The sequence below is a fragment of the Rhinopithecus roxellana genome, chromosome 4 (genome assembly GCF_007565055.1).
Source record: "Rhinopithecus roxellana isolate Shanxi Qingling chromosome 4, ASM756505v1, whole genome shotgun sequence".
Taxonomy (NCBI): Eukaryota; Metazoa; Chordata; class Mammalia; order Primates; family Cercopithecidae; genus Rhinopithecus; species Rhinopithecus roxellana.
In genome coordinates, this window is record NC_044552.1 from 36,029,251 (window position 1) to 36,098,647 (window position 69,397).

At 47.9% G+C, this 69,397-nt stretch overlaps 4 protein-coding genes across 7 annotated transcripts in view; 2 read left to right on the forward strand and 2 right to left on the reverse strand.

Moving 5' to 3' along the window:
• The first annotated feature begins 3,508 nt into the window (after positions 1-3,508).
• On the forward strand, positions 3,509-29,460 carry GUCA1A (guanylate cyclase activator 1A). Of its 3 annotated transcripts, none has more exons than XM_010369659.2 (6): positions 3,509-3,725; positions 11,199-11,744; positions 22,196-22,676; positions 27,700-27,849; positions 28,200-28,293; positions 28,628-29,460. In XM_010369659.2, exons 3-6 carry the CDS (start codon positions 22,476-22,478, stop codon positions 28,789-28,791), a joined length of 609 nt encoding a protein of 202 aa, XP_010367961.1. In that variant the 5' UTR covers positions 3,509-3,725; positions 11,199-11,744; positions 22,196-22,475; the 3' UTR covers positions 28,792-29,460. The 3 variants fall into 3 exon arrangements, with proteins under 3 accessions (XP_010367961.1, XP_010367960.1, XP_010367962.1); XM_010369658.2 differs by having other exon boundaries at positions 11,199-11,374; XM_010369660.2 differs by lacking the exon at positions 11,199-11,744.
• Positions 3,538-11,788, forward strand: LOC104667383 (uncharacterized protein 114841037). The gene is made up of 2 exons (XM_030929349.1): positions 3,538-3,725; positions 11,199-11,788. Exons 1-2 carry the CDS (start codon positions 3,672-3,674, stop codon positions 11,532-11,534), a joined length of 390 nt encoding a protein of 129 aa, XP_030785209.1. The 5' UTR covers positions 3,538-3,671; the 3' UTR covers positions 11,535-11,788.
• Positions 29,461-33,023: 3,563 nt separating the features above from the next.
• On the reverse strand, positions 33,024-45,524 carry GUCA1B (guanylate cyclase activator 1B). Its single transcript, XM_010369661.2, has 4 exons — positions 45,129-45,524; positions 38,706-38,855; positions 35,723-35,840; positions 33,024-34,359 (listed from the first exon to the last, which is right to left on the reverse strand). The coding sequence occupies exons 1-4, from the start codon at positions 45,333-45,335 to the stop codon at positions 34,232-34,234; spliced, it is 603 nt and encodes a 200-aa protein (XP_010367963.1). The 5' UTR covers positions 45,336-45,524; the 3' UTR covers positions 33,024-34,231.
• A 13,470-nt stretch (positions 45,525-58,994) lies between these two features.
• MRPS10 (mitochondrial ribosomal protein S10) overlaps positions 58,995-69,397 on the reverse strand; it is a 12,503-nt gene continuing 2,100 nt past the window's right edge. Inside the window, exons 2-7 of one of the 2 annotated variants that reach the window (XM_010369662.2) lie at positions 67,164-67,228; positions 67,004-67,076; positions 64,350-64,486; positions 62,794-62,902; positions 61,053-61,142; positions 58,995-60,571 (exon numbers count right to left, since the gene is read on the reverse strand). In XM_010369662.2, the coding sequence (XP_010367964.1) occupies positions 60,488-60,571; positions 61,053-61,142; positions 62,794-62,902; positions 64,350-64,486; positions 67,004-67,076; positions 67,164-67,228 (558 nt within the window). In that variant the 3' untranslated portion in view covers positions 58,995-60,487. The remainder of the gene's footprint in view (positions 60,572-61,052; positions 61,143-62,793; positions 62,903-64,349; positions 64,487-67,003; positions 67,077-67,163; positions 67,229-69,397) is intronic. The other variant, XM_010369663.2, reaches the window with a different exon arrangement.

The window sequence follows — 69,397 nt, forward strand, 5'->3', positions numbered from 1 at the left end:
GCCACTGCACTCCAGCCTGGGTGACAAAGCTAGACTCCATCTCAAAAAAAAAAAAGAGAGAGAGATGTGGGACGTCAGCTTGCCTGAGAAGCAGCTTGTCTCCCCCTCTCTCTGGTACCTGGAGGGACCAGCAGCTACACCTGTCATTGTGTCATTGGCTGGGCTTCTCTGTGTCAGTCACAGAACCCACTACAGCCATATCAGCCCTGCAAGGGAGAGGCCCATATGTTCATTTTATGGATGGATAAAGAAGACTTCAAATGATGCTTACTCAGACTCCATGACCAATCAACTCGCTCTTAGGAATGTGCCCCAAAGAATCTTTCACACAAGTCCGGAAGGGGACATGGATGTGACCTCATTGAAGTGTTGTTTGTGGGGATGGGGAGCTGGAGGCAGCTGGGGGTCCACCTCCAGGGAAGTAGAGAGGTAAAATGGGGTGGGTGCACTCCGTGCAGACGACGCAGCCGCTGGAAGTGAGGAAGGAGGTGCTTATGTGGCAACACGGAGGGTCTCACCAACAGCAGGGAGTCCCACAAGTAAACAACAGAATGAGACCCAAAACACACAATACCACTTATGCAAATGAAAACTACCTGCATATAAAACAACAATATATATTTTGCAATAACACATATGAACAAGAAGATACTCATTAAGCATATTCAGATGGTTGCCTTTGGCTTGGGTGGGTGGGAAGTGTGGTTGGAAAATGGAGATAAGGAGAAAAATTAACACAAGGAGAGAGGAGGACCAGTGATGATAATGCATCGCTAAGCAAGGAATATGAATAACTCAGCCCTGTGTACTTGAGGTCCAACAAAGGACAAACAAGTAAAGATCAGAGAGATTAAGTAATTTGTCCAAATTACACAGCAGGTAAGGAGGGGTGAAGAGAATGTCCAGATAACTAGGCCTATTTAGGGCAAGGCAATAGCAGGACGCTTAAAACCATTAACCTGCACCTTAAGAGCAGAGAAGGCAGGAGAGGAGGCTGTGTGTGAAAGGTGTGGGGGTGGTTAGAGAATCCTTCTGTGCTCCAAGTCAGCCCTGAGTCTCCATGACTCTCTTTCTTCCCAAACACCCACTGGGCACTATGGGGTTTGGGCCACAGCCCTTACTTTCCAGGGACTTTGATGATGCACAAAATGAGGTCATCCCTGGAGTTGGCAGGAAAGTCAGAGAAGGAGGTACTCCAGGAGGCAGGATTGAATCAGGAGTTATCAGGGTTTAGAAATTGTAACATAAATCACGGCCTCTACCAGGTAGTAGGCACTGCTCTAAGCTCACAAAGTCCTCATAAGCCTTCAGGGTAAATTCTATTATCATCTCCATTTTGCAGATTAGGAATTGAGGCACAGAGAGGTTAGGTAATTTGTGCAAGTCACACAGCCGAGAAATGGCAGAGCTGGGATTTGAAACCCAGGCAGAGTGGGTCTGGAGGTCATGATCTTAACCATTATGCAATTTACCAGTGAAATAAGGCAGATATGGCTCATCTGGCCAGGACTTCCTAAAGGCAATCTCCCCAGCCACTGCCTCCTCTTGAGCTCCCCACAGTGAGGGTGACATGGCCTGGGCTGGGTACATTGATGGCAGGGGCCTACCACCAAATGTCAATGCCTCCTGCCCCACAGAAGTTCTCCCCACCTTGGACATCAAGTATCCAAGGTGGAGGGACCCAATATCCTCATGATACACATAAGACACTGAGCCTGGAGAGGGGACAGGACTTGTCTGAGGTCACCCAGTTCTGCTTATCAGACCAGAACCTCACCCCATTTTGGCTGAAACAAAGTACAGTGTGTGCTAAGCTGTGGCTCCCCTTAACCCACACCCAGACCCCTGGGCTCCCTCCTGATAGCTCCTTCAGGCCATTTGCCCCCAGATGCAGAGATGCTGGCCACTCTGCCCAGAACACCATGTCCCCAGTCTTCCAAACAAGACTCCACCCACCCCAGAGCGCTTGGAGATTGCCAAGCGGTCAGAGGCTCTGGCAGGGGAAGCCCGATTAATACTGCGCTGCTCCTTCTCCTTCTCTCCTGGTCCCTCCCAGCCTCCTTAGAAATTAGGGGTCATTACCATCAGGGTGTGAGATCGAGGCACAGCACACAAGTCATCAACACCCCAATTTCCAGTCTACCTTCGGCCCCAAAGTCCATCTTGTCAGTGTTGACTCAGGGCCAGGAAAAAAACAAATAATTCTGGGCCCAGCCCAAGCCGGTGTGGCAGGAAGGCACCCAATAGCTCTATCTACCTCCCCTGGAACTCTCTCCTTCCCCTCAACCCAGGGGATTTCTGACACTACAAGCCCGTGTCACTCCTACATGTGGGATTTCTGACACTACTCCTGGAAGCTGCCTACCAAGTGTGGTACTGGGGAGACAGGACCCTAGGGAGGTAGGGAGGCTGATTTCTGAAGATGGGGACAAGACAGCCCATTCAGCTACCCACCCATCAATCCAATTACCCACCCACACATAATCATAGCTGATGTTTACTCAGTGCTTACTCTGTGCCAGGCACTGTCCTCAGTGCTTTGCCCAACTCTATTAGGTAGGGACTTTACCCATTTTACAGATGAGAAAACAGAAGCATAAAGATGTCGATTAATTTTCCCAAAGTTACACACTAGTAAAATAGTAGAGCCAGAATTCAAGCTCAGGCATTCTAACTCCTGGGCCTGCACTCCTCTATACCACAGCCATCACCATCTGTCCATTTACTGACCATCCATCCATCCATCCATCCATTCACATATGGTCACTCCTATTCAGCCATCTGTCTATCCACCTGTTCATCCATCCCTTTTTCTCCCAAGCCCCTGTTCAAAGCAGTCCATGAGAGGGAATGGCATATAGAAAGCCTCAGAGGGGAGAGAGTGGGGCATGTCTAAGAAACTAGCTACTGCATACAGAGTGAGGGAAAGACAGCAAGAGATGAGGCTAAGGAGATGAGCAGGGCTCAAATCACAAGGGTTGGCCCATCCACCATCTCTCCACCAACCCAGTCCATCTACCTGTCTATCCATCCTCCCACTCCTCTGTCCACCCATCCATTCATCCACTCATCTCTGTAATTTGCAAGGCAGGCAGATGATAGATAGATGATAAATAGATGATTGATAGATGATTGATAGATAGATGATTGATAGATAGATAGAACGATAGATAGATAGATAGATAGATAGATAGATAGATAGATAGATAGATAGACAGAACGAAGAGTTGCCAGGGTACATTTCCTTCCTGACAGTGATATTGGGACATGGGGGTATATTAGGACTTCTGGAGGCACCTGGATAATTAGGATGATCTCCCTTCACCTCCTGCCCACAGTTTTAGGGTTCTGTGCATTTGTGGGAAGAGAGAATAGCATAGTGGGCCAGTGTCAAGGCTGAAAGACCCTTCCAGGTCCTGAAATGTCAGTCCCCAGCCCTGGCCTCATGTCCCCTTGGGAAGACAGAAGGAATTGTGTTGTAAAGAGGTGTCACAATGCCCCCTGCCCCATACAAGTTCTCCCCACCTTGGCACTCTCAGTGTCCTGCCAAGAGTCCTCCCTGACCATCAGAAGTTCCATCTGACCATCAAGAAAGGCCCTGGTCCAGGATGTACAAGGTGGGATGAAGTCACAGGGCTGGAGAAGGTCAGCCCGGGGTCACAAGAAGCCTGATGGTCAGGAAAGAGCATGAAAGCCCCAGCCAGCCTCACCTGTGTGGCTGGGAGGTGGGTCCTCTTACAAAAGGCTTAGTTGGGTGCTGGTGCTGCTACCTGCCTTGTACTCCCCAGCTGTGGGACCTCTGTTATCTCCCTGGGGAGACGGAGAGAGGGAACAGGACACCCTCCATCTTGCTTCCTCTGCCCCTTCACTGCTGCAAAATGTGTCCTGGACTGTTTGGTTCGTGTTACCCCCATCTCCAAGGCAAACTTGAGATAAGTAATAATTGTAGCTAACCTTTGAGTGCTTAAGAGGTCTAGGCACTTTACATGGACTAGCTCATTAAGTCCTCGCATTAACTCTATGAGGTAGAGCTCTTGTTGTTCCCACATTATACCTGGGAAAATTGAGGTACAGAGATTATAATTTGCGTAAGGATCAGGCAGCTAGTGAGTGAGAGGGCTGGAGTTTTGTTTGTTTTTTTTTTTTTTTTGAGACTCACTTTGTTGCCCAGGCTGGAGTGCAGTGGCACAATCTCGGCTCAGTGCAACCTCCGCCTCCTGTGTTCAAATGATTCCCCCACCTCAGCCTCCCAGGTAGCTGGGATTACAGGTACGTGCCACCACGCCTGGCTAATTGTTTTATATATTTAGTAGAGATGGGGGTTTCACCATGTTGACCATGCTAGTCTCGAACTCCTGACCTCAAGTGATCCTCCTCCTCGGCCTCCCAAAGTGCTGGGATTACAGGCGTGAGCCACTGAGCTCAGCCTTTTTTTTTTTTTTTTTTTTTTTTAACTTTTTTATAAAATAGAGATGAGGTCTTTCCATGTTGCCCAGGCTGGTCTTGAACTTTTGAGCTCAAGCAATCTTCCCACCTCGACCTCCCACTGAGATCACAGGTGTGAGCCACCCGGCCCTGCAGGGAACTGGAATTTGAACTGAGGTAGCTGGCTCCAGGCCCCCATGCTACCCAGTCACAGGAGGAAGTTGAGGCCTACCCCCAGCCTCCCTAACCCTCCCTTCAAAGCCTCTGTGCTCCCCCAAAGGGAAACGTGCTCTCCTATAGGTTCAGCAGGTGTGCGTGAAACCACGGTGTAACTGGGCGAGAGGCTGATAGTCATGACTATTTGCACTGCACCTTTACGGTTCCCAACACTCATGGCACCCCACCACAAGCTGGTGAAGTAGCTAGCCTTATTATCCCCATTTTGCCCCACTAAAGCTCAAAGAGGCACAGCAACTTGCCCAAGGTCGCCTGACCTGTAAGGGCAGGGTCAGGCCCAGAGCTCAGACCTTCAAACATCAAAGCCAAGGCACATTCCACAGCACCAGATGCCCCTGTGGGCCTTCACCAGCCTTCACACCCAAGTGCTATTTGCATTTCAATAAGGCACAAGGCCTTCCCCCAGAGTGAGGAGGCTACAGGTGGAATTTCTCGCTGGGCAAGGTCATGTGCCTATGGCCCTGGAGGATTTGAGAGGACAGAGGCCTTCCTAGAAAACCTGTAGTAATATCACAGGTGAGATCTTCTTGCCCTACTCAGAAAGCCCCACTCTTGAGTCATGCACTTCCCCATTCTAAACCCCGGCATAAGGGACAAACACATATTAGTACATATGTACATATTAATACCTGTGTACCGTGCATCTAAAAGGCCTTTGTGAGATCTGCCTGCGGGGATGGGGGTCATGAAGGGGTATTTCTTTTTTCTGAGACAAGGTCTCACTCTGTCACCCAGGCTAGAGTGCAGTGGTGTGATCTCAGCTCCCTGTAACCTCCTCCTCCCTGGTTCAAGTGATTCTCCTTCCTCAGCCTCCCGGCGTCTCACCAGCCCCTCCCCTCCCTTGGGAATCCCATGATCCAGGAGGATCACTTGAGGTCAGGAGTTCGAGACCAGCCTGGTCAACATGGTGAAACCCCGTCTCTACTAAAAATACAAAAAAATTAGCCAGGCATGCTGGCACGTGCCTGTAATCCCAGCTACCTGGGAGGTTGAGGTGGGGGAATCATTTGAACACAGGAGGCGGAGGTTGCACTGAGCTGGGATTACAGGCATGCACCACCACATCCAGTTAATTTTTTGCATTTTTAGTAGAGACAGGGTTTTGCCATGTTGGTCAGGCTGGTCTCAAACTCCTGGGCTCACGTGATCTGCCCATCTCAGTCTCCCAATGTGCTGGGATTACAGGCGTGAGCCATGGCGCCAGCTCTTTTTTCTTTTCTTTTTTTTTTTCTTTTTTTTTGAAATAGAGATGGGTCTTACTATGTTGGCCAGGTTGGTCTTTAACTCTTGGCCTCAAGCAATCCTCCTGCCTTGGCGTCCCAAAGTGCTAGGATTACAGGCATGATCCACCACGCCGGCCCATGGAGGGATAATTCTATCTAGATTCCTTCTTTTGACTTTAGCTTAGAACCCATATGAAAATAGGATCATGGGATTCCCAAGGGAAGGGAGGGGTTGGTGAGACCTGTACTTGTCCTGTAACTTCATCACTCCCTGCGGAATGGAAATGAGGGAAGCAGGTAGGGGAGATGGGACTTCTTCTCCAAACCTCTAAACCGGAGTTTCTTAATCTTGGTGTTTTTGACATTGGGCGCTGATGATTCTTTGCTGCAGGGGCTATGCATTGTAGGATACGTAGCAGCATCCCTGGCTCCTACCCGCTGGAAGGCAGTAGCACCCACCCCACACTGTGTGACAACCCAAAATGTCTCCAAACATGCCAAATGTCCTCTGGAGGAAAAGTCACCCCTGGCTGAGAACCAGTGATCTAAGTCACATACGCAGTATGCACATACCCAGCACCCTTGACAAGGAACACGTGAGCAAAGAACAGCCAGTTAAAAGAAACCAGATGTTAACCCAGAAAGTATGCAGTCAGGCTCCACCCTCCACCAGAGCTGGCTGTGCTAGGCCCTGGGGGAGGTAATGGGGAGTCCTCAGCCCTCTGAGGTGAGTCACTTGGAGGCTGGCTTGGCCCCTAGAAAGGGCAGGGGAAGGCTAGTGCTGCCTGACTCCCTCTTCCTCCTCCTCCTCCTCTTCCACCACTTCCCCTGGACTGTCTCTGTCCCAGTTTTTGTGAGGGCTTCATCCCTGGATGTTCCGGGGACCCTGGCTGTCCCCTACCCCTGCTGCCACCAGAGTCCTGTATGTTGCAGCAGCAGCATCCTAAACACAGCTGAGGTGTGGACCCAGGGCAGGATGGGCCCAAGCCAGGGCCTGGGCTAGGGCAGAAAGGGAAGAGAGAGTTTGAATCCTGGTTCCCACACTAACCAGTTGTGGGACTTCGGAAAGGTACTCACATACTATCCTACAAACTGTGTCAACTCAGACAAATGCTTCGATGCCTTTGAGCCTTGGTTTCCGTATCTGAAAAATGGGGGCAACGTCTCAAATGGCTCTTCGGAGCTTTTGCCGAGGTGAGTGGCTAATGCCTGACATTTGGCAGATCCTCAATCCCGTGAGTAAAGAGTGCCACCCTTCCATCTGTGGGCTGCTCTTTTCAGTCCCCCAGCCATTCTGAAAGCGCCTGCCTCTGTCATCCCTGGCCCCAGCCCCATGAGCCCAAGATGCCCAAGAGGCTGATGCAGCCCTGGGGCTAAGGGTTAGTGGGGAGCAGGGACGGGGGTGGGGTCTCTGCAGCTCCTTCATCTTCATGGTCCTTCTGTGGTGTCAGGAGGACAAAACCCACATGCTCAGACTCACCCTTAACACGAAGAAACCTAAGCCACTTCTTGCAGCCCAGGAAAGGGAGCATTCTCTGGGCCAGGATGTCAGCCTCTACCAAGGATAAAGAGATTGCCATGGGTCCTATAGCACTGATTGTCACTGCCCTCACGGGACATCGGGCAATGACTGGAGACATTTTTGTTGTCACAACTGGGAGAGGGTGCTACTGGCATCTGGTGGGTAGAGGCCACTGCTGTAATCCTGCAAGACACAGGACAACCCCTCTAACAAAGATTGTCCAGCCCAAAGAGTCAGAGGTACCAAGGCTGAGCCACCATACTCTACAGGGACCCTCTTGTGTTCATGCGTGGTGTCTTTGTCACCTTCACACCAAGAGCCTGGCATCCAAGAGGTGCTCAGGAATGGTTGCGAATGAATGAATGGAGCAACTCATGTCCTATCCTCAGCTCTGCTAAGAGATGGTGATTCATGCTGTAGACCTCATACTTCCCAGTATGTTGTTCTGTCCATGCAGGGTCCAAAAACCCAGAACCCAAATCCAGCAGTCAAAACCCCACAGTGTTCTTGCCAGACTGGGAAATCTGGCTGCCCCGCCCTCCAGTGAGCTGGGAGCTGTGCAGGGCAACCTTGGCTAATCAGCTGCCACACAGCACGTCTGGCAGGAGCTCAGTAGGTTGATGGAATGAGGACAGAAAGAAATAAAAGATGCACAGGCCCCTGGCGGGCCCTGCTCCCATAGAGCAGTGGGCACAAGACACGTCATGGAGCACGGGGTGTGGAAAGACCTGGGTTCAAATCCCAGCCTTGCTCCTCACCAGTCACGTGACTCTGGACATGTGACTGGCCTCTTCAGTTTTTTCAGTTACAAGGGGGGCTAATAATAGTTAACACCTTCCTCAAAGGGTTGATGTGAGGATTGTAAGAGGTGATCCACTGACAGGGTTTGGTGTGGTGCTCACAAATTGAAGTGGAAAATAATCTTGGTTTTTTTGAGATGGGGTCACGCTCTGCCACCCAGGCTGAAGTGCAGTGGTGTGATCACAGCTCACTGCAGCCTCAACCTCCTGGGTTCAAACCATCCTCCTCCCTCAGCCTCCCGAGTGGCTAGGACCATAGGTGCATGCCACCATGCCTGGCTAATTTTTAACTTTTTTTAAACAGAGACAAGGTCTCCCTATGTTGCCCAGGCTGGTCTTGAACTCCGGGCCTCAAGTGATCCTCCCACTTCAGCCTCTCAAAGTGTTGGGATTACAGGTGTGATCCACCGCACCTGGCTAGAAAACAATCTTTGATGACCACTATCACAGTTCATTTCCAGTGCTTGCTCCTCTGCCTGTAAGCCCCTGTGCCCTGGGGCTGAGCCTGGAAGAGTCTGGGAAGGCTGTCGAACACTTGCTCATTTCTTGTGGCTGTGCACCAGCACTGGGGTAGGCTCTAGGGACAAAGAGATGCATAGGATGCAGTCCTGACTGCGGGAGACATTTACAGCCTGTTGGGACTTTAGCAAAGGACTATGTTGGGATTAAGATGAGACAAGACTGCAGAAAGTGGTCCCAGTGCACTCGTAGGACTCTAAATGACGACTTCTTCAGAATGTGTGCGCCTGACTCACCTTAGTCCCTCCAGTAAAGGAGCACATCCTGAGAGGGGTCCAGAAGGCATAGAAGAGGACAAGATGGGGCAGGGGCTGCAGGAGTCTTCAGGGGTTCCTGGAGAAGGTTTCAAGTCTGCCGCTGACCTTGGAAGAATAGGAAGAATTTTGAAAACTGCAAATTTGCAAAACTTAGGGCACATATATACCTGGGTAGGAACCAACAGGAACAAAGCCTGCTTTGGAGGAAAGCCCTGGACAAGTTTGGGCTGGGCAGATAGTTTGTAAATTAAACCCAGAGAAGACTGGGTGAGGTGGCTTATGCCTGTAATCCCAGCACTTTGGGAGGCTGAGGCGGGCGGATCACCCAAGGTCGGGAGTTCGAGACCAGCCTGACAAACATGGAGAAAACCCGGGCATGGTGGCACATACCTGTAATCCCAGCTACTCGGGAGGGTGAGGCAGGAGAATCACTTGAACCCAGGAGGTGGAGATTGCTGTGAGCTGAGATCGCACCCTTGCACTGGGCAACAAGAGTGAAACTCCATCTCAAAAAACAAAACAAAACACAGAGGAACTACATGATGATTTGAGAAAAGGAGACTCCTTTTGTAAGAGGGCAGGAGCTCAACTTCCACTAACCCTGTACCTAGCGGTTCTCTCACAGTGCCTGGAGGCTGGAGGGCTGTGAGGCTGGGGGAGGGGAAATGGGTTCCCCTGACAGCTGAAGCCTCGGGGACCAGAACAGATCCAGCCTGACACACATGCAGGGTGGATGGTTGCCTACAGATGCCTCATCCTTTGGTGGTACTGTCATGGTGAGGACAGTCCCTAGTAAAATGCACAGCTGGTACCAGAAACATGGTATGGGGATTTGAAGGTGAACAGGATAGCTTGGTCACAGGAAGGGTAGTGACAGAGGAATAAATAAATGTCAATGTGATGTGCTAAATGTGGCAATGGGGTCTCCTAGAGAGTGGGTAGACCCCAGTAAGTAATCAACCAAGAGTGGTGGTTAGGATGAAGTAGGTATGGGTGAGTAGGAGACATATTTGGTAACAATGAGATATGTTCTAAAATAGAATGGGCTGGCTGGTTGGAAAGTGAGCTGGTACCCCTTACTTGAATTCAGTTCAATTGATCCAACATTTATCAAGCTTTCTCTAAATGCATTCGTCTGGAGTAAAACAGTAAATAGGATTTTGGAGGCTGTTATGTCAAGGGTAAGAGTATGAGATAGTTGCCCTTAAGGAGCTGAAGCTCTAATGGGAAAGACAATTTCCCTAGTGCACAGGAGGGAGGGCTCAGGGGAACACCTGAGCCAAGGTACAGGCTCTGGAAGTACCGGATGTGAGCAGGGAACAAGAGGTAGACTGTGTGACTGAAATGCAGGGTGGGTGGAGGGTTGGAGGGACTGAAGAGTGGAAGACACGTTCTTTTTTTTTTTTTCTGGAGACAGAGTAGGCTGGACACAGTGGCTCACGTCTATTATCCCAACACTTTGGGAGGCTGAGGCGGGTGAATCACCTGAGGTCAGGAGTTTGAGACCAGCCTGGCCAACATGGTGAAACGTCGTCTGTACTAAAAATACAAAAATTAGCCAGGAGTGGTGCTGGGTGCCTGTAATCCCAGCTTACTCAGGAGGCTGAGTCAGAAGAATCTCTTGAACCCAGGAGACGGAGGTTGCAGTGAACTGAGATCATGCCATTGTACTCCAGCCTGGGTAACAAGAGCGAAACTCTATCTCTTTTTTTTTTTTTTTGACATGGAGTCTTGCTCTGTGAGTGTGAAGCACAGCGTGATCAAGCAGGAGGGTGGGAGACAGGAAGCCCTGGTGGAAGGCAAGCTGGCGGTGCCCCGCAGGAGAGAGAGTTCGAAGGCCTGTGGGAGCAGTGGCAGAAAAGAGGGAGGGGAGGGCCACACAGGAGCCATGCGAAGGACACGGACAGATGGATTGGATGTGGGGAAAGGGGGTGGGGAGGGACTGAAGATGATCCCCAGGTTCCTAGCCTCTGGGAGCTGGCTGTTGCCTCTGGTAAGTAGGCAGAGTTCTGCAGCAGCAGGGGCCAGGTCAGGGGACCCTGATGGCTCTCCCTTGCTCTGGAGGTCCCTGGCTCCATGGTCAACACAACAGTGCTCCAGAGTGGCTCTGGGGGCTTCTAAGCAGTGGCTCCTTCTCCTCCCTTCTGCCCCTGGCATAGCAGTTGAAATCCCAGTATCCAATGCCTCAGCTCTCGCCTTCTTTACCCCCTCCCAGGACTCACAGAAACCCTCTGGACCCAGTCATGGGCCAAAGACACCATCATGCAAGGGGGCGAAGGCTCCACACCCATCCGTGTCCCAGGCGTGGAAGCAGGACCGTGAGCAGTCTCTGGCAGCAGCCTATGTGCCGGTCGTGGTGGACTCTAAGGGGCAGAATCCAGACAAGCTCAGGTTCAATTTCTACACCTCCCAGTACTCCAACTCCCTGAACCCCTTCTACACCTTGCAGAAGCCTACCTGTGGCTACCTGTACCGTCGGGACACTGACCACACCCGCAAGCGCTTTGATGTGCCTCCTGCCAACTCGGTCTTGTGGCGCTCCCAGGCCTGAGCCAACCAGAAGCCCCTCACCCTTCACCCTCACCCCTGTGACCTCAGGTCCCCAAGGGGAAGGGCTGCTTACTGCAGGAGGAGTGACCTGTATCAGGCTGAGACAGCTGTGCCATGCCCACCTATCAACAATGATAAAAGGAGGTCTCTCTTCTCAGCAGCAGTTCAAGTTTGTCCTTCTTTTCCCTGGCATCTGAATGGTTGGCTGTGAGTGGGTAAACAGGCCATGGGGATGTTATACTGTAAGGTTATGTCCAGAGGTTCCTGAAGACTTGGAAGGACTTGATTCTCAGTTCCCTAACCCCAAAAGTAACCTCAACCCTTCTCCAGAGCCTGAGTCCCAAGCAAAGCCAATCCTGGCTCCAGCCTCCTGATGGTCCAGGCTTGGATCCCTCCAAAAATAAGGAAGAGAAGGTGGGCACGGTGGCTCACACCTGTAATCCCAGCACTTTGGGAGGCCAAGGTGGGTGGATCACCTGAGGTCAGGAGTTCAAGACCAGCCTGGCCAACATGGTGAAACCCCGTCTCTACAAAAATTAGCCAGGCATGATGGCAGGTGCCTATAATCCCAGCTACTCGGGAGGCTGAGGAATGAGAATCGCTTGAAGCCGGGAGGCAGAGGTTGCAGTGAGCCGAGATTGTGCCACTGCACTCCAGCCTGGGCAACAGAGGGAGACTCCGTCAAAAAAAAAAAAAAAAAAATTAATTAAAAAAAAAAAAGGAAGAGATCCATCAACTGGCCATGACTCCTGCTCTTTCACAAGGTCATCTTACCCTGGTTGGAGCAGCTGCTGCAGAATGAGGAAGAATGCGGAGAATGAACACAGTCTCTAGGGAGTCCCCTCCCAGACCCAGTTTTACATAAAGCTGCTACTTCTGACTTGTAGTTTGTTGGCGGGGGAGGATTTCCCATCCTTGCTGTCTCCTCTGGTCCAGAAGAACTGGCTCTGAGGCTAGTTGAGCTCATGGGTCATGGGGCATGGAAGAGGGGGATGGAGGCAGAGGGCACTGGATTCCCAGCAGTGGCCTGAGCGAGTCCCCAGTCACTGCCATTCAGAGGGACCCCAGCGGTGTGCTGGAGCCAGCTCGTACTGGCTTGTAAGAGCTGGTTGTGCCCATGTCTTCCCTACCCTGCAATCAGTGATTTCCTGTTGGCAGTTTGAAATCAGCTGTGGTGGGAGCATTTACACCACAGAAGCGAGCAAATTGCCTAAAAATTTGAGTTTCTTTTTTCCAGAGAGCTCATCATTAAACATTTACCAGCACACCACACGGTGAATTCAGCTGGTTTCATTCCTAGGACTCTCGTCCCCCTGTAGGTATGGTAGTGTATTTCGTGGGCATAATTCCTGTGCAGGAGAGGTTGGGGTTGGTGTGGGAAGGAGAGACAGGTGTCCGGAGACCCCGACAAGCAGTCCACAACACAGGCCAGGCTGTCCTGTCGGCCTTTCTTTGAGAAGATGGTAAGCAGCGTGGAGGGAAGCGGAGACCCCTCGAGGCGACCCTAACAGCACAGAATCCGCGCTTTTTTTTTTTTTTTTTTTTTTTTTTTTTTTTTTTTTTTTTTGAGACGGAGTCTCGCTCTGTCACCCAGGCTGGAGTGCGGTGGCGCCATCTCTACTCACTGCAAGCTCCGCCTCCCGGGTTCACGCCATTCTCCTGCCTCAGCCTCCCGTGTAGCTGGGACTACAGGCACCCGCCACCACGCCCGGCTAAGAATCCGCGTTTTCCTCTTGGCTTGCTGTAGGTTCTTTTTCGAGTTAGAGTTTTCCTCAAATGCCTGATGAGCCTTGGCTGGCCTCTGACCATCTGGCATCTGTACCAGGTCTCTCTTTCTGCTTGGTCATTAGTGTTCAAGGAGTCAGGCACGGGAGGCACGTGGTGGTTTTCTCACTCTCCGTATGTAGACTTTCTTTTAACGCTCCGTTTACAGAATGGCACATGTCTCTTCCTGAGGCTGTGCCTAGAGACTAGGGCCTCTCTGGCCAAATCTCCAGAAGAAACTTCAACCAGGGTCAGGAGGGGACTGATGCAGGGAGATGCCTGTTCTGCTGCCTCACGGAGGGCATCAGAGAAGCCAAGTGTTCATTATACAAACTTTGGCCCGTCCTATTTTCTGCTCCACATGTGCTGCATCCCAGCCTTCAGGGGCACCTGGTACGTCTGCCTCCCTATTCCTGTGGCAGGAATAGGTTTGTCCCGGGCTCCGCAGCCTCCTCCTCTTTGAAAGCATTTAGGTTTCGACTTTCTCCACTCTCATAAGAAAGACAGTTACCGCTTGTTCATCTGCCTTGTTTTCCAAAATTTTATTAGAACCCCCGTATCTGCTGTCTTTTTTCCTTTTTTTCCCTTTCCTTCCTTCCTTCCTTCTTTCCCTTTTCTTTTCTTCCTTTCTTTCCTTTCTTTCTTTTGAGATTCACTCTTATTGCCCAGGCTGGAGTGCAATGGTGCGATCTCAGCTCACCGCAACCTCCGCCTTCCAGGTTCAAGCAATTCTCCTGCCTCAGCCTCCCGAGTAGCTGGGATTACAGGCATGCACCACCATGCCCTGCTAATTTTGTAATTTTAGTAGGGACAGGGTTTCTCCATGTTGGTCAGGCTGGTCTCGAACTCCTGACCTCAGGTGATCCACCCGCCTTGGCCTCCCAAAGTGCTGGGATTACAGGCATGAGCCACTGCGCCTAGCCCCCTTTTCCTTTTTTGAGACGGAGTTTTGTTCTTGTTGCCCAGGCTGGAGTGCAATGAGGTGATCTTGGCTCACCGCAACCTCCTCCTCCCAGGTTCAAGCAATTCTCCTGCTTCAGCCTCCCAAGTAGCTGGGATTACAGGTATGCGCCACCACGCCCGGCTAATTTTTTTGTTTTGTTTTGTTTGAAACGGAGTCTAGCTCTGTCGCCCGGGCTGGAGTGCAGTGGCGCGATCTCCGCTCACTGCAAGCTCCGCCTCCCGGGTTTACGCCATTCTCCTGCCTCAGCCTCCCGAGTAGCTGGGACTACAGGCGCCCGCCATCTCGCCCGGCTAGTTTTTTGTATTTTTTAGTAGAGACGGGGTTTCACCGTGTAGACCAGGATGGTCTCGATCTCCTGACCTCGTGATCCTCCCGTCTCGGCCTCCCAAAGTGCTGGGGTTACAGGCTTGAGCCACCGCGCCCTGCCCAATTTTTGTATTTTTAATAGAGATGGGTTTCTCCATGTTGGTCAAGCTGGTCTCGAACTCCTGACCTCAGGTGCTCTGCCCGCCTCAGCCTCCCAAAGTGTTGGGATTACAGGCGTAAGCCACCGAGCCCGGCCTCCTTTTGTCTTTAAAACAGGCATTTATTCACATTTTAGTGGGATTTTGTAAAGAAGAGATAAGTGGAAGTTTTCGGTCTGTGTGTAACTTAGAAGTCTTGCTCATTCATTCAGTCAGTCACCGAACAGACCCTGTGGGCTGTAGGCTGGGTCCTTAAGATGCAAAGATATTAACAGGAACCGTCCCTTGCCTCCTAGATTCTACAGCCTTTGCAGGGTGAGGGGCAGGGTTCCCATGAGGAGTCTTCACTCTCCCAACAGACACCTCCTCCCCTGCCCTGGAGAATGGGCTCCCTCTTGAGGTTCATCTTGGTAATGCAGCCTCCATGGACGCCCTTAGAAACCCTTTACAGAAGCTGGCCAAGGTATCACCTTGATTTGAGTGAGATAGGCCCAGGAGGCAAGTGAACCTGTGCTCAGGATCCTTCTGTGTTTCTGTGGAGTGGAGGGGCAAGCAGGCAGCCTTGGAGGGGGATTAGTCTGGCCTGGGATCGCTGCCCCTCCTGTCTCTTCCTGGCTTGTCTTCCCACCTCTCTGCAGCTGCCCCATCTACTCCCTCCCCTCGGCCCCATTCCACCAGGTGGAGCCTCTTCCTTTGATCTGGCTTCTGTCCCAGGAGGGATTCGTGCAGACAGAGCAGCCGGGGAAGGCAGGAATCTCCCTCACTGTGTATGCTGTGTGACCTGTACCCTGGCCTTCCGTGCCCTCACGCATACCTTGTGCATACTGCTTCCTTGGGGCCTTGGTGTTGATCTCAGTCCTCCTTGCCTGGGCATGCCTGTCTGAGGGGATTCCATTCCCACCCTGGGCTGGAGACAAGGGGTGGGGACCCTCCTCCCGCAAAGGGAGCAAGCTCTCTGTCAATGGAATTGTTGGGCAGAGGGCCACAAGGGGGAGGGCTAAGGGAGAGGGCGCTGGAGTGAGAGGCTCGAGGGGCTCGTGGGGTGCCTCTGGCTCTATCCAGCCCTTCTGCAGAGGTGTGAAGGCTTAGGAGAAAAGCATGATGATGAGGTGGGAAAACTTTGGCACCACCACTAAAAGGCTCGTGAACCTGAGCAGGTGATTTAAAGTTTCTGCCCCAAGCCCCTTTTGTCTCACGTGCTAATAATAATACCCACCCCACAGGACTTGCGTACCTATTCAACAAGGAGAGTTTCATTCAGTTTTAGCTTTTTAAGAATTCTTTCTTTCGGCCGGGCGCGGTGGCTCAAGCCTGTAATCCCAGCACTTTGGGAGGCTGAGACGGGCGGATTACGAGGTCAGGAGATTGAGACCATCCTGGCTAATACGGTGAAACCCTGTCTCTACTTAAAAATACAAAAAAAAGGCCGGGCGCGGTGGCTCAAGCCTGTAATCCCAGCACTTTGGGAGGCCGAGGCGGGCGGATCACAAGGTCAGGAGATCGAGACCATCCTGGCTAACACGGTGAAACCCCGTCTCTACTAAAAAAATACAAAAAACTAGCCGGGCGAGGTGGCGGGCGCCTGTAGTCCCAGCTACTCGGGAGGCTGAGGCAGGAGAATGGCGTGAACCCGGGAGGCGGAGCTTGCAGTGAGCTGAGATCTGGCCAGTGCACTCCAGCTTGGGTGACAGAGCGAGACTCCGTCTCAAAAAAAAAAAAAAAAAAAAAAAAAAAAAAAAAAAAAAAAAAACTAGCCAGGCGACGAGGCAGGCGCCTGTAGTCCCAGCTACTCTGGAGGCTGAGGCAGGAGAATGGCGTAAACCCGGGAGGCGGAGCTTGCAGTGAGCTGAGATCCGGCCACTGCACTCCAGCCTGGGTGGCAGAGCAAGACTCCGTCTCAAAAAAAAAAAAAAAAAAGAATTCTTTCTTTTCTTTCTTTCTTTTTTTTTTTTTGATTCGGAGCTTCACTCTTGTCATCCAGGCTGGAGTGCAATGGTGTGATCTCGACTCACTGCAACCTCCGCCTCCCGGGTTCAAACGATTCTCCTGCCTCAGCCTACCAAGTAGCTGGAATTACAGGCACCCGCCACCACACCCAGCTAATTTTTGTATATTTAGTAGAGACGGGGTTTCGCCATGTTGGCCAGGCTCGTCTTGAACTTCTGACCTCAGGTGATCCACCCTCCTCGACCTCCCAAAGTGATGGGATTACAGGCGTGAGCCACCGCGCCCGGCCCCAGGAATTCTTTCTTTAATCATATGTGCATGCATGCGAGCACCCAATATTTTACTGGGCTCAAGTCCGTCATTCAAATGTTACTTTTTTTTTTTTTTTTTGAGACAGAGTCTTGCTCTGTCGCGCGGGCTGGAGTGCAGTGGCCGGATCTCAGCTCACTGCAAGCTCCGCCTCCCGAGTTCACGCCATTCTCCTGCCTCAGCCTCCCGAGTAGCTGGGACTACAGGCGCCAGCCACCTCGCCCCGCTAGCTTTTTGTATTTTTCAGTAGAGACGGGTTTTCACCGTGTTAGCCAGGATGGTCTCAAACTCCTGACCTCGTGATTCGCCCGTCTCGGCCTCCCAAAGTGCTGGGATTACAGGCTTGAGCCACCGCGCCCGGCCAAATGTTACTCTTAAAAAGGTAATTTAGGAGAGTCCATGTGGGGACTATTAACAGAGAGGTGGGCATAGTTAAGGGAATGGTGATGTACCCAGAGAGTAGCGAGAGGGAAGCCCTTATCATGCCTGGCAGGGCAAAGGGAGGGAGCTGTGATTACAGGAGCCCAGAGAGCTATGGCAGGAGCGGCGGCTGAAGGTGGAAGGAAATAACCGCTGCCCCAACCCTAAGTTGGCAGGGAGCAGTGAGAACAATAAATGTCCCGGCCCTTCTCCTTCTCCACCCTCCAGTCTTCCTCCAGCTTCTCAGCGGATGAACCCAGCCTGAAACCAGAGGGCAGCAGAGTCTGAGTGATGCAGTCTGTGGGGTCAGTCTCCTGGAGCTCAGAGCTGGAGGAGAAAGGTGGAGAATGAGTGGGGGCAGGGCAAACAGAACAACCAGCCGACGACTGTGTGGAATGTGTGGTACCAGGGGCTGGGGGCAGGTGAGTCACAATAACACAATGGTCACCACCCTCTGTGAGCTTGCTGGGTTCCTTAGAGCAGGCTGGCAAGAAAGAGTTGCCTATATAATACTTCCAGAAAGAAATGAATGTTATGTCTATGTTATTGTAGAAGAGTGAATGTCATAATAGACTCTAAGGTGACCCCAGTGATTTCTACCTCCTGTTGTTCCTGCCTTTGTAAAATCGTCTCCCTTTGAGTGTGGGTGAGGCCCATGACTTGGTGCTAACCCATGGAATATGGCAAAGAACGTCACTCTGTGGATTATGTTAGGTTATATAGACTTTAGCAGATTGCAGAGAGACTCTTCTCACTGACTTGAAATAAGCAGCCATGGTGAGGAAGTTGGTGTAACAAGGAATGGAGGGCAGTCTTTAGGACCTGACTGTAGCCCCCAGGCAATGTCAAGTGAAAAGCCAGCTCCCTTGTCACATAGCCACAACAAAATGAGTTCTGCCAACAACCTGAATAAGTTGGAAGTGGATTCTTCCCCAGTTGAGTCTCCAGATGAAAATACAGCCCAGGTGACACCCTGAGAGCAGCCTTGTGAGACCCTATGCAGAGGACCAGCTAAGCTGTGCCTGGACTCCTGGCCCATAGAAACTGCGAGATAATAAATGTATGGCTGGGCATGGTGGCTCATGCCTGTAATCCCAGCACTTTGGGAGGCCGAGGCGGGTGGATCACCTGAGGTTGGGAGTTCAAGACTGGCCTGACCAACATGGAGAAACCCCATCTCTACTAAAAATACAAAATTAGCCAGGCGTGGTGGCACATGCCTGTAATTCTAGCTACTCCGGAGGCTGAGGCGGGAGAATTGCTTGAACTTGGGAGGCAGGAGATTGTGCTGAGCTGAGATCGCGTCATTGTACTCCAGCCTGGGCAACAAGAGCGAAACTCCATCTCAAAAATAATAATAATAATAATAATAATAAATGTGTGTAGTTTTAAAGCTGCTGACTTTGTGGTTGTTATGCAACATAGAAAACTAATATAACACACACATTAGCCAGAGTTCTTCACAGAGACAGAGCCAATAGGATATATATAGAGGTGTGAGAGAGGATTTATTAGGGGGATTGGCTCACACGTTTATGGAGGCTGAGAAGTCCCACAATAAGCCATCTGCAAGAAGGAGAACCGGGGAAGCCAGTAGCATGGTTCAGTTCAAGCCTAAAGGGTTCAGAGCCAAGGAAACTGATGGTGTAACTCTGGGTCTGAAGCTGAAGGACTGAGAACGTGAGAGTGGGGAGGGGTTGCTGCTGGTGCAAATCCTGGAGTCTGAGGGCAGGAGAAGAACGGTGTCGCAGCTCCAGGAGAGAGGGAGAGAGGGAGAGAGGGGGGAGAGACAGAGAGAGAGAGAGAGAGAGAGAGAGAGAGAGAGAGAGAATTCACCTTTCCCCTGCCCTTTTCTTCTATCCAGGCCTAAGCCAATTGGATGGTGCCCACCCACATAGGGTGAAGGCAGATTCTCCTTACTTAGTCTATGAATTCAAATGCCAGTCTCTTCAGCAAGCACCCTCACAGAAACACCCAGAAATAAAGCTTTACCAGCTGGCTGAGTATCCCTTCATCCAGTCCTAAAATTAACGGTCACAACACATAAAATGTCAGGATGCTGCGGGAGGAAGGTATTTGAGAGCGATTTGGGAAGGCTTCACAGAGAAGGTGGCATTTGTACTCACACATGAAGAGGGAGAGGGATTTAAATAGATAGAGAGGGAAAGATGAGCTGCTGCCTTGTCCCCAGCCTCTTCATTTCCCAATCTTGGGCCTGAGAGGCCTCTGCAAGGACACATTTTCCAGCTGGGCCCCAAGCAAGTTCCCAGAAGGAGTCCTTCTCTCCTCGTCCCTTAACTTGTTGTGGAGAACTCGATTGAAGCAGGGCGAGCTCAGCTCCCCACCCCGGTGTACCCGCTGTCAATTTATGTGGAGTAGAGGTACAACAGTCTCAGTTGGTCTCTTTTTCAAAAATAACTATCCTCTTTGATTTTGTGAGCAACATATGCTCATCACGAACACTTTTTTTTTGTCTTTGAGACAGAGTCTTGCTCTGTCGCCCAGGCTGGAGTGCAGTGGTGCAATCTCAGCTCACTGCAAGCTCCACCTCCCAGGTTCAAGTGATTCTCCTGCCTCAGCCTCCCGAGTAGCTGGGATTACTCAGTCTCCCAAGTAGCTGGGATTACAGGTGCCCGCCACCACATCAGGTTAATTTTTGTATTTTTAGTAGAGAAGGGGTTTCACCATGTTGGCCTGGCTGGTCTCGAACTCCTGACCTTGTGATCTGCCCACCTCAGCCTCCCAAAGTGCTAGGATTACAGGCATAAGCCTGAATCTGATAAGGTTTTAACAAAGGCCTCCACCTTCCCTAGGGCCTGACTACAGCTGGTAGGTGACCCGTGTGAGGCAAGTTGAATGTCTGTTCCTACACATAGCCCTTCTAGCCGTCCAGGGCCCCGAGTGAATGGGGCTAAAGGGACAAGAGCACGATTGGCTCTAACCTAGGGATGCTGCTGTGTCCAAGATGCAGTATAAGCACACCTAGACTGTAGTGAACAGCACGCCAGACATGCTACTGTAATAGATACAAAATAACATCATAGCCAAGATTTATGGGGCACTTACTCTGGGCCAGACCTTGTTCTAAATGCTTTTCTTATATTAACTCACTCTTTTTTTTTTTTTTTGAGATACGGGTCTCGCTCTATCACCCAGGCTGGAGTACAGTGGTGCGATCTTGGCTCACTGCAACCTCTGCTTCCTGGGTTCAAACGATTCTCCTGCCTCAGCCTCCCAAGTAGCTGGGATTACAGGAGCGTGCACCATCACACCTGGCTAATATTTGTATTTTTAGTAGAGACAAGGTTTCACCATGTTAGCCGGGCTGGTCTCGAACTCCTGGCCTCAAGTGATCCACCCAGCTCGGCCTCCTAAAATGTTGGGATTACAGGCGTGAGCCACCGTGCCCAGCCCCACTTACTGCCCTTAACAGCCCAATCAGATGCGCACCATTATTCCTGTTTTAAGAATGAGGAAACTGAGGCTCAGAGAGGTTAAGTTACTTGCTCAAGGTCACCCAGCCAGTAATGTAAGCAAGAAACAAGCTTGTGTTGTTTTCAGCCACTGAGATTTTAGAGTGGTTTGTTACTGTAGCATAACCTAGCCCATTCTGAGACATGCATGCACATATATTTGATATGTGTTATAGATTGTATAAATTGTATATTTATATAAATCTATTTACATGTAATTATATATTATTTATATAAATTGTATAAATTGTGTATCAGTGCACAACTTGATCAAGCGTCCAAGGCCCTGGTGGGGAACGCAGAAATATGGGCAATGGTTCCCTCTAGATGAGTCAGGAGACCTGGGTGTGGCCCATATGTAAAGGAGGAAGGCAAACAAGGGAAAAAGGGCAGGGCAAGCGCTGGCTTTAAGTTTTCCTGGCAGCATCCAGGTTAAGTGCACCTGCACCCAAATGCTAGTTCCATAAATGAGCCAGTTTTTAAATGTGTGGCCAGGGAATACACATCCCACCAGGCATCAGAGAAAGCTGTTGCTGCATAGACAGGCCCCCCAGGCTTGGCCAGGGAGCTTTCCAGGCCCAGCAGGTAGCAGCTCACCCATGCACCTGTGTGCCTGCTCTCTCCCACTCACACACACCCCAGGGCACCAGGCACACACTCCGTGTCCCCCACCCGTGCCCCTAGAAGGTGATGGTGATGGTGTGAGGCTCAGAATCAGTTGGAAGGTTGAATTCACGGCTCTCAAGATGGGAAAGATGCAACCTTCAGGAACACGAGAGTGTGGCCAGAACAGGACCAGTGTGTAAGAGTGTGTGTATGTGTGTGCACTGGTCTCTGTGTACTGGTGCAGGTTAATGTAGGAGGGGTTCTCTCTGGCTGTTCAAGGCATATCTTGGAAGCCCACAGACTCTGCATCCACCCTAGCTGCCCTCATACGTTAGCACATCCATGGTATGATTGGACCCACTCAGTTGTGATGGCCAAGTGCAGTGCACAGCCTGGATAACTGTACACAGCAGCCCTGTCAGGAGCCCACAGTTGGCCATCTCTGGACAAGAAGCCAGCTCTATCTCATATATACCTCAATTCCATGATTGAGAGCAGAATCCAAAACCATTGTGAATCCACTCAAACCGGGAGAAGAAGGTCGCAAAGGTCATAGGATCAGAGCAGCTTCTGGCTGACACCCACTCCGTGGTGGTAAGAAGGGATTAGGAGATTGCAAACTGGGTTAAAAAATCCTCTCACCTACAGCTCAAGGCTGTAATCCTAAGGACTCTGCTTCTCTAAGCCTTGTTCTATTTTCAACTCTCTTCTCCAGGGTACAGTCTCCACTGGGGCTGCAAGGATTTAGTGGAGACTCTTAACACCAGTTGTCTGGCATCTGTGAGTTTGAGTGTGGGCCATCAGCTCCTTCCTTCTTCTCTCTTCCTCTCCACATTTCCCAGTACCATCTGATCCATCAGGCCCTTCTTTGCTCAGGCCCGAAGGACTCAGGCCTGTGAGAGAGGACGGCCCTGTTGTCGCCAAGACACCTCTGGGTGAGAAGCAGCGAACAGGACCTGTCCATCTCAGGCGTCAGCGCCCTGAAGGTCTGAGCAATGGGCAACGTGATGGAGGGAAAGTCGGTGGAGGAGCTGAGCAGCACTGAGTGCCACCAGTGGTACAAGAAGTTCATGACTGAGTGCCCCTCTGGCCAACTCACCCTCTATGAGTTCCGCCAGTTCTTCGGCCTCAAGAACCTGAGCCCGTCGGCCAGCCAGTACGTGGAGCAGATGTTTGAGACTTTTGACTTCAACAAGGTGAGCAGGGGCCCAAAGGCAGGGAAAGGGAGTGCTGGAGGGACCTCTCTGGAAGCCTGACCAGCTGAGGGTGAGGAAAAGCAGAGAAGAGTGTAGAAGTGTCCGCTGGGGAGCGACTTCATTTATTCAGTCATTTGTTTGCTTGAGAGGTGGGTTTTTGACGCTAGGGTTTCAACGGATCTAATGTTTGTGCTTTATTAATGAGCACCGACTGAATCAGGCACTGGGGGGTTAGAAATGAATCAGACACTGTCCCTGCCCTCACTTTCTTTTTCTTTTTTTTTTTTTTTTTTGAGACAGAGTCTCGCTCTTTCGCCCAGGCTGGAGTACAGTGGTGCGATCTCGGCTCACTGCAAGCTCCGCCTCCCGGGTTTATGCCATTCTCCTGCCTCAGCCTCCCAAGTAACTGGGACTACAGGCGCCTGCCACATCGCCCGGCTAGTTTTTTTGTATTTTTTTTTAGTAGAGACGGGGTTTCACCGTGTTAGCCAGGATGGTCTCGATCTCCTGACCTTGTGATCCGCCCATCTCGGCCTCCCAAAGTGCTGGGATTACAGGCTTGAGCCACCGCGCCCGGCCCCTGCCCTCACTTTCTAGGGCAAGACAGAGAAGCCCCCAAATTAGTGTAATCTGAGGCTGAATCCAATGGCTTCCTCTGCCTCTGCCACAGGCGTATCTTGGTTTACTCCAAAAAGAGTGTAAACACTTCCAAGATGGTCATTGAACACCTGCGATGTGCTGGTTTTTCAGAGGTTTTACAAAACCCTTTGAAGCTTTCAAGGGTGTGGGTGGAGGGGCAGAGAGCAGGGAGCAAGATGATGATTCTCCAGCCTTGCTGTCTGGCATGGGCAGGCCACTCATAATGTTCTGTGGACATGAGGACTGGAGACAGACAGGGTTGCCTGGTCCCTGGAGAATCCAGAATACTCCCAACCTCAAAATACCCAGTGACCTCAGATCACCTTTTCTCAAATGAGCCTGAAGGTCCACACAATGGTCAAATTGTGTGTCTCCCTAGTAGCCCCCTGAATGCACTGGGTAAGGACTTCCTGATTGATAAGCTAGAGGGGTCACTGAAAGGCGAATTTGGGACCATGGGTTTGGGTCCCTAGCTTTCATCAGCCTGGTGACCTTGAGCCCATCATCTCCCCTCTCAGTCTCAGGATATTCATGATGCTGTGGATGTCGGGAGAATTAGTTAAGAAGTTTGTTGGTTTTCATAGTAAATCTTCCATTCGTTTGGAACTATTTGGTCAAGACATAGTTGTGGAAGAACCCAAATCTGCAAACGTGGCTCTCCGCCCTGTGGCCCCTCACTTGAAAAGTGAGGATGAAATGAGGCGCTGCCACATGTCCTCCACAGGCCCGGGAGAGGCTCCTTCCCTCGCTGCCCAAAAGGTCCAGGCACCATTGTGGATGGGGCTTCTTGGGAAAGCTCGGGCTCAGTGGCTATTTAAAAGTCAGTAATATTTGAGGATAAGGGACCAAAGCAGATTACAGGCTTTGAGTCCCAACCTCAAGTGTGGTATGAGGGAGCCCGAGGGCTTTCCTGAAGTGGGAGCAGGTGAGCAGAGTCCAGAGCCTGTGGTACGGAGACTTGGGGGGATGGCGTCATCATGTTCAACACTCAAAATGCTCCCGAAGAAGGAATAACTTTTTTTTTTTTTTTGAGACGGAGTCCCGCTCTGTCACCCAGGCTGCAGTGCAATGGCGTAATGTTGGCTCACTGCAAGCTCCGCCTCCCGGGTTCACGTCATTCTCCTGCCTCAGCCTCCCGTGTAGCTGGGACTACAAGCGCCCGCCACCACGCCCGGCTAATTTTTTGTATTTTTAGTAGAGACGGGGTTTCACGGTGTTAGCCAGGATGGTCTCAATCTCCTGACCTCGTGATCCGCCCGTCTCGGCCTCCCAAAGAGCTGGGATCACAGGCGTGAGCCACTGCGCCCGGCCAGAATAACTCTTGAACAGGAGGGGAAGGACGAATGGATGGTTGAGCCTCACTCCTTACCCCCAGACACCGACGTATTTCATCTTCTCACCTGCTAAGAAAACTCTTTGAGTCAAGACACATCTGCAGAAGGACCCTTAGAACCACATATATGACGCTGGTGGGGGTTGGGGAGGGCAACCCTGGGGCACATCGACCCTGTATTTGCCTAACCGTGTCTTTTTTGTTTTTGGAGATGGAGTCTCACTCTGTCCCCAGGCTGGAGTGCAGTGGTGCGATCTTGGCTCACTGCAACCTCCGCCTCCTGGGCTCAAGCGATTCTTCTGCCCCACTTAGCTTCTCAAGTAGCTGGGATTACAGGTGCCCACCACTATGCCTGACTAATTTTTGTATTTTTAGTAGAGATGGGGTTTCACCATGTTGGCCAGGCTGGTCTCAAACTCTTGACCTCAGGTGATCCGCCCACCTTAGGCTCCCAAAGTGCTGGGATTACAGGCGTGAGCCACCACGCTGGGCCAACCATGTCTTAATGTGTGTCACATGCAAGCACAACCTGTACTGTCTGAAACCTGACCCTTCTCTTTTCACTGAAAGTAAATCAACCCCTTGTTTCTAGGCAGTCTGGCCTCCTCCCTTATGCCACACACACCTCCGACTTAGGGCTTTTGTGCTGCCTGGGACCCTCTGCCCCCAGAATTCTGTTCAGCTTCCTCTGCTGCAAATCTCTGCTCAGAAGTCTCCTCACTAACCCGTGCCCTGATCTCCTGGTTTAAACTCTGTTTAAAACTGGGACTGGTCCCCACCTCTGCATTTCCTGGCCCCGCCTTTCTCCCCAAGCACCTGTTGTCTTCCAATACCAGATGTAAATAACATTTCATCATTAGGTTTATTGCCTGTCTTCCCCTGCTGGAATGTGAGCTCCACGTGAGCAGGGATTTTTGTCTTGTTCGCTGTTGAATCCCTAGTTCCTAGGACAGTGCCTGGATTGTGGCAGGTGCTTAATAATATTGATTGTATGAGTGAATGAATATATGAGAAATCAGGAGTTTAATGCCTAGTTATTTTATAATACACATTAATTTAACTCTGCAAGTATTAAAAGAGTGACTTTCTAACACCCAACCTGCCTCATCTACACCCATGGTACACAATCACTTTGTACAATACTGTCTTGACCCATTGTCATCAGCATAGAGCAGTTTAGCATTGGCTAGGAGATGGAACACAGGATTGGGAAGTTTTTTGCTTTTTTTTTTTTTTTTTTGAGACGGAGTTTTGCTCTTGTCACCCAGGCCGGAGTGCAATGTCACAATCTCGGCTCACTGCAACCTCTGCCTCCTGGGTTCAAGTGATTCCCTGCCTCAGTCTCCTGAGTAGCTGGGATTACAGGTGCTCACCACCATGCCCAGCTAATTTTTGTATTTTTAGTAGAGATGGGTTTTCACCACATTGGCCAGGCTGGTCTCGAACTCGTGACCTCAGGTGATCCACCTGCCTCAGCCTCCTAAAGTGCTGGGATTACAGGTGTGAGCCACTGTGCCCAGTCAGAACTTTTGATACAGAGAGGAGTTAAACAAAACAGGGATAGGCAAACGACAGCACACAGGCCTGTTTTTGTAAATGAAGTTTTATTAGAACTCACCACATCTATTTATTTACATAGACAATTGTCTATGGCTGCTTTCACATAAAATGACAGAGGGTGTGTGGCTGCAAAGCTGCATATTTACTCTTTGGTTCTTTATAGAAAAAGTTTGCCAGCCCCTGCACTAAAAAAATGGTTGTATCTTTGGGATGTGCAGGGCTGGGGAGTACAGAACGTGAGCGGGGAGTGAGACCTGGGGGACAGGCATTTGCTTTGCTTACTTCAAATGTTTGTCTGGGCTTGGGTTTGTCTGACAATCACACAGGTGCACGCAAATCTATGTAGATCTCCATCTGCATTTGAGTACTGGTATAGGATGATTCAGGAGACCCAGTTTTCTAGGCGAGGCTTTGTCATTCACTAGCTGTGTGGCCTAATCTCTCTCAACTTTGACTTTCTCATTCAAACTAGAGACAAAAATACTCACCTCTTGGGGGTGGCCGTGAGATTAAATGAGTAAAGTGAATAAAGCTGTCAGTCTAGGAAGTCCATGGAGTGTACTAAAAAACTGTTAGTATTGCTATATATTTTCATTGAATCTAATGCATACCACAACCTTAAAAAGTGCACACTGTCATTCCATTTTATAACTGGGAAAACGGAGACTCAAGGTCGTGAGACTTATCCAAGGTGATTTAGGTCTTTCTGGCACAAAAATCCACACCTTTTCCATTGCCCCTTTTCAGACATAAAAAACAAACAAAAAAACTGCAAAAGCAATCCAGCTCATCATAGAAATTTCCAACAATACAGAAAGATAAAAAATGAACAGCAGAAGTATCCTCAACCGGTGTCCCCTCCCCAAGAGGAAACCTCTTTAGCAGTTTTCTTGCTTATTCAACCAGTGCTGTCTAGGGGCCTCTGTGGACTCTGTTCTGATGACAGCCCTGGGGAGTGGGCTGGGACTGAATGAGCCCACGGTGGGGCTCAGAGTGGTTAAGGCCTTACGCGGGGCCTAAGCCCCTCAGGCGGCAGGGTGAGAAACTCCCAAAAGCTCACCCAAACCACGCTCCCATCCCTGGGGGTGCAGTTCTTCCTCCTCTCACCTACGCACACGTCTCGCATTTCCCCTAACTGGAAAGGCTCATGCTTGACAATCACAGGGAAGCAGGCAGCGCCCGCTAAAATCCAGATGCCTGTGAACAGACAGCGTCATAGCCATTCACACCCCAGTGGGGGCTGGCTTATTGGATTTGCCTGGCAGCCTCTGAGGTAGGCAGGCTGGGCTATACAGGGCGTCTAGGAAGACTGACAGGTCACGGCGGAGACAGGGCTGGCCTCCCTGGCCGCATCTCCTAGGGTCTGGGGCTCCCCTCAGCATCTCTTGGGGCTAGCCGAGATGGGTGGAGCCTTGGGTTATGATGGGCGGGGCCTGAGGACGGAGTGGGCGGAGCCCGGGTGGGCTCACGACGGCCGCGCCCCTCGCCCAGGACGGCTACATTGATTTCATGGAGTATGTGGCGGCGCTCAGCCTGGTCCTCAAGGGAAAGGTGGAACAGAAGCTCCGCTGGTACTTCAAGCTCTATGATGTAGACGGCAACGGCTGCATTGACCGCGACGAGCTGCTCACCATCATCCAGGTGCAGAGGGCCCGGCCAGGGCTGGGGGCAGCGGCCTGGGTGGGACCTGGAGCTGAGAGCCCAGGGTTAGAACAGCAATCTCAGGATTGAGACAGGATGTGGGACTGAGGATCCTAGTGGCAGCTGTGGACCTTACCAGCTGCGTGACCCAGGCCACGTTCCTTGCCTTCCTGGGCCTCAGTTGATAGAAGTTTGACTCTTGAGTTCCAGCTCTGCCTAGGCCCCCGGGTACCCTGCACTCTACTGCTCACTGCTCTTGGGAGCCGCACCAGCTCTGACCGTCCCCACTCCCACCCCTGAGATAGGATAAGGATGGGCCCCTCTCGCTTCTGCCCCTTCTTCCCTCCCAGGCCATTCGCGCCATTAACCCCTGCAGCGATACCGCCATGACCGCAGAGGAGTTCACCGATACAGTGTTCTCCAAGATTGACGTCAACGGGGATGGTGAGCGGGCCGAGGAGGGGCTCCCCAGGGGAGGGGTCACCGTGGATGTGGGGTCGTGAGGGGTGGAAGTTCACTAGAGGAGAGGGGAAGGAGGGGAGGAGGAGGCCCAAATGTCCCCGGGCTAGTCACCTCCTCCACCTGCCCCAGCCACAAAGTTGGCTTTTATGGGCCCCTGGACCAGAATCTGGGCTCTGGGTGCCTCTGCCTGCTGCACCTGCAGGTCGCTTCTCCTCGCCTGGGCTCTGTCCCTGCCCCTGGCAAGAACCCGGTTCTGTGCTCTGGACTGCAGAAATGAACACCCTCCTGCCTCTGATTCCCTTTCTCTCTACCCCAGGGGAACTCTCCCTGGAAGAGTTTATAGAGGGCGTCCAGAAGGACCAGATGCTTCTGGACACACTGACACGAAGCTTGGACCTTACCCGCATTGTGCGCAGGCTCCAGAATGGCGAGCAAGATGAGGAGGGGGCTGACAACGAGGCCGCTGAGGCAGCCGGCTGAGCGCACCGCCCAGCTGCTTCTGCACTAGCGGGTGGGGTAGTATGGTGGTGACTGGTGGTGTTGCTCTTGTCTTAACCCTAGATAGAATCTACTAAACTCAGAGGCTTAGCTCGCCTCTTTGGGGTACATGGTGGCAGCAGAGAGGCAGCAGTGGGAGCCCAGAGCCAGGAACAGTGAAAGATGGTTCCTGGCCCCTCTGAGTGAGGGCTGACTGCAGCACTCCCTGCTGGGGGCATTGTTCAGCACCCCTCTGCTGTCCGGTGACCCCCTAGCCCTTCTGGCTCCTCTCCCAGCTTTTCCCAGCTTTCTCCACTGAGCTTCTCCATGCTCTTCTGGATGTGGACTCTCTGAGGCAGAGCTGAGCTTTCCCAGGCCTCCTATGGAATCCTGCAGATCCGGTGGCTGCAGCTTCAATCCCAGTACTGCAATCACACATCCATTCTGCCCCGGGGACCCTGGAGCCTACTTGTGTGCTTTGCATTTGATTCACGCCTCCCTTCAACAAGCATTTACTGAGCACCTACTATGTACTAATGCTAGAAGTTAGATGTACAGAGAAGACAGTTTTCATCCTCAAGGAACTCATAGGCTAATGGTGAGACATACAGACAAACATCATTATAATAAAACATGCTAAGAGAACTTATGAACACATTTCTGTAGGAGACACCTACAGGCGTCTGACTCAGAGACGGTATCACAGAGGTGGTCTTTGACTTTGAACACGAAAGAGTGCTTCGGGGTTGAATGTGGAGAAGAAGGTGATGCATGTGGGGTGGTTGGAGGTGCATTCTCTGTGATGTATGTGTCACATGTGGGGGGCTGTGTGATGTGGACAGGAGCATTCTTTTTTTTTTTTTTTTTTTTTTTTTTGAGACTGAGTCTCGCTCTGTCACCCAGGCTGGAGTGCAGTGGCCGGATCTCAGCTCACTGCAAGCTCCGCCTCCCGGGTTCACGCCATTCTCCTGCCTCAGCCTCCGGAGTAGCTGGGACTACAGGCGCCCGCCACCTCGCCCGGCTAGTTTTTTTGTATTTTTTTTAGTAGAGACGGGGTTTCACAGTGTTAGCCAGGATGGTCTCGATCTCCTGACCTCGTGATCCGCCCGTCTCGGCCTCCCAAAGTGCTGGGATTACAGGCTTGAGCCACCGCGCCCGGCCAGGAGCATTCTTATGTGCAAATTTGGGGTATCCCTTGGAATTTAAATTTTAACAAATTTAAAACAGTAAGAATCACCATATCTGTTTTTAGGGAGTACCTCCTAGGGCCCCAGTAAGGGAAAAAAAACAAACACAGCTCCTTCAAGAGATTTATAATCCTACTAGCAAGATAAGGATGGGATGTTTTGCCAAGTGTGGTGGTAAATGCCTGTAATCCCCAATACTCAGGAGGCTGAGGTGGGAGGATTGTTTGAGCCGAGGGGTTCAAGACAAACCCAGGCAACATAGTGAGACCCCTCTTCAAAAAGGAAAAAGGGGGCTGGGAGCGGTGGCTTATGCCTGTAATCCCAGCACTTTTGGAGGCTGAGGTGGGCAGATCACCTGAGGTCAGGAGTTCGAGACCAGCCTGGCTAACGTGGTGAAACCCCATCTCTACTAAAAATACAAAAATTAGCTAGATATGGTGGCGAGTGCCTGTAATCCCAGCTACTTGGGAGGCTGAGGCAGGAGAATTGCTTGAACCCGGGAGGCAGAGGTTGCAGTGACCCGGGATCACACCACTGCACTCCAGCCTGGACAACAGAGTGAGACCCTGTCTCAAAAAAATAAATAAAAAGAAAAAAAGGGTGGAATATTTAGATGACAATGTAGATCTGAATCTGAATGCATGTGCATGCATTCACTCTGGGAAGGTTTGGTGTTGGCCAAAACGTGAAAGAGGGTGGGTGGATCTGCAGAAAATCTTCATTTCTCGAGAAGAAATCCATATGTTTTCAGAAAAGCCTGCACAAGTCCCTCATACTTCCCCTCCTTGGTGACATATGGTGCTCCATGGCTCCCCACAGATCTGCGGCTCATTGCTCATTGCAAATAATCTATCCCTGGTCTAACCTAAATCCCTCTTGCTGCAGTGACACCTGATACCAGTTGGGAAGTGGGACAGTCTGTTACAGGTGAGCCCCATCCGCATCTTTGCACATCTCAACTTTAAGAATACCCAACTCAGGCTGGGCGCGGTGGCTCACACCTGTAATCCCAGCACTTTGGGGGGCCGAGGTGGGCGAATCACGAGGTCAGGAGATTGAGACCATCCTGGCTAACATGGTGAAACCCCGTCTCTACTAAAAGACAAAAAAATTAGCCAGGCATGGTCACAGGTGCCTGTGGTCCCAGCTGCTCTGGAGGCTGAGGCAGGAGAATGGCGTGAACCTGGGAGGCAGAGCTTGCAGTGAGCCGAAATCACGCCACTACACTCCAGCTTGGGCTATAGAGCGAGAATCCATCTCAGAAAAACAAAACAAAACAAAACAAAACAACAGCAATGAAAAACCCAACTCAGAGATCTATCTCTACCTGTCCAAGGCAAGTTTTCTTGGTTCTGTCCCTGAATTACAGCTACCTGGTTGCTGCAGGAACCTGGGGAGACACAGAGGCTGGAGCAGCTGTAACCATTTTTTCAAAGATGCTCTTTCTTCTGGGCTTTGAGTCTTCACTTCAGCTGGGTGTGGGGGAGGTGTGGGGAGTAAATGAAAATTCAGGAGAGGAAGCCAGGCATGGTGGCTTAATGCCTGTAATCCCAGCACTTTGGGATGGGTGCTGAGGTGGGTGGATCACTGGAGCACAGAAATTTGTGACCAGCCTGCCCAACATGGTAAAACCTTGTCTTTACAAAAAAATAGAAAAATTAGCTGGCCGTGGTGGTGTGCACCTGTGGTCCCAGCTACTCAGGATGCTGAGTTGGGAGAATCGCTTGAGCCTGGGAGGCGGAGGTTGCAATGAGCTAAGATTGCGCCACTGCACTCCAGCCTGGGTAACAGAGCCAGATCCTGTCTCCAATAAATAAATACATAAATACATTCAGAAGTGGGAGAGAGAAAATGAGGGGGAAAATAAGTAAAATACCAAGTCAGAGAGTGCCCCACTGGGAGGATGAGGGGGTGCATTTTGCTCATGTCCTGTCCACCACTTGGACCTCCCCAGACAAGGAAGTCAGCCAGGGACTGAGCAACAGACATGGAAAGAAGGTAGAGATAGAGGTCGTTCTGTCTGAATGTTGGTTCAGACAGAAAGAAAAAGGGAGTTGACATTTCTGCTCCTTTGGCTGGCTGCCTGTCGGGAAATCCTGAAGGTCAGAGCTGGGAAAGTGTCTGCATGTAATTGGGACATCCCTTAATGTCATTCACATACCTTCTTCATAATTTGGGGCATGTCTGTGTCCCACCTGGATACACACACACACACACGCATATATATATATATATTTTTTTTTGAGATGGAGTTTCACTCTTGTTGCCCAAGCTGGAGTGCAATGGGGCGATCTTGGCTCACTGCTACCTCTGCCTCCAGGGTTCAAGCGATTTTCCTGCCTCAGCCTCCCAAGTAACTGGGATTAGAGGCACATGCCACCACACCTGGTTCATTTTGTCGCTTTAGTAGAGACGGGATTTCACCAAGTTGGTCAGGCTGGTCTCCAACTCCCTACCTCAGGTGATCCGCCCACCTCTTCCTCCCAAAGTGCTGGGATTACAGGCATGAGCCACCGCACCTGGCCCACTTGCTTTGCTTTGCTTTGCTTTTCTCTTTCTTTCTTTCTGTCTTTCCCTCCTTCCCTCCCTCCCTCCCTCCTTTCCTTCCTCCCTTCCTTTCTTTTTCTCTTTCTCTTTCTCTGTTTCTCTTTTTTTTTTTTTTTTTTGATGGAATTTCATACTTGTTACTGAGGCTGGAGTGCAATGGCGTGATTTTGGCTCACTGCAACCTCCAACTCCCGGGTTCAAGTGATTTTCCTGCCTCGGCCTCACGAGTAGCTGGGATTACAGGCACCTGCCGCCGCGCCCAGCTAATTTTTTGTTTTTTTGTATTTTTAGTAGAGATGGGGTTTCACCATGTTGGTCAGGCTGGTCTTGAACTCCTCACCTCAGGTGATCCACCCACCTCGGCCTCCCAAAGTCCTGGGATTACAGATATGAGCTGCTGCGCCTGGCCAATGTTTTTCTAATCAATTATTTTTTTACCAAATTGGTGTCTAAAGGAAATTTTATACGAATATCATATGAAATAGCACGCCTACGAAGTCGCAGGTTTAATAGTTGGTTTTATTTTTTATACACCAACATAACAACCTATCTATTCAAGATAAAGCAAATGTTTTTCCAGGTCTCACTTTAAACTGTCTTATAGGAGTAACAGTGACCCAGGGCGCTGGTTTTCAGTTTGCTTTTTTCAGAGGTGCCTCCAGTTCCAGAGGGTACTCAGACCCCCTTTCAACCAGAGAGACTCCCTTTTAATCTAGTTTCTATACTGGAGTTACACATAAGAGTTTATATAACAAAAAATAATTCCACATCTAAAAATATAATAATCCAAACTGCTCGCCTAGTCCGACCTGCTCACTGTGCCGCTGAGACATAACCGAGGTTAGGGAGGAGAAGTGGCTGTCTTGGGTCACACAGCTATTAGAAGCAAAGTCCGGCCCATGAACCCCAGTCGGCAGGCCCCCAATTCTTGCCAGAGACAGACAGAAGTTTTCTCCATCCTTTAAAGAGAAACATTCGGCTTATGGCTGGGAGTTGTGGAAGGTCCATAGTGGGGGACGTGGATGGAAAGGGAGGATTGTTGGGGGAATGGTGGGTTGGCAGCAGGGGGTCCCGGAGCAGCGCCCAGGCAGAGCTGAAACAGCCCCTTTAAGCACAGCTGACCCTTCCAAAGGCAGAAAGACTACAGCCTGCAGCGTATTTGCTTCCATTTTTCCTGTTGACACCACTGGTGAGGATGCCTTCGGGAGAAGGCCAGATTCCTCCCCATTAACGCCCCTCAGCATCCTGGAAGTTGGAAAATTATTGCCGCCCCCTGCTTCCCAACACTCCTGCCTTTTCTTCAGTCTCAATACCCTACCACGCCTGCCTCCTACCAGTCTTTGTGTTCTCATTTCTGATTTGGTCTGTGGGACCCTCACCCCTCAGTTGGCTCCTGCTTCCAACTGAGAACACCTAGAAACCGTGGGAACCCCACAACCACCAAGCCAAGGCATACTTCTCCCGGGAACAGCTGAATGGGAAAAGTAACCCAGTTCCCTTCACCATCCCAGGGAATCCTCCAAAATGGACTATGCCCTGTTGGCCACTTCAGACCCAGCAGCCCTTCCCCATCCCCACTCAGCCCTGCACAGGGGGTGCCAGGAAGTCCACACCAGGGGAAGAGTGGGCATGAGCAGGCTGAGCCAGGGACCCTTCCACTACCCTGGAAACCTGGGTGAGCCTGGAGTCATGCAGGGGCCCCAGACCCCTCAGAACATGGCACTTTTCCGTCTCTGCTGAGCGAGCCAGCTGCTGGGATTCATGTCCATCTGCAGCATCTTCATCACCCATTTGTCCCGACGGGCACCTTCAACAAACTCGTTCAGAGACAGCTGGCCTGAGCAAGGGGGAGGAGAGGTGGTCATGCAGAAGAAGGGGAGATCTGAGTCTGGGGGCAGGAAGGGAGACCTCGCTCCCAGGATGCGCCTACATCTCTTATGCCAATTATCCTGCAGTCTCAGGCCCCAAGCTTGAGGCTTGTCAGGTGTCTGAATCTCCAGGAGTCTCCTGCCACCTTTAAGGGGCTTTCTAGGCCGGGTGCAGTGGCTCATGCCTGTAATCCCAGCACTCTGGGAGGCTGAGACGGTTGGATCATGAAGTCAGGAGATCGAGACCATCCTGGCTAACACGGTGAAACCCTGTCTCTACTAAAAATACAAAAAATTAGCCGAGCGTGGTGATGGGCGCCTGTAGTCCCAGCTACTCGGAAGGCTGAGGCAGGAGAATGGCATAAACCCAGGAGGCGGAGCTTGCAGTGAGCCGAGATCGCGCCACTGCACTCCAGCCTGGGTGACAGAGCGAGACTCCGTCTCAAAAAAAAAAAAAAATAATAATAAGGTGGAGGGGGCTTTCTTTGCAGATGAATTGAATTTTTGCATACGGTCCCACGGAAATGCTGGGTGGAGCTGAGAGATCTGGAGGGCTCCTGTGTGTATTCAAAGCCAGCTCTCTCCCCACACAGCCTTGGGGCTGGGCACTGGACTACAGGGAGGAGAGCCCAAGCAGCCTGAATGGAGGCCTACCCTATGCCTGCTCTTTTTTTTTTTTTTGAGACGGAGTCTCGCTCTGTCGCCAAGGCTGGAGTACAGTGGCCGGATCTCAGCTCACTGCAAGCTCCGCCTCCCGGGTTTACGCCATTCTCCTGCCTCAGCCTCCCGAGTAGCTGGGACTACAGGCGCCTGCCACCTCGCCCAGCTAGTTTTTTGTATTTTTTAGTAGAGACGGGGTTTCACCGTGTTAGCCAGGATGGTCTCGATCTCCTGACCTCGTGATCCGCCCGTCTCGGCCTCCCAAAGTGCTGGGATTACAGGCTTGAGCCACCACGCCCGGCCTATGCCTGCTCTTAAACACATTATCCCATTCATTCCTCTCAACCACTATTATTATCCCCATTTTCCAGATGAGGAAATTGAGACCAGGACAAGACACTCAATATATCACTCCCTGCCTGACTCCAAAGTTCCAATTCTTTCTATTCTGCATACTTGGCCTCCATCGGCAACTCCTATAGGACTTTTAGTCGCTCCTACAAACACGTGCTCGTGAGTCCCTTTGTTAGTTCATGTCATCTTCTCCACAGCCTTCTCACAGATGAGGACCTCAGGGTTGGAAGGTGGGGGGTCTTGCCCAAGGATGTGAGGCCAGAAAGTGGCGGTGATGCAGAGTGGGCAGCACCCCCCACACATCTCTGCCCCTCTTACCATCTCCATTCTCATCCACCAGGAGGAAGATCCTGTCTACGACCTCCTCGGGCGTGAGCAGCTGGCCTTGCTCAGTTTGTAGCTCTCGCCGGCAGGCTTTCTTCAGCTGGTAAATTCCCTGCCAAAGAAAACTCAGTTGCATTGATGGGAGACCCTGCAAGCTCACCCTCACCCCCATGACCCACATCCCTCAGCACCACTTCCCCAGTGCTGGCTTCCCAGGCTATGCGTCTTAGGATCACGTAATCTGGATCCAGATCAAAACTGACCTGTCTTAAGGCGGTGCTCTCAGAATCCCACTGGCCTAATTCCAGCTGAGTTCCCGGCCTCACACCCCACCTGACCCCAACACCATTTGCATTTCCACTGTGAGCCGCAAAGCCCAAATCCAAAACCTCTAATGAGGGAGGTTTAAGTCACCATGAGTCTAAATCGCATTCTACACAGGAAGAAATAGAGGTGCAGAGAAGAAAATTCAGTGTATCTATATATGTGTGTGTCTGTACATGTGTAAAACAGAACGATGGGGATACACATGTTCCCTCCTCATGGACGGGAGGGAAAAACCCAGGTTTCTCCTTTTCCTGTTTCCTCTCCTGGTGAAACTATGTGAAAGCATCATGTAGGCCAGGCGCTGTGGCTCACGCCTGTAACCCCAGCACTTTGAGAGGCCGAGGCGGGCCATCACTTGAGGTCAGGAGTTCAAGACCAGCCTGGCCAACATGGTGAAATCCTGTCTCTACTAAAAATACAAAAACTAGCCAGGCACAGTGGTGGGTGCCTGTAATCCCAGCTACTCAGGAGGCTGAGGCAGGAGAATTGCTTGAACCCAGGAGGAAGAGGTTGCAGTGAGCTGAGATTGTGCCACTGAACTTCAGCCTGGGCAACAAAACGAGACTCTGTCTCAAAAAAAAAAAAAAAAAAAAAAAAAAAAAAAAAAAAAAAAAAAAAAAAAAGAAAGAAAGAAAGAAAGCACTATGTAAATGTGGAAGAGATGGACACATATGATGGTTTTCCTTAGCTCCCAGGCTGGCGTTCCCTGAGGACAGAAGCTGTGTCTTATGCACCTCTATGGCCTCACTGCCCAGCCCAGTGCCCAGCACAAAGTAGGCCTCATCGACGTGTCTTGGGAGACTGAGGGGTTAAATCCAGCTCCAGCACTTTCTAGGTAGACTAATTTGGGCGGATTACAGAATCTCTATGAAGCAACTTCTTGCTCTGTGAAATAGGGCTAACGACGGTCTGGCTAACGCAGGGAACACGCCAGAGTGTGGAATGCACTAGGCACTTCTTTTCTTCCTTAATCATTCTTGCTAATAGAGAGTGATGGTGAGTCTTTTAAAAGAAATAACTTCTGATCTTGACTTTTTCTCATGCATTTGTGTTTTCTATTTTATTGATTTCTGCTGTTTATTTTCTTTCTTCTACTATCTTTGGATTTAATTTTATTTATTGATTTATTTATTTTGAGATGGAGTCTCGCTCTGTCGCCCAGGCTGGAGTGTAGTGGCGCCATCTCGGCTCACTGCAAGCTCTATCTCCCAGGTTCAAGCGATTCTCCTGCCTCAGCCTTCACAGTAGCTGCAACTACAGGCACCTGCCACCACGCCCGGCTAGTTTTTTGTAGTTTTAGTAGAGACTGGGTTTCACCATGTTAGCCAGAATGGTCTCGATCTCATGACCTTGTGTTCTTCCCACCTCGGCCTCCCAGAGTGCTGGTATTACAGGTGTGAGCCATCACTGCTCCCAGACAAGGGTTTATTTTACCTTTTTTTTTTTTTTGACAGGTTTTCACTCTGTTGCTCAGGCTGGAGTGCAGTGGCACAATCACAGCTCATTGTAGCCTCGACCTCCCAGGCTCAGGCAATCCTCCCACCTCAGCCTTTGGAGTAGTTGGGACCAGGTGCATACCACCATGCCCAGTTAATTTTTTTTGTATTTTTTGTAGAGATGGGGTCTTACTATGTTGCCCAGGCTGATCTTGAACTCCTGGGTTCAAGTGATCCACTCACCTCAGCCTCCCAAAGTGCTGGGATTACATGTGTGAGTCCCTGCACCTGGCCTTAATTTACTCTTCCTTTTTTCTAATTTCCTGAGATGGCCTCTTAGATCATTGATTTTCTAATATATAAAGTCTTATTTTCTAATATAGTATACATTTTCTAATTATTTCCTAATATATATTTTCTTTTCTTTTCTTTTCTTTTTTTGAGACTGGATCTTACTTTGTTGCCCCAGCTGGAATGCAGTGGCATGATCATAGCTTACTGCAGCCTCCAACTCCTGACTCAAGCAATCCTCCCAGCTCAGTCTCCCAAGTAGCTAGGACTACAGGCATGTACCTCCAAGCCTGGATAATTTTTAAACTTTTTGTAGAGATGGGGTCTCCCTTTGTTTTCCAGGTTGGTCTTGAACTCCTGGGCTCAAGCAATCCTCCCACCTCAGCCTCCCAAAGTACTGAGATTACAGGAATGAGCCACTGCATCCAGCCTCTATTTCCTAATGTATGCATTTTAAGTCTTATTTTCTAATATGTACATTTTAAATCTATAAATTTTTCTGCAGGTTCAGCTTTAGCTGCATTTCACAAGTTGTAGTATATCATGCTTGCGCTATTTTTCAATTTAAGACACTTGCCGTGTGTGTGTGACAGAGAGAGAGAGAGAGAGAGAGAGAGAGAGAGAGATGGGGATACACATGTGGGGATACACAAAGAGAGGGAAAGTATTTCTTTGATCCATGGAGTATGTGGAAGTCTACTGCCTAATTTCCAAACAGATGGGGATTTTCTAATAATCTTTTGTGATTGATTTCTAGCTTAATTCCACTAGAAAGTACACACTCAGAACGAGAACACAGGAAACACACTCAGAATGATTTCAAGGCCTCTTCTTCAGTCCCCGCTGGCCACTTGCAGCCAACCCTCAGAGCTCCAGCAGTGCTCAAGTGCCCAGGCTGCGGGCCCATGGGCAGAGACACTAACCTCCACAATGTTGAGTAGCTCCAGGCGGTCGATGCAGCCATTGCCATCCTTATCATAAATCTTGAAGGTCCACTTCAGCTTGTGCTCCAGGGTGCCTCTCAGCACGAGATTCAGGGCTGCCACGTACTCCAGGAAGTCAATGGTGTTGTCCTGCATTAGATGTGGATGCTGCTGAGGGCACAGCCCACCTCCCCAGAGCATATGTCATTCATCCCTGCAAACACAGGGCTTCTCCTCCTCATTTTAATCCATGTGGCCTCTGCATCTTTGCTCAAGCCTTTCTCCACCCTTGGGGTAGAGAACATTCTATTATCTATCTATCTATCTATCTATCTATCTATCTATCTATCTATCTATCTATCTATCTATCTATCGTCTGTATCACATTATCTATCTATCTATCTATCTATCTATCTATCTATCTATCAATCATCTGTCTATTTATTTTTAGAAACAGGGTCTCACTACGTTACCCAGGCTGGTCTCAAACTCTTGGGCTCAAGTGATCCTCCCTTCTTGGCCTCCCAAAATGTTTGGATTACAGGCATGAGCCACCACACCCAGCCTAGAGAACATTCTCTCTTCTCATTTTCTGTGATCACCCAAGCCTACCCATCCTTCAAGGCTGAGCTCAAGGGTCCCCTCCTCCAGGAAGCCTTCGTTCTCTGATCTATTCAGCCATAGTGCTCTCTCCCTCCCCATTCTAACATCCTCAGCATCTACTGTCTATTCTACACAGCTTGGGACTTTCTCTGGCATTGTCACTTAACTGTTTCCTAAATGTCTCGTTCTCTAACCACATTATATGCTCCTGGGGAAAAGAGAGGGGTTGACATTGCTTGGGTTTCTCCTCCATGCCTAGCACAGTGCCACTTACAGCCAGAGCTGGAAGCCAATAGATATTCATGAATCAATTAGTCAATGACGGACTTGATCTGAATTTGGGACTAAGACAGTTTTGAAGGAGATTAGAAAGCAGAGCCCATGTTGAAATTTTCCTCTGCATTCTCATTCACCCCAAGTCAGAGAGAGGCAGACAGGCAGTGTCTCCAGCCCTACACACTTCTAAGTTCCAGTGTACATTACACTGAACAACAGGCCTGTGACTCCAGCCCATCCAGGAAGGGTGGGGGAAGCACAGAGCTCAGATGCTAACTGAGCAGAGGAAGGGAGAGAGGCACAGTCTACTTGTAAGGTGACTCTCACCAAGAAACAACAGAAACTTCTTGTAACAGAAATGCGGCAGCAATAATGATTTCTTTTTTTTTTTTTTTTTTTTTTTTTGAGGTGGAGTCTCGCTCTGTCGCCCGGACTGGAGTGCAGTGGCCAGATCTCAGCTCACTGCAAGCTCTGCCTCCCGGGTTTACGCCATTCTCCTGCCTCAGCCTCCCGAGTAGCTGGGACTACAGGCGCCCACCACCTCGCCCGGCTAGTTTTTGTATTTTTAGTAGAGACGGGGTTTCACCGTGTTCACCAGGATGGTCTCGATCTCCTGACCTCGTGATCCGCCCGTCTCGGCCTCCCAAAGTGCTGGGATTACAGGCTTGAGCCACGGCGCCCGGCAGCAATAATGATTTCTAAAGCAGTAAACAAGAAAGAGGATATATTCTTGCTTTCTTCTCCAAATGCATTTGGGGTGACAGGCTGCTGCTGCTGTTGGTGGCTGCAGTGGGTTAGCTGTGCCAGTGTCTCACTTACAGGTGCTCACTTATTCCAGGGTTGGGACCTCCACTCTCCAAATAAAAAATAAATAAGTGGAACCAGGAGTGCCTGTCATTCACTTGACTTTGTTATCGGAAATGACACCGATGGCCCAGAGCAGAGCACTTCTGTCCCACTGGGTCAGGACACTCAGGAGCCCCAGCCCCAGATCAAGGGGTGCCTGGGTGAACAAGGTTTGAGCAACAGGAGAAATGGCAGAAAATGAAGGAAACAACAAGAAGCCTAAGGAAAAGCTAAGAAGAAAACAAAACGAGCTTACTTTAGTACCTGAAGTGTTCTATTCATATCTTTTATGTAATTCCTATAAATACATGGTCTCCATACTCCCCGTCATATACTTACCTAATTGAGGTCAGATTATATTTATAATTTTGTTTCCTTCATTTTCATGTAACATTTTCTCATGTCTTTAAAAATTATTTAAAATGTCAACTTCCATGTTTTCTTTTTTGGTGGGGAGGGGGTACTGAACATTCCCTTTGTTTAACATATTTCTAATATTTTCCATTACACAATGAACTTTTTTTTTGCATGTATACCTTTTCTTACATCTCTGGTATTTTTTTTTAGGGTAGACACTTGGCAGTGGTTGTCAGTTCTTTAAAAGGCTATTTTCTTGAGTAGTTGTTATTTATTAAGCTTACCACAAAGCAAACTTGTGTTTCTTATTTAATGAGGATGAGTTATTATCCCCATTTTATGGATGAGGAGTCCGGGACCCAGAGGTTCCCAGGCCACCCAGCCAGCAAGTGGCAGAGCTTTTCCAGGCACACATCTCCTCCAGTTCATCAAGTAGGAAAAACTTGCAGTCTCCACTTAAGATCTATTTCTGTCCAGCAAATGAGCCTAGTGCTTGGGGATGCCAAGAGAAGAGAAACAAAAACAAAAAACCTGAAACCACCACAAATCCCCACTCTCTAGATCTCCAGTCTTCCTCATTCTTTGTCCCAAAACTTCTGTTCCTACAACATCCTCTCAACATGATTCAGTTTCTATGACTCCTTGCCTTATATGAGACATATTCCAGAGTGATCTCTAGACAAGTGATCTCATCTGAGAGGTTATTGGAAACCCCAGGACCATTTCTGGGAAACTTCCAGCTGAGATTAATCTCATCTGCTGTGCATGGGACCTTGTCAGCTCCAATTACCCACAGAGGCCTGAGAGTGATGGAAATGGCTGTCTACTCAGGAATAGGATGGGCGTGTCACCGGCTCTGTGGGATTATCTGCCCTGTTTCTCCTTGAATTGGCCACATTTGTGCACCAGCCCTGACCTCAATGCATGTTATACAAGAATCCCAAATGACATTTGATCTTGACCCTCCCCTTTCTTCCATTCTAGGCGGTCATAGGGCAACCACCAGAGTTGCAAGGGAGAGTGGCAGAGATGAGGTGTTCCTACACCTTTGTCTCCACCAAACCAGTTTCCATCACCTCAGATTTTCACATGTGAACCAGATCCATAAACTCTTTTGATTTGATTTGCTTTAGAAATCTCAGACCGATTGTTCAGAAATGACACTCCTCGATATAAAGGGGAATGGAGTTAGGTGTAGGTTTGGAGACAAAGACTAAGCGGGAAAGAAGACTCAGTCCCTGAGAGAGGAACTTAAAAACATGTTCTAGGGAGGCTCTTCCTTACAGTGGAACGCCAACTAGTAAATAGAGAAGGGGTGGTGGGGTTAGAAAATTATCAACAGATGCCAAAGCCAGTAGAAAATTTGACTGAACAATAGGATATTTACTTAGTCTTAAGGTATATCCCTATGAGATGCTTATTAATTACAAAGAAAAAAAATAGTAACTTTACAGTGTTGAAACATGGCAGATATCACCTTAACCAAGTGATCAAAGTTAACTGTGCCAGTGACGGGACAAGCTGACATCTTATACCTGATGATATGATGCACCGAGGACACAACATCACATCAGTGGCAATTCTGCCAATTCAGGCAAACACCAATTGTGGGGTGTCCTACCACATAATTCAGCCAGGCATGGAGGTGCGCAGTCTTCAACAATGTCACAGCCAAATAAAAAAGAAAAGCTGAGATTAAAGGTTCCAAGTTAAAGAAGACTAAGGAGGATACAACAGGTAAATGCAATGTGTGATCACACCAAAAAAAAAAAAAAAAACCAAAAAACAAAAAACAACAACAAACAAAGAAAAAGGAAGGCCGGGTGCAGTGGCTCATGCCTGTAATCCCAACACTTTGGGAGACTGAGGCTGGCGGATCATGAAGTCAAGAGATGGAGACCATCCTGGCCAACATGGTGAAACCCCGTCTCTACTAAAAATACAAAAATTAGCTGGGCGTGGTGGCACTCGCCTGTAGTTCCAGCTACTGGGGAGTCTGAGGCAGGAGAATCGCTTGAATCTGGGAGGTGGAGGTTGCAGTGAGCCGAGATCACACTACTGCACTCCATTTCAAAAAATAAAATAAAATAAAATAAAATAAAGAAAAGAAAAAGGAAAAAAGAAAGAAAGCTGACCGGGTGCAGCGGCTCATGCCTGTAATCCCAGCACTCTGGGAGGCCGAGGTGGGCGGATCACTTCAGGTCAGGAGTTCGACACCAGCCTGGTTAACATGGTAAAATCCTGTTTCTACTAAAAATACAAAAATTAGCCAGGCATGGGGGCGCGCACCTATAATCCTAGCTACTCGGGAGGATGAGGCACGAGAATCGCTTGAACCCGGGAGGTGGAGATTGCAGTGAGCTGAGATCGTGCCACTGCACTTCAGCCTGGGCAACATGGTAAGACTCTGTCTCTACCAAAATAAATAAGTAAATAATACAAAAATTAGCAGGCATGGTGGTGCACACCTGTAATCCCAGCTACTTGAGAGGTTGAGGTGGGAGGATCCCTTGAGCCTCGGAAATCAGAGGCTGCAAAGAGCTGAGATCATGCACTGTACTACAGCCTGGGTGACAGAGCGAGACCCTGTCTCAAAAACCAAAAAGAAAAAGAAAATACACACTGAAATACTTAGGGATAAATAGGTATGATATCTGTAACTTTCTCTTAAAAAAAGTATATGTCTATATTCTGTATATGTATAAATTATGTATCATGTATATGTATATATACTTATAGGATATATTACATATATGTATGTGTATATAGAGAGGCAGAATGATAAAGTAAATGAGATAAAATGTAATTAACTGGGGAAATTTGGATAAATTGCATATGGGAGTTACTTGTATAATTCTTATAACTTTTCTGTAAATTTAGAATCATAGCAAAATTAAGAAGTTATCCGAAAAGGAAAAAACACTGATGAACATGATATGCCGATTTATAAGAAGAGATGAGGCATAAGGAGTACCACTATATGCCTAGGGGCTTAATCAGCCCTTTTCGATCTTAAATCATGATTGTACTGATTTTTAGATGAATCTGGGGAAGATTGATGGACTTAAATGAGTCTTATTATTTATGACCTGATATATTTGTTTACTTTTCTTAAGACATTTTAAAAAATCATCAATTATTTTAAAAACTCATCTTCTCTCTTTAAAAAACCTGCCTTCTAAGCAGGAGCACTTAAGACCTTGGGCAAATCGATTCATTTCCTTTTGCCCAGCTTTCTCATCATTTAATTTGGAATAACAAAAGTCTGCCCCTCCCACCCAGGGTTGCTGCTGACTCAGAGGAGACCGAGGAGAGGGGGAGTGCTAAGAAGCCCGAAACTGGCTCTGTGCCCTGTGGGGTGGTCAATGGGGTTCATCTCTGAGGAGGTTCTGTTGAATTGAAGATGCTGACCTCACCCTCCTGTCCCGGGACAGGCACTGTGGGGATGTGCACTGACTGGTACCAGCAACAGGATGAGACCTGAAGTGGCATTCCCAGTGATTCAGCTTAGAAAGCTAAATTCTCCACGCACTGAGAAGTGGAATACTGATGCTTTCTCCAGATTAAATAGGTATTTGAGGCAAATCCAGTGGTTTGCAGGATTGCCAGGGCACTGAACTGGATAACCTTAAATAATCAAGGGGTTTTGTAACTGAATTGAAATTTAAAATTCAATCCCCCAGGTGAATTTACAAGGTGTGTTACCTTCTTAGCTGCTAGTGACATTGGGGGCTTAGAGAAACTCTGGTCTGAATGATTTCATGAAACCTTCCTGGACTTTAAGAGCTGTAAGGGGCTTTTGCAGTCATCCTCTCAGTCTCCCAATCCATGCAGGAGCCTCCTCCAGCATTCTTGACAGGGAGAATCTGACCAGTCTCAGTTCAAAGAACCCCAACAAGAGGGAGCTCATAGCCCATGCTAAGATACCTCATCCCATTTGGAACATCTCTTTTGCTCCTAGTGTTTAGAGTGACAGGGTCTCTGGCAGATGTGAAAACCCAGTCATTGGCTGCAGAGTCTTGGCCAAAAGTACACAAAGAGAGGACCTGGACTGTCTGCCAGTCCCCCTTCAGCTCTCAAGAAGAGGACACAGGGAGCATCAGCCGACAGCTGAGAGATAGAGGGAGGGAAGGAGAGACAGATAAGATGGAAAGCGACAAAATGAAGAGAAGAGACAGAAGGGTTTGGGGAGTGACACAGAAAAGGTAACGAGAGATGCAGTGGAAAGAAGAGTAGAGAAAGAGCAGAAGGAGTGGGGAACTGGGAGCTCTCCCTGAGGACACTCGTGGAGGAAGGCGCCAGGTGGACTGGCTACCATTCCTTCCCTTCAGGGTGCCTTACCCCATTCTTGTCGAAGGCTCGGAACATGCCCTCTACGTACTGGGAGGCCTCCTCATCGTCTGTGACCTTGAAGAAGCGTTTAAACTCATGCATAAAGAGTGTGCCGCTGGGGCACTCCATCACAAACTTCTTGTACCACTCCTGGAGCTCTGCCACATCTATCTCGCCAGCTGCCTCTGCCTCCTCCCAGCTAAACTCCTGCCCCATGCTGGCCCTGAGGAGTGTCAGGGAGCAAGGGTCTGTGTCTCCTCCCTGGCTTCTGCTGATGAATCTCTCCAGCTAGGGCCCTCTTCCTCCCTTTCCAGGAGGCCTGACCAGCCTCTCCATCATCTCCTGGATGACTGAACATGATTGTCAGTGCAGGGGGCAGGTGGTAAGGGAGGTGGGCCCAGGCCAGCTAAGCCGTCCTAAGACTATTAGAAGATTCCCCGGGCAGCCGGGCACGGTGGCTCATGCCTGTAATCCCAGCACTTTGGGAGGCCGAGATGGGTGGATCATGAGATCAGGAGTTCGAGACCAGCCTGGCCAACATGGTGAAACCCTGTCTCTACTAAAAATACTAAAAAATTAGCTGGGCGTAATGGCAGGCACCTGTAATCCCAGCTACTCAGGAGGCTGAGGCAGGAGAATCACTTGAACCCAGGAGGCGGAGGTTGCAGTGAGCCGAGATTGCGCCACTGCACTCCAGCCTGGGGGACAGAGTAAGCCTCCATTTCAAAAAAAAAAAAAAAAAAAAAAAAAAAGGAGAGTCCCCTGGAAGTTCTGACCTCCAGTCTAAGCTCCTCCAGTCTCACCCCTTCCCTTAGCCTTGTTAACAAAGCAACCAAGCTGGCCCAGGCAGACTCTGAAGAGGTAGAAGGGGAAGAAATTGAGAGGGATGCAGAGTGAAGAAAGAGTGGGGGTGCCAGGCTGGGATCCTCCCATCTCACTCACTCCCTGTCTCTTTAGCTGGGCCCTACATTGCTCCAGGGAGGCCCATCTTGGAGATAGGAGACTCAAGCCCAGAGAGGAAGTGAGATCAAGTCCTAATCCGTAAAACAGAATCCGCTGGTGATCTGGGACTTGCCCTTCAGACGGTCTAGTGAAAAGAGGCAGAATCTATGATGGGAAGGGCTCTAGGTGAGCAACTCTGTTTCCAGGCTAACTCAGTCTCTGACACAGGATCTGAAGCTCCTTTCCAGATCCCACCTTTGATCTTGGGAGCTTTTCACTTTCTGATTAAAAATACAAATACCTCCCTCCAACCCTTCACCCGAGAAGGATCTGGGAGCATGGCCTAAAATATCTTTGAAGGCTCTTACTTTTACATTAAAGGCCATGTAAATTTGCTTTTGAACAATTACATATTCATGCTTATTTTAATGTAACATAAAAATGACACCTCCAAGAAATCAAAAGACCTGGGACACACATTTTTCTTTTTTTTTTGCTTTTTTTAAAAAAAAATTTATTTTTTGAGACAGGGTCTCGCTCTGTCGCCCAGGCTGGAGTGCAGTGGCGCGATCTTGGCTCACTGCAAGCTCCACCTCCGGGTTCAAGTGATTCTCATGCCTCAGCCTCCCGAGCAGCTGGGATTACAGGTGCTCACCACAACACTCAGGTTTTTTTCTTTTTTCTTTTTTTATTATACTTTAAGTTCTAGGGTACATGTGCATAACATGCAGGTTTGTTACATAGGTATACATGTACCATGTTGGTTTGCTGCACCCAACACCCAGCTAATTTTTGTATTTTTAGTAGAGATGAGGTTTCACCATGTTGGCCAGGCTGGTCTCAAACTCCTGACCTCAAGTGATCCACCCGCCTTGGTCTCCCAAAGTGCTGGGATTATAGGCGTGAGCCACTGCGCCCAGCGACACTCATTTTTCTAGAAGATTTCAGAGGCAGCATTTCCAGTGAATCTGTCCTTAACCTACCTGTCCCTCACTGGGTGTTCAGCCTGAATTGTCTTGCACATCTCCAGGCCTGACCTCCTCTCTCACTGTTCTCTGCCTCCAGACGTCACGGAGCTCTGAAAGCTCTTTTAACTTTCTTGCTATTCCTGAAGGAGAAATGTGATTTCTTCTGTCATCCTTTCAAGTGGTGGTGGGTTTTTCTCCCCCACACACCTCAAGGTCTAGATAACAGGGCTAGTGTCCTCCTCTCTTCTCACTCTTGCCTCCAAATGGCCTTTTATTGTTTTCTCCCGAGAAAAGGCCAGTCCCTTTGAAGCCACATCTGACTCCTTGCCACTATTTACTTCCCTCCTTGCTGTAATTCACTGTTGACCTCCCTGCTTGTCTCAAAGCATCATGTCAGTCATTTCAGTGACTCTGACATCCAAGTGGATAAACAGCCCATCCCACACACTGGCCTCAAAGGTCCTTGATCTCCTTTTTTTTTTTTTTTGAGACAGGGCTTTTGCTCTTTTCACCCAGGCTGGAGTACAATGGCTCCAGCCTCGGCTGGATCTCGGCTCACTGCAACCTCCGCCTCCTGGGTTCAAGCAATTCTCCTGCCTCAGCCTTCCTAGTAACTGGGATTACAGGTACCTGCCACCACACCTGGCCAATTTTTGTATTTTTAGTAGAGACGAGGTTTCACCAGGTTGACGAGGCTGGTCTCGAACTCCTGACCTCAGATGATCTGCTTGCCTTGGTCTCCCAAAGTGCTGGGATTACAGGCGTGAGCCACTGTGCCCAGCCCCAATGAGAGTATGTGTGGGGGTCACACTGCCCTCTTACTCTTTAATTGCTGGCAACCTGGCATGGTCCCACATGCGTGAGTCACTGTGTTTGGCCTGGTCCTTGGTCTCTTTAGTTCCAAAGAGCTTTTCTTCCATCTTACCTAGGACTTCCATTCACTTGTGGTCCCTGAGCCACAAGTGCAGCATCTGGGAGCTTGTTAGAAATGCAAAGTCTTAGGCCCCACCTCAGACCTACTGAATCAGGAACTGTGGGTTGGGGCCAGGAGTCTGTGTTTTAACAAGCCCCTCCAGGTGCTTCCAATGCATACTGAAGTTTGAGGATCACCACCCTAGGCCTTGCTGTCACCAATCTCTACTACCTCTGAAACATTCAAATGCTGCCTTCTCTTATCCGCACCCCACCCCTTCCATCTGTTACTCTAATACCTTCACTCCAATAATTCACTAATCTCATTGCGACTTCCAACCTGCTGATCCGTTTTTAACATCTGTCATCTTGCTCATCTCCTCACTCTCCTCCTTATCCTCATTCCATGGCCCAGCATTCTCCCCATTTTGACTTTTGTTCTCCTCCTAATGCCTCACTTGGCCTGGCCCTGGTTAAGGCGGTACGCTAACTATGCAGTAACACCTTGCCTACAGTGGGGAGCCTGGACATCACAGGAGGACATCACAAATCATGCTGGCTGTACACACTTCAGATCATGTCAGACAATCGTACTACATATTCTTCCTGCCGAATTCCCTCTCCCCCTCTCTGAGATGACTATTCCATAGCGCTTCCTGCCCTCAAACCTTCCACTCATTCCCACACTGTCACCCACTTCACAGAGACAGACGAGGCAGTGACTCATCTTCCCACCAGTGTTTACCAACTTCTCTGTATCTATGCCCATGTCCTCTGCCCCCTTCCAGTCTCAGTGGAAGCAGCGTGCCCTTCCCCTTGTCCCCGTCAATGCCGCTACTTGTTTCCTAGATCCCATCTCTCTTTACCTACTCGAAAGCTTCATTCCCGCAGTTACTCCCTTTCTCTTCTGCAGCCTCTACTCATCCCTCTCTAATGGCATTCCTGTCAGCATTCAGATGTGCTGTAATATTGCCTTTATTAAAACAAGACAAAAATCCTTCCTTGACCCCACATTCAGGGCTACATGTATTATGACGTTCATGGGCCCCACGTTTTTGCCTTCATGGGTCATAATATAAATACTGAAAAAATATTAAATAAGTAAATATTAATAATTATCACTGGTATAAAAAGGAACATAATCTAGACTGGGTGTTTCTTTTTAATTATGATTTTATTATTATTATTATTATGAGACAGAGTCTTGCTCTGTCACCCAGGCTGGAGTGCAATGGCATGATCTCGGCTCACTGCAACCTCTGCCCTGCCGAGTTCAAGTGATTCTCCTGCCTCAGCCTCCCAAGTAGCTGGGATTACAGGTGTGCACCACCATGCCAGACTAATTTTCTGTTTTTAGTAGAGACAGGGTTTCACCACATTGGTCAGGCTGGTCTTGAACTCCTGACCTCAAGTGATCCACCCGCTTTGGCCTCCCAAAGTGCTGGGATTACAGGCATGAGCCACCGCTCCTGGCTCTGATTTTATTTTAATTAACTAATGTATTTATCCTGAGATAGGGTCTCTGTCACCCAGGCTGGAGTGTACTGGTGCTATCAGGGCTCACTATAGCCTCGACCTCCTGGGCTCAAGCAATCCTCCCGCCTCAGCCTCCTGAGTATCTAGGACTACAATTGTGCACCACCATGCTTGGTTAATTTTTTGATATTTAGTAGAGACAAGGTCTCACTATGTTTCCCAGTCTTGAACTCCTGGGTTCAAGTGACCGTCTTGCCTTGGCCTCCCAAGTGCTGGGATTATAGGCATCAAGCCACCATGCTTGGCCTTTATTCTGGTTTTAAAAGAAATTTAAAATATTGGGCCCTAGGCACTGCCTACTGGGTAAGCTGACCTGTCCACATTCCCCCCAAGCTACTGTCCTAAATTTTGCTCCCTTTACAACAAAACCTCTTGTGGCAGATGTATTTTCAGAAAATGGCAGGACAATGGTTCTGGCTTCACTCATTCCTCCCATCAAAGGGAGGAATCTATTATATTTTTCTTCAACCTGGAGGAAACTTTCTGGCTGCCTTGTTGAAGATAACTGCAGAAACGACACAATGTGACTTCCAGGGCTAGGTTATCAAAAGTGATAGGTTTCCACCAGGCTTTCTTAGAACTTGCCCTTGGAACCCAGCCACCATGTTGTGAGGAAGCCCAGAGCACACGCAGGGGTTCTGGCTGAAAGCCAGTCTCAACCACCGGACATGGCTGAGTGAGCCTTCAGATGACTCTAGCCCCAGCTTTTGAGCTACCCCAGCTGATACCACATGGAGCAGACACTATCCCTGCAGAGTCACTGTTTTAAGCTACTAAGTGTTAAGGGTTTTTTGAGGTAGCAATAGATAACTGGGACATTCTCAAACCTATTTTGCATTCTCTCTCTTTTTTTTTCATCTGGTATTCTCTCCTCAAGTTATTCCAACTGGATGTTCATCCCCATCACTCCACAGAAATGGCTTTTATTGTGGTCACAAATTATCTACTTTTTTTTTTTTTTTGAGACGGAGTCTCGCTCTGTCGCCCAGGCTGGAGTGCAGTGGCCGGATCTCAGCTCACTGCAAGCTCTGCCTCCCGGGTTTATGCCATTCTCCTGCCTCAGCCTCCGGAGTAGCTGGGACTACAGGCGCCCGCCACCACGCCCGGCTAGTTTTTTGTATTTTTTAGTAGAGACGGGGTTTCACCGTGTTAGCCAGGATGGTCTCGATCTCCTGACCTCGTGATCCGCCCGTCTCAGCCTCCCAAAGTGCTGGGATTACAGGCTTGAGCCACCGCGCCCGGCCAATTATCTACTTTTTTTACCTAACCTGCTTCAGATTAATCACAGTTCACCAAACTGAATTCTTTCTCCAAACACTCCAGGTTTCAGGGACCCATCCTCCTCTGATTTCACTCCAACCTCACTCATTGCTCATTTTCTTTGTTAGCACCTCTTGCTTTTAACCAAATCTCTAAAAGCTGGGAGCTTTCCAGGCTTGTCTTCAGTACTCTTCCCTTGTTTACCCACACTCTCTCCCTAGATGATCTCATTCATTCCCATGCCATTACACACCATTTACAGGCCAGCAGCTTCCAAATTTATATCTTCAGCCTGGACCTCTCCCAGGAACTCCAGATGCACGTATTCAACTGGCTACTGGACATCTATACTCAGATTGCAAACTTAGCAAGGCCAAAACCAAATTACGGATTTCCTTCCCAAGTCCCACCTTCTCTCTTCTCCACCTCAGTCATGGCACTGCCATTTATGCTTAGGCATAATGGAGTTATACTTGAATGCTCTTTCCTTTAGATTTCACTTCAATCTACTAGTAGGTCATTTAATCAGCTCTTCCTGCAAACTATATTCTAAATCAAACCACTTCTCCTCACTTCCATTCCCGACATTCTCGCCCAGACCAGCATCATCTCATCTAGTCCACCACAGCAGATCCCTAACTGGTCTCCCTGCCCTCTCGTCACCCCTCTTTTACCCAGCAGCCACAGTAGCATACAGCAGATCCTGCCACTCTCCTGCTCAAAACCCTCCTTTAGCTTTCCATTTGCTGAGAATAAAATCCACTCCTCCCCATGCCTATGATGCGTTACATGATCTAGCCCCTGCCTACTTCTGTCTTCATGGTCTTCTACACTGCAAACACACCGAACTCCTTATAGAATCAGTGTGTCTTTGCATGTATTTATGGTTCCTCCTACTTGGACTGCTTTTCTTCCAGTTTTTTTTTTTTTTTTTTTTTTTTGAGACAGGAGTCTCGCTCTTGTTGCCCAGGCTGGAGTGCAATGGCACGACCTCGGCTCACTGCAACCTCCACCTCCAGGGTTCAAGTGATTCTCCTGCCTCAGCCTCCTGAGTAGCTGGGATTACAGGCACCTGCCACCACGTCCGGCTAGTTTTTAATATTTTCAGTAGAGATGGGGTTTCATCATGTTGGCCAGGCTGGTCTCGAACTCCTGACATCAGGTGATCCACCCATCTCAGCCTCCCAAAGTGCTGGGATTACAGGCATGAGCCACCATGCCCGGCTTCTTCCTTCAGATGTTAACACCACTGCCTCCTTCTCAGCGTTCTCCTCTCCTCAGAGAGAACTTTCCCAACTCCCCCTCAGGTAGCCACTCAAGTAATTCTGATATTATCCCATTTTATTTTCTTCACAGTACTTAACTGCATTTGAAACTATCTTATTTTTTTCTCTACTTATCTGTCTCTCTCACTAGAGTCTACCATCTTTGAGGAGAGGGACTTCACCATATACTTTCCAGAATTCCCAGCGTTTAGAACAGTGCTTGGCATGTACAGGAAACTCAAATACTTGTTGAGTAACTAAGCAAGGTCCTTGGCACATGGTCAATGCTGAATTAATATGAGCTATTACTCCTTCATTTTTCAAGGCAATTCCTCTTTGACTCTGTTTAGTGTCTAGATTAGCAGGTATTTGTTGAGATAAAAATGATCATGGGATTTTAGAACTGGAAGAGGCCTTGAAGATTAGCCCATTAATTTCCAATTACCCATCTCAACACACCTTAAGATAACACATGCCCATCAGCAGCCATGGCTCTGTAACAGCAGCATCTCAACTGGCTTGGTGTGAAGGTGGTATTATTCCCATCCATCTCTCTCTTTTTTTTTAAGACAGGGAGACTGGGTCTCACTCTGTTACCCAAGTGGCGCACTCTCGGCTCACTGCAACCTCCATCTCCTGGGTTCAAGCAATTCTTGTGCCTCAGCCTCCTGAGCACCTGGAACTACAAGCAAGCATCAACCACGCCAAGCTAATTTTTGTATTTTTAGTGGAGATGCGGTTTTGCCATGTTGGCCAGGCTCCGTGGACTTACTATTTAAGCAACACTGAAGATTGATTAAAGAACAGGATCTCTGCCCAAGTTAAGAAATTTTATGAGTGAAATATAACTTGATTTAGCCTCTGGCTGAGGAATTTAAGGTTCAATTGGCTTTTCATGTGGGTCAGTTGCCCATGACCTACCCTATAAATAAATGTCGCTGAGCTACTGAGTTATAAATATATCATTTTAAAGAGGATTAAAAATCTGGCCGGGCGCGGAGGCTCACGCCAGTAATCCCAGCGCTTTGGGAAGCTAAGGTGGGCGGATCACTTGAGGTCAGGAGTTTGAGACCAGCCTGGCTAACACGTCGAAAACCCATCTCTACTAAAAATACAAAAATTAGCTGGGCATGGTGGCGGGTACCTGTAATCCCAGCTACTCAGGAGGCTGAGGCATGAGAATCGCCTGAACCTGGAAGGCAGAGGTTGCAGTGAGCCGAGATTGTACCACTGCATTTCAGCCTGGGGAACAGAGTGAGACTCTGTCTCCAAAAATAAATAAATAAATAAATAAATAAATAAATAAATAATGAAAATAAAAATAAAATAAATAAAATAGAGAGGATTAAGAATCCATAGAGAGACATGAGAGCTTGAAGTAACAATAGAAAGGATTTAAGGAGGGCAGGTTAGGAACTGAGCAGGGGATTTGGAAAGAGAGCCCTGGGGATTGCAGGCAGTCAGCCACAAGCCTGGCTCCAGGGGCAAACAAATGCTTAAAAGTGACAAACCCATGTCTTCTGAGCCCTAGTCAGGCTGGACCTGAAGCCTCACTGTGAATCATCTCCATCCGAGTGTTCTTGTGACTGAGTTGGACTCCCCTTGCTGATGCCTAAACTCTTGTGTTGCCCCCTCCCTCAGGACCAGTCTCAGCAGTGGGACCACCTAAATCTTGCTTCTTGCCTTTATTCATTAATTTATTCATTAATTTTTCCTCCCAGTCAATCACTTTACTTCTAAGCTTTAGAGCAAGCTTATCCAGTTGGAGGCCCGCGGGCTGCATGCGGCCCAGGACAGCTTTGAATGCAGCCCAACACAAATTTGTAAACTTTCTTAAAACATTATGAGATTTTCTTTCATGATTTTTTTTTTTTTTTTGAGACGGAGTCTCGCTCTCGCCCGGGCTGGAGTGCAGTGGCCGGATCTCAGCTCACTGCAAGCTCTGCCTCCCGGGTTTATGCCATTCTCCTGCCTCAGCCTCTGGAGTAGCTGGGACTACAGGCGCCCGCCATCTCGCCCGGCTAGCTTTTTGTATTTTTCAGTAGAGACGGGGTTTCACCGTGTTAGCCAGGATGGTCTCGATCTCCTGACCTCGTGATCCGCCCGTCTTGGCCTCCCAAAGTGCTGGGATTACAGGCTTGAGCCACCGCACCCGGCCGATTTTTTTTTTTTTTTAATTAGCTATCGTTAGTGTTAGTGTATTTTGTGTGGCCCAAGACAATTCTTTCAATGTGGCCCAGGGAGGCCAAAATATTAGACACCCCTGCTTTAGAGGAATTGAGTACATTCTGGTAATGCGAGAGATGAACAAAGCTGGAATTTAGCTTTGAATATTCTGCATTTAGTATGTGGATATTTGAGTACCTCATAGCCTGCTTACAAACTAGGTTCTAGGGCTGACCCTGTCACTAACAGCTTCATCTGTAAGCTGAAAGGGTGACTGAGTGGGCAAATAACAACTCTCTAAGCCTTGGTTTTCTGTCCTGTAAAATGAGGACAACGGTAAGTACTTTAGTATTTTAATAAAAATCAAAGGATTTTTGGTTTGTGGCTGGGTGCTGTGGCTCATGCCTATAATCCCAGCACTTTGGGAGGCTGAGGCTGGCAGATTGCTTGAGCTTATGAGTTTGAGATCAGCCTGCAACATGCCGAAACCCTGTTTCTCCAAAAAAAAAAAAAAAAGAAAAAAGAAAACTTAGCTGAGTGTGGTGGTACATGCCTGTAGTCCCAGCTACTCAGGAGGCTGAGGTAGGAGGATCACTTAAGCCCAGGAGGCAGAGGTTGCAGTGAGCCAAGATTGTCACTGCACTCCAGACTGGGTGGTAGAGCCAGACCTGTCTCAAAAACAACTCTAAGCGCCAGGCACGGTGGCTCATACCTGTAATCCCAGCACTTTGGGAGGACAAGGTGGGCAAATCACGAGGTCAGGAGATGGAGACCATCCTGGCTAACACAGTGAAACCCCATCTCTAATAAAAATACAAAAAATCAGCCGGGCATGGCAGCAGGTGCCTGTAGTTCCAGCTACTTGGGAGGCTGAGGCAGGAGAATGGAGTCAACCTGGGAGGAAGAGTTTGCAGTGAGCTGAGATCGTGCCACTGTACTCCAGCATGGGCGACAGAGTGAGACTCTGTCTCAAAAAAAAAAAAAAAAAAAAAAAAAACAAGAACTCTAAGATAAATGTTATCCCTACCCTGGAGGTAATCTGAGGTCTTTTCCAGCTGGTACTTGAACAGTATAGCACACAAGCATTTAACAATCATCAGATTGGTACTGCCATTTACCGAATGTCTGTTACCTGCTCAATACTGTGCTAGGTGCTTTACCAGTTATTGAATACTCCAATCTTATTAAGCTGGAGTATTAAATATAGTCAAATGTAAGTATGTAGGTATTATTTCCTACAGACTTATTATTACCTTACTAATGAGTAAAATGAGGCCCTGACAGGGTTAAATCTCTTGCCCAAGTTTACGGCAGTCAGTGGGTTTGAACTCTTATCCTGACTCATGTCTGTCTGACTCCAAAGTCCATGTTTGCTCTATTATGTTATTCATTAGTGTTGTAATAGAACTAACTTAATAATGTAATGTAGGACAGGGATGGTTGCAGACAACTAGAAATGTTAAGAAACTAGACTAATTATTTATTTATTTATTTATTTATTTATTTAGAGATGGAGTCTAGCTCTGTTGCCCAGGCTGGAGTGCAGTGGCATGATCTTGGCTTACTGCAAGCTCCCCTTCCCGGGTTCACGCCATTCTCCTGCCTCAGCCTCCCGAGTAGGTGGGACTACAGGCGCCCGCCACCACGACTGGCTAATTTTTTGTATTTATAGTAGAGACGGGATTTCACCGTGTTAGCCAGGATGGTCTCGATCTCTTGACCTCGTAATCCGCCTGCCTCTGCCTCCCAAAAAGTGTTGGGATTACAGGCGTGAGCCATCGCGCCCGGCCAAGACTAACAATTTAAAATGATTGCTTTATGTATTCACTGTGGCATGTTTAAATGGTCATAGGGCCAGGAATATATGCCATTCTTTCAAAGCACTGAAACTTGGCACTGAACTAGTTTAGTCTGTCTTACCAGAGATCTGTAGTTACACTAAGACTCTTTTTTTTTTTGAGACAGAGTCTTGCTCTGTCACCCGGGCTGGAGTACAGTGGCCGGATCTCAGCTCACTGCAAGCTCTGCCTCCCGGGTTTACGCCATTCTCCTGGCTCAGCCTCCCGAGTAGCTGGGACTATAGGCGCCCGCCACCTCGCCCGGCTAGTTTTTTTTATTTTTTAGTAGAGACGAGGTTTCACGGTGTTAGCCAGGATGGTTTCGATCTCCTGACCTCGTGATCCGCCCGTCTCAGCCTCCCAAAGTGCTGGGATTACAGGCTTGAGCCACCGCGCCCGGCTGTTATACTAAGACTCTTAGATCAGAGCATGATTTTATTTCCTATGAAGAAAATATAGGCTGGGCATGATGGATCATGCCTGTAATCTCAGTATTTTGGGAAGCCAAGGCCGAAGAATCACTCGAGGTCAGGAATTTGAGACCAGCCCTGGCAACAAAGTGAGACCCCTATCTCTACAAAAATATTAAAAAATTAGCCATGTGTGGTGGTGCATGCCTGTGGTTCCAACTACTTGGGAGGCTGAGGCAGGAGGATCACTTGAGCCCAGGAGGTCAAGGCTGCAGTGAGCTGTGTTCATGCCACTAAACTCCAGCCTGGGCGACAGAGCAGGACCCTGACTCCAAAAAATAAGAAAATTAGCTGTGGTGGTGCACATATTTAGTCCTAGCTACTTGGGAGGCTGTGGTGGAAACAGCCCTTGAGCCCCTAAGTTCGAGGCTGTAGTGAGCTCTGACTGTACCACTGCACTCCAGCCTGGGCAACAGAACAAGACTCTGTCTCTACAAAAGAAAAAAAAAAAAAAAAAAGAAAAAGAAAAAAGATCATCTCACTTCCCACCTGCCTTCTGGTTCATTCTATTTTTTTTTTTTCTTTTTTTTGAGATGGAGTTTCACTCTTGTTGCCCAAGCTGGAGTGCAATGGCATGATCTCAGCTCACCGCAACCTCCGCCTCCCGGGTTCAAGGGATTCTCCTGCCTCAGCCTCCCAAGTAGGTGGGATTACAGGCATGCGCCACCACACCCTGCTCGTTTTGTATTTTTAATAGAGATGGGGTCTCTCCATGTTGGCCAGGCTGGTCTCCAACTTCCAACCTCAGGTGATCTGCTGGCCTCGGCCTCCCCAAGTGCTGGGATTACAGGTGTGAGCCACCACTCCCGGCTGGGTCATACTATTTTTTTGCCATTACTTTTAATGGCAAAAACTGCAATTACTTTTGCACCAACATATACCATCAAATCCACTCTTCTCTCATCATCTCCCACACCCACCATGGACAGAAAGTGTGACCCAGGCATTAATTCTAATTTTCAGGATACGCATTTTACTCAGAGGCCTAATTTAAAACCAACAAAAGAAAACCAAAAATCTTCTCAGCCTATCAGGATAGCTATATCCTGATACGCTAAGAAACTATTTTGTTTTATAACATTTTTTCAGTACTGTACTTCATGCCAACTTTGTTTATATCAAGAAGTAGGCTTCAAATATGCCAAATACTTTTGTCAAAGAAACACTGCTAGTTTTGGGCTAGGCACAGTGGCTCATGCCTGTAATTCCAGCACTTTGGGATGCCAAGGCAGGCGGATCATGAGGTCAAGAGATCAAGACCAGCCTGGCCAACATGATGAAACCCCATCTCTACTAAAAATACAAAAATCAGCTGGGCATGGTGGCACATGCCTGTAGTCCCAGCTACTTGGGAGGCTGATGCAGGATAATCGTTTGAACCTGGGAGGTGGAGGTTGCAGTGAGCCGAGATCGCGCCACTGCACTCCAGCCTGGGTGACAGTGCAAAACTCCACCTTTAAAAAAAAAAAAAAAGAAAGAAAAAGAAATACTGCTAGTTTTTCCCACGTGCATGTGTGCACATGTAATTCATTTGCTTATTTATCTTAAGCCAAGGTTTTAACATGTAATTGGAAGTCCTAAACTAAGTACTTTGGTTTACAGGTTTAGTCTGAAATAGCTGGAAGTGGATGCACATAACTTTGAAGGAGTGCATATATAAGTCATTGGAGGTGAGCATGCATACATCATCCTATAAATCACTATAAAAGTGATTTATAAGTTCTGTAAAAAAGTTCCAAAAAGTTTAGGTGTGGATTTATATTTATTTTTTTTGAAACAAGTCTCCGTCGCCTAGGCCGGAGTGCAGTGGCACGATCTCGGCTCACTGCAAGCTCTGCCTCCTGGGTTCACAACATTCTCCTACCTCAGCCTCCTGAGTAGCTGGGACTACAGGCGTCCGCCACCACGCCCAGCTAATTTTTGTATTTTTAGTAGAGACAGGGTTTCATCGTGTTAGCCAGGATGGTCTCGATCTCCTGCTCTCGTGATCCGCCCGCCTTGGCCTCCGAAGTGTTGGGATTACAGGCGTGAGCCACCGCGCCCGGCCTATTTATTTTTTTTTGAGACAAAGTGTTGCTGTCACCCAGGCTGGAGTGCTGTGGTGCAGTCTCAGCTCACTGCAACATCCACCTCTTGAGTTAAACAATCCTCCTGCCTCAGCCTCCCAAGTAGCTGGGATTACAGGCGCCCACCACCATGCCCAGCTAATTTTTGTATTTTTAGTAGAGACGGGGTTTCACCATGTTGGCCAGGCTGGTCTCGAACTCCTGACCTCAGGTGATCCACCTGCCTCAGCCTCTCAAAGTGCTGGGATTATAGGCTTGAGCATCTGCGACTGGCCGGGTCTATATTTATTTTTAAAGAATTACTTCAGATGACAATGTGTCATAAATTGCTGCTTTGCTACACATAGTTACCATTATGTTGCTCATGTTTTATTGACTAGTTCTTGATCTTGAGGCTTATACCTGGTGTAAGTATGCTTTAGGCATTCATGAATGACAGTCAACAACTGAGCTGAAGGTCATGGGGCACAAGGCTGTAATTCTTCTAATGGTAATGGCAGTAACGTAAGTCTGATACACAAGCAGCATGTATTCAACACACTGATACCCGATAGCATGTCAGGAAAAGAGAACAGGCAATGCAGTTTAAGGGGGGAAAACTGAGAAGTCATAACTATTCCAAAGATGTGAAGGAAACTACAAAAGATATGGACCTGCTTCTACTATAAAAAGAAAATGAAGCACTTCTCTGGGGTTGCTATACCAACTGTTTCAGCCCATTGTAGTCTTGCCTCTTTCAGGGCTTTAGCCACTATTTCATTTCATGGAAAAGCAGACATATCCTAACAGAGTGACATTTACCAAAAGAAAGAGGGCTTATCAGTGAGCAGCTTAATAAAGAAAAAATTTTATCTACTGCTTTGCAGTTTTCTTTTCTTTTTTGTTTGAGACAGAGTCTCGCTCTGTTACCAGACTGGAGTGCAGTGGCACGATCTCGTCTCACTGCAACCTCCACCTCCCGGGTTCAAGTGATTCTCCTGCCTCAGCCTCCTGAGTAGCTGGGATTACAGGCATGTGCCACCACGTCCGGCTAATTTTTGTATATTTAGTAGAGACAGGGTTTCACCATGTTGGTCAGGCTGGTCTCAAACTTCTGACCTCATGATCCGCCCGCCTTGGCCTCCCAAAGAGCTGGAATTACAGGCGTGAGCCACTGTGCCTGGCCTGCTTTGCGCAATTTTCAAAAGCCATTATTTCTATTCAATTTTGGGTACTTATCACTACAGTGCTGGATGCAAAGTTTATGTAAAATCTTATTGAATGAATGAATAATAGGATAAATAATACAACTAGTAATTCCTTAAGATCATAAATTCCATTACAGTAACCCTGGTAGGCAACTCTATAAAATTTTGGGCTCCAAGAAGAGGTCAATGCATGTCATAAATGTGTTTGATCTGCTGTAAAGTATATTCACAGTCTTCAAAATGTAATGCTTAAATGAGATAAAACTGGTTGGTTACCACCCCCAAGTTAGCATATGCCAGCCTGCACAAAGGTAAATATCAAGAACTTTAACTGCTCAATTTGAATTAACCAAAGATTCCTTCTAGGAATCTTAAAAAAAAAAAAAAAAATAAGGGTGTGAACACTTCAAGCACTTATTTTCAGATGCATCAACTGACATAAATTAAAAATGGTGCAAACTAATAATTGAACACTAGCACCATAACAAAATAGAATTTTCACTTTCCACTTTGAGTCAAAGTGGTTTGCTCATGTTTGTTGAAATCAGAACTGAAACAATGACATGTATAAAAAGAATAGATAAAAGTGGTTCTTCCATTGAAGTTCCATTCCCTGCTCTCAGCTGATGAAGGCACGAAAACTCAATGGAACAGTTAGGCGGACTCCAATCATCTCAGCTGGAAGCACTCTCCGCTTAAACATACTCATCTGGCCCACCCTCATTCCAAATTCAGGCACAAATGGCCTCCCCGAGGCTTTATGACTTGCTTTCTTCTTTTTCTTCTGATAGCGTTTCCCAGATTGGCTCCTTGATGTGTTCTGGTAACTGTTCTAACTGTGTCTAAAAAAAGAGAGAAACAAAACTATAATGTGGATTTAAAAGAACTTTTTGGCTATAAATCAGACTTATTAATTTGGTCAAATCCTCTTCTTTTTCTTTTATCCCCCTAGTCCTTCTATAGGGTTCTGAAATGGAAAGAAGGAAACTTGATGGTCTACAAAATACTCTCACATATATAATCTATTTGATCCTCAATGATCTTCATGGATTGCCACTTAATGGGATCCCCAAGTCTAGACAACTAATATTGAGGAGGGAGAACTTTAGAGGTGGTTCACGGAGGACTTGGGCTGAAATGGCAGGATTCTGTTGCAAGGGGTGGATAGCCCCCAACCACTGTGGCAACTCTGTCTCCCAGTTTGCCACAGGTTAGGGCAAACTCTACTCAGTGGGCCAGGACCAGGTTGCAGTGTATCAAAACAACAATACAGATACCACTCCCCACTGCCCCAGCCGAAAGAGGTAGAAATTCAAGCTATACCTTTGTTACTTCCATGGCAACCCCTTCAGGTAAGTTTCGCTGAATATATTCCAAGTAGACATCTGCTGTGCTTCCAGTTAGATGTTCTAACTAAAACATCAAACATGAAAATGATTCATGTATGGTTTGTTAAAGCACACTTTTTTTTTTTTTTTTTGAGATGGAGTCTCACTCTGTCGCCCGGGCTGGAGTGCATGTGATCTCAGCTCACTGCAACCTCTGCCTCCTGGGTTCAAGCCATTCTCCTGCTTCAGTCTCCCGAGTGGCTGGGACTACAGGTGTGTGCCACCATGTCCAGCTAATTTTTTTTGTATTTTTAGTAGGGACGGGGTTTCACCATGTTGGCCAGGCTGGCCTCGAACTCCTGACCTCAAGTGATCCACCCGCCTTGGCCTCCCAAAGTGCTAGGATTACTGGCGTGAGCCACCGCACCTGGCTAAAGAATCTTACGTAAAATCCCAATTAAAAAAAAAAGTACGAATCCTTTGGTTGACGGCATAGGGGCAACATGGCCCAGAAACCCTCTTCTTCCAAAATGCTGCTGCCTTAAAACCTGGGCTCCATGGAATACCTTTGGCAAGCACAGTATCAAAGCAGTATACTTTCAAGAGGCTCACAAAACAACTGAAGACAAAAGGACTGGATTATAAGATACAGTTAGTATAAGGTTTTCTGTGTAAACTATGAGAGATGTTTCCCTCAGACACAGGTGGATAAAATTTGGGTTTTTCTTTTTAAGAGTAGGGACCGGGCAGGCACAGTGGCTCACACCTGTAATCCCAGCACTTTGAAGGCCGAGGTGGGTGGATCGCCTGCGGTCAGGAGTTCAAGACCAGCCTGTTCAATATGGTGAAACCCCCATCTCTACTAAAAATACAAAAATTAGCCAGGCACAGTGGCGTACACCTGTAGTTCTAGCTACTAGGGAGGCTGAGACAGGAGAACTGCTTGAACCCGGAAGGCAGAGGTTACAGTGAGCCTAGATTGTGCCACTGCACTCCAGCCTAGGTGACAGAGTGAGACTCTATCTCAAAAAGAGTAGGGACCCTGACTTTATTATATTTGTGCCCTCAATGACTAGTACAGTACTTTCCATATAAAAGATGCATGAGTGCTTGTTTTAATATTTACCAATCACTTACTATGTGATCAAAGTATTCTGAGTGCTTACATAAATTTTCCATTCTAATTTTCACACTAACCTTTTGAGATGGGTACCACTATTATTCTCATTTTATAGATGGAGGAATTGAGGTACATGTCACACAGCTGTCAAGTGCCAGAACTTGGATTCTGGCATTGGCAGTCTAACTCCAGAACCCATGCTCTCCTTAAGCACAAGACTGTGCTGGCACTAATGGAAGCACAAATGAGTAACAGATGAATGAAAAATCTAATGCTGTGCATCACTGACATGGAAAATCCAGCTAGTATGTGAAACAGTTATTAGAACTGTGTAAAAACTTAACTAGAATTTTTGAAATATGAGCAAAATTATTCCAATGCCATCTTGGCATAATCTGCATTCCTGAGTTAAGGTACGCACTACTCTAAAGGATGGCTTCATTTAATTTTACTTTTCCTACCATGACACTTCCATAAACACTAAAAGATATTTACCTTCTGTACAACCAACAGACATGGGCTTGCTGAAAGAAGTCAATCTAGTCAATGTTAAAGTTGTATGTTGGTGTGAATTTCTGGTATTTCAAAAATGTCAGGATTTCTCAAATACACTCACCTCTAAACATCTGTAAAGTGTTCTCATTTCATACTGAACTCTGTGCTTCTTGTAAATATGCACTGATTTGAGAAGAGTAAATCGCTCTATTTTCCTTGGAGGTTCATGTCTGAAATTAATGGACAAAACAAAACCTGAGTCACTATGATAACAAAGCATAACTTCATTAATTTTGTAGGTCAGACTCACACTCGATTATAGGCATTAAGTACCATTTACAGACTTCCATTTGCCAAAAATGTCATCTGGAACAACAACTGCTATCATAAAACTCAGGCCAAAATAAACACTGCAGACAGCAATAGCTTTTTCCCACAGGCTCAAAAATAAGCCCTGGCATGTCAAGTGCGCATGCATACATACACACCTGCTGCTTTTACACCCTTTAGTCTTTTATTGACCAAACATATGAATTATGAAGAGTAGCACCAGTGTGGTGGACACAGTTGTAACATCTGCTATATGTCTGTTGTTTTAGGAAAATCTATAGATACATCGAAATAACAAAACTATAGTCTATTTTGGGAAACTGTGGCCTTCTGTTTTTGTTAGAAGGTCAGACTGCCAAAGCCCCAGATGGGGCCTTGTTCAACAGCAGAAGGAACAGATGACAAGACAAAGGAGACAGTTATGCTTGACCCTGCAGTGACTCCAAGGCTATCTGAAGCTTACCTTGTTCAAGCAAGAAATTACTGGGTGAGTGGTGTTTCTTAGGGAAGATTTGAAACAATGGATATATTAGCCCAAAATCATCACATCCAAAGGGTCTAAAACGATTGTTCATTCACCCACTCTACCTCCCTGCTCCATGGAGATCCCAGAAACATGGCCTTCTTGAGTCTCCTTATATCAATGCAATTTCTAGAAAAAGGATTTCTTTCATTTTCCTTGTTTACTCATTCTAGTATTTAAAAACTCCAGTGGGCAGGAAGGCATGATCCTGATTAGGATAACATACCACAAGCTTAAACTCTACCCACCAAGAGTTTCTATCCTACTTTAAGAGTTCCTACTCGGGAGGCTAAGGCTCCAGGAGAATGGCGTAAACCCGGGAGGCAGAGCTTGCAGTGAGCTGAGATCTGGCCACTGCACTCCAGTCCGGGCGACAGAGCGAGACTCCGCCTCAAAAAAAAAAAAAAAAAAAAAAAAAAAAAAAAAAAAAAGAGTTCAGACTGGGCCAGGTATGGTGGCTCACGCCTGTAATCCCAGCACTTTGGGAGGCCGAGGCAGGCAATTTGCCTGAGCTCAGGAGTTCAAGACCAGCCTGGGCAACATGGTGAAACCCCGTCTCTACTAAAATACAAAAAATTAGCCAGGCGTGGCGGCGTGCGCCTGTAGTCCCAGCTACTCCTTGGGAGGCTGAGAACTGCCTGAACCCAGGAAGCAGAGGTTGCAGTGAGCTGAGGTTGCGCCACTGCACTCCAGCCTGGGCAACAGAGCCAGACTCTGTCTCAAAAAAAAAAAAAAAAGTTTAGACCTTCCTGGGATGAGCACTATTTTCCTGGTTGATCATATTATAGCAACGAACAGGTCAGATCAGGAAAGGCCATACTTACACTTTAATAGAGATACCAAGTTCTTTAGCAGCAAGCACAGCAAAATATTCATAACTGTCCAATACAGCCTTATCGTGACCTTTCACTAAAACCGACAGGCGCTTATATAATGTGTCTGGTTCATCAGAGATCGTTATCTACAATCCCAAAGAAAAGTTTCAGTTTTAGTTCCTCTTATATTTATAACTAGCAAATTTAACACATTACCCTCAATTGAAAAACTTCAGAGTTTACTAATAAATGAGGAGAAAAACACTGAGTGACAGCACGTTAGCTGAAGTGTCTAGATACTTTCATGTTCAGATCTGGACAATAAGCCTCAGCATCTGTTAAAATACAGCGTGAATCAAAAGAATTTTCAAGGCAACCCATAAAATTACTAAAGGAACTTTCCAACTTAAAATAATTATTCAGCTTCAAATTCACAATGAGAAAGGATTTCAGGGTCTCCTAATAAAAAGAGCCTGGTCAGAAGACCTGGACTGAGAATTAAACTCTGCTAATGGTAGCTGAAGGACAACGGGCAAATCATCCCATCTCACTGCACATTGGTTTCCTCACATATGAAAGAGGGTAAACCTATGCTATAGCCCACAGTATTTCTCTAAGAAAAAAATAAGAAAACACAGATTAAAGTGCTTATTAATTATAAAACATTATTATACAAAGCCAAGCTAGTTCTATTCATATTTTTTATTAAGTTTTATTCATGTATGTTTTGCCTGTCCTAATAAACAAATTACTCATTTCTAATTAAAATGATATGACGCTGACTGTACCTATAACTTCTACCTCTTCCACCCTAATACCTAAAGACCTCAGAAATAATGGGTTTGACACTTCTGACTTTCTTCCAAGAGGTGAATTACCTTCATTTCATTCATCCATTAAACCAGTAAATTATACTACTAATCCGATGATTCAGAGTTAAATCACTTCACTCCTGAAAGGAGATTTACTTACTAGCCAGAAAGCTAGATATCCACTCTCAATTACCCCAAAAAGAGTTGTTGGAAGAATAGAATATACTGATAGCCTGTGTCACGAGTTGAGGGATGAGAAGGGGGAATGAATATAGCCTCAAAATGTGTTCTTTTTTTTTTTTTTTTTTTGAGACGGAGTCTCGCTCTGTCGCCCAGGCTGGAGTGCAGTGGCCGGATCTCAGCTCACTGCAAGCTCTGCCTCCCAGGTTTACGCCATTCTCCTGCCTCAGCCTCCCGAGGAGCTGGGACCACAGGGGCCCGCCACCTCGCCCGGCTAGTTTTTTGTATTTTTTAGTAGAGACAGGGTTTCACCGGGTTAGCCAGGATGGTCTTGATCTCCTAACCTCGTGATCCACCCGTCTCGGCCTCCCAAAGTGCTGGGATTACAGGCTTGAGCCACCGCACCCGGCCTCAAAATGTGTTCTGACTGATCCCTACAGGGTGTTAAAAGATACTTTGAATTTGTTAGGAATATTAAAAATCAGAAGATTTCACAAGAACATCTGGATTTCAGTTTAGCTTGGAAGATTTAGACAAGCTGGCATCACTAGGTCTGATTTCCCACAGGGCAACAAGTGGCTAGAGTGAGTAGCTGCTGTCTTGCTTATAAAGACAGTGGCACACCATGCCAATTCTGCAACCTTTTCTTATAGGCCTGGCTCCTGCAGGCATGGGAGTTGCAGACTGGTGCTTAAATGTACTGTCATAGAAATATATCCAGTACTGGCCAGGTGTGGTGGCTCATGCCTGTAATCCCAGCACTTTGGGAGGCTGAGGCAGGCAGATCACTTGAGGCCAGGAGTGTGAGACCAGCCTGGCCAACATGGCAAAACTCCATTTCCACTAAAAACACAAAAATTAGCCAGGCATGGTAGTGCGTGCCTGCAATCCCAGCTAGTCGGGAGGCTAAGGCATGAGAACTGCTTGAACCCAGGAGGCTGAGGTGAGCCAAGATCATGCCACTGCACACCAGCCTGGGTGACAGAGCGAGACTCTGTCTCAAAATAAATAAATAAATATCCAGTATTTATTAAGAGAAAAGATAGAAAAAAAAAAGAGCAGTAAACTAGACATGTGCACAGACAAAATAAGTACCTACAGACAAATGTCTAGAACTGTAAAATCCCAAACTGTTAATATTTTTGAGGGGTGGAAACGGAAGGATTTTTAAAAATTACAAGTGACACAAAAAACTGGATTGATGAAATCATAGCTTCTACAGGGTTACCGAGTTCCTTCTAGATGTTTATTATTTGTGCTAATGCATTTTCTCACTGCGAACAATAAAGCACCGTCCAGGCCCAGGCTCAACACACAAAATGAAAACAAAGACTTGAAGGCTACCAGAAAAATACTTTCCCACAACATAACATCAAGTATTCTACATCACAAATTCTGACAACTCTTCCATTATGCCAAGCTAAAAGCAAAAGACTGCTAATTAGCAGTTATTTGGGGGTAAATAATTTATCCTTTTAGAACTTCCTTTGATACCCTGAAGATAATACAATCCAGGGAGTTAAGAGAATATACGCATTGTGCATCTGCCAGTATTCTAGGACAAAATTTTTTTATTCATAGAGTGTTTGGGGAAAAAGAAACCCCAATGAAATAATAAGGAAAACCTATTGCTAATGTAGCTCCTTATACCAAAGAACAGGGAGTACGTACCACAGGTTTGGTCAAATCCTTTGGAACATCAACATGTAGGTTTGAAAACTGTACCCACTTCATATTGGTACTGCTATGTGTGGGGGAAAAAAGAGAACCCTAAGTAAAATAGCACAATAACCTATTTTGTTCAGTTTAGCACATCCAATTGTATACTTACAGAAGAAAGCCACCATTTTTGACTTCATCGCCCTTAGAACTGTTCATAGAAAAATTCCCCAATCCCTAAAGAAAAAAAAGTAGGACATGTGTTAGAATTAAAGTCAACTACCAAACCATTCATAATTTCCACTAAAAACTAAAGGGTTACCTCATTATTTCAGATGAAGATACTGGGGTAACTAAAATGGCCAAATTAGATTTCATTGAAAACAAAAAAGGAGGACAATGGTAGAGTTGATGATAAAAAAGCAGTCTCAAAATACTAGAGGATCTCTATTTTAAAGTTTAGGAATAAAAACTTTTTCAAAAAAAACAATTCTCCCATTAAAAAAGCTATGAATTATGTGGACATCAAGAAAAAAATGTGACTTTATCTTCCCATTTTTTATTACAAATTAATTGTACTTTAGTAAATACTTATTTTGCCTGAATAGTTTCAAGCAATAAAATATCTTGTTTTCATAACTTGTTAAGAGTTGGAATAAAAATTCTAAAGTACCCCTCTTTTGATGCTTTCATACATCTTTTAAAGCATGTATATTTCTTAGCTAGGCTGGGATAATTAGCTTATAAATGAACTGAAATATGAGCTGTGACTTATACCCAACATGTTGTAGCATGTTGTGCCACATGCTACAACAAACCCGCATTTCCAAATCCTTTACCTTCAGCTCCCCCTGGTGGAACATGACTTTCCAGTTTTAGGAAACAAGCTATACTACTACATATAACATAACAGCTAACTGTTTTTTCCTGTAAACTTTTCTGAGATTTTAAAGTGTAACCTGAGAAAGTGGAAACACAATAGGATCCTTAAAAACACAATGAAGATGAAAATAAGGCCAGGTGCCGTGGCTCACACCTGTAATCCCAACACTTTCGGAGGCCAAGGTGGGTGGATCACTTGTGGTCAGGAGTTCCAGAGCAGCCTGGCCAACATGGTGAAACCCTGTCTCTACTAAAAATAAAAAGTTAGCTGGGCCTGGTGGTGGCACGGCTGTGATCCTAGTTACTTGGGAGGCTGAGGCAGAAGAATCGCTTGAACCTGGGAGGCAGAGGCTGCAGTGAGCTGAGATCGTGCCACTGTACTACTCCAGGCTGGGTGACAGAGCGAGACTCCATCTCAAAAAAAAAAAAAAAAAAAAAAAAAAGTTTAGTGTAAGTGAAGTTTCATTAATACAACTGATGATCACCTAAGTATGTTTTTGTTTGTTTTTTCAGGGGGTTTTTGAGACAGGGTCTCACTCTGTTATCCAGGCTGGAGTGCAGTTGCATGATCAAGGCCTGGACCTCCCAGGTTCAGGTGATCCTCCCACCTCAGTCTCCCGGGTAGCTGGGAGTACAGCACGGGCCACCAGGCCCAGCTAATTTTTTGTACTTTTGTAGAGATGGGGTTTCACCATACTTCCCAGGCTAGCCTTGAACTCGTGGGCTCAAGCGATCCTCCAGCCTCAGTCTCCCAAAGTGCTGGGATTTCAGGAGCGAACCAACACCTAGCCACATTTTAAAAGCCTATTCTTAGCTTATTGTCCTTCCTCTCTTTACTCAAGATAGAGACAAATCATAACTCTATAATCTTCTTTGCACCAAAAGGGAAAAGAAAAGGAAAAAGGAAATCAGGTACAATACAAGGTGGTAAGAGGTATGTGCCCTTCTTCAGACAAAATTGCATAGAAAATTCCCTCCCAACAATTATACCAATGACTCCACAATCGAGTTGTGCAAAAGGAGCAAGAATATTACACTTCTCAGTCACGTTCTCCCACTATAAAACCTCTGCTTTTTTGTTTTTTTGAGACAGTCTTGCTCTGTCGCCCAGGCTGTGGAGTACAGTGGAGCATTCTCGGCAACCTCCACCTCCTGGGTTCAAGCGATTCTCCTGCCTTAGCCTCCTGAGTAGCTGGGATTACAGGGGCCCACTGCCACACTCGGCTAATTTTTGTATTTTTAGTAGAGACAGGGTTTCGCCATGTTTGCCAGGCTGGTCTTGAACTCTTGACCTCAAGTGATCCACCCGCCTTGGCCTCCCAAAGTGCTGGGATTACAGGCATGAGCCACCGCGCCCGGCCTTATAAACCTCTGCATTTAAAAGTGGGAGTCTAGGCCGGAGGCGGTGGCTTGCGCCTGTAGTCCCAGCACTTTGGGAGGCCGAGGCGGGCGGATCACGAGGTCGGGAGATGGAGATCATCCTGGCGAACACGGTGAAACCTCATCTACTAAAAATACAAAAAA

Bases quoted from the DNA above. Each gene is read 5' to 3' on its own strand.
- GUCA1B (XM_010369661.2), bottom strand. From the start codon at position 45,335: ATGGGGCAGGAGTTTAGCTGGGAGGAGGCAGAGGCAGCTGGCGAGATA. The intron at 35,841-38,705 runs GTTAGTGTCTCT...TTTCTTTGGCAG, and splicing joins AGCTACTCAACATTGTGGAG to GGAATTTACCAGCTGAAGAA. The intron at 34,360-35,722 runs GTAAGAGGGGCA...CCCCTTGCTCAG, and splicing joins GGTGGATGAGAATGGAGATG to GCCAGCTGTCTCTGAACGAG.
- LOC104667383 (XM_030929349.1), top strand. From the start codon at position 3,672: ATGGTCAGGAAAGAGCATGAAAGCCCCAGCCAGCCTCACCTGTGTGGC. The intron at 3,726-11,198 runs GTGGGTCCTCTT...ACCCCCTCCCAG, and splicing joins CTCACCTGTGTGGCTGGGAG to GACTCACAGAAACCCTCTGG.
- GUCA1A (XM_010369659.2), top strand. From the start codon at position 22,476: ATGGGCAACGTGATGGAGGGAAAGTCGGTGGAGGAGCTGAGCAGCACT. The intron at 22,677-27,699 runs GTGAGCAGGGGC...CCCCTCGCCCAG, and splicing joins AGACTTTTGACTTCAACAAG to GACGGCTACATTGATTTCAT. The intron at 27,850-28,199 runs GTGCAGAGGGCC...CTTCCCTCCCAG, and splicing joins AGCTGCTCACCATCATCCAG to GCCATTCGCGCCATTAACCC.